The 71,938-nt window shown below is 39.4% G+C and overlaps 4 protein-coding genes across 7 annotated transcripts; 3 read left to right on the plus strand and 1 right to left on the minus strand.

The window, feature by feature from the left end:
* The first annotated feature begins 1,656 nt into the window (after window positions 1-1,656).
* ehf (ets homologous factor) lies at window positions 1,657-10,040 on the plus strand. 2 transcript variants are annotated; one of them, NM_001292280.1, is given in 7 exon segments: window positions 1,657-1,720; window positions 3,525-3,643; window positions 4,614-4,847; window positions 5,392-5,445; window positions 5,840-5,917; window positions 8,321-8,516; window positions 9,327-10,040. In NM_001292280.1, coding segments are annotated over 6 exon segments (762 nt in total). In that variant the 5' UTR covers window positions 1,657-1,720; window positions 3,525-3,528; the 3' UTR covers window positions 9,412-10,040.
* A 3,137-nt stretch (window positions 10,041-13,177) lies between these two features.
* Window positions 13,178-17,119, plus strand: rag1 (recombination activating 1). Its single transcript, XM_007887856.2, has 2 exons — window positions 13,178-13,287; window positions 13,933-17,119. Exons 1-2 carry the CDS (start codon window positions 13,178-13,180, stop codon window positions 17,117-17,119), a joined length of 3,297 nt encoding a protein of 1,098 aa, XP_007886047.1.
* Window positions 17,120-21,851: 4,732 nt separating this feature from the next.
* Window positions 21,852-23,414, minus strand: rag2 (recombination activating gene 2). The gene has a single exon (XM_007887644.2). It carries the CDS (start codon window positions 23,412-23,414, stop codon window positions 21,852-21,854), a length of 1,563 nt encoding a protein of 520 aa, XP_007885835.1.
* A 408-nt stretch (window positions 23,415-23,822) lies between these two features.
* Window positions 23,823-47,910, plus strand: iftap (intraflagellar transport associated protein). 3 transcript variants are annotated; one of them, XR_006085555.1, is made up of 10 exons: window positions 23,823-23,927; window positions 25,280-25,399; window positions 25,826-25,896; window positions 33,666-33,809; window positions 34,326-34,468; window positions 34,799-34,870; window positions 37,905-37,971; window positions 46,534-46,667; window positions 46,835-46,941; window positions 47,572-47,616. XR_006085555.1 is itself a non-coding variant. In XM_042341589.1 (9 exons), the coding sequence occupies exons 4-9, from the start codon at window positions 33,710-33,712 to the stop codon at window positions 47,725-47,727; spliced, it is 672 nt and encodes a 223-aa protein (XP_042197523.1). In that variant the 5' UTR covers window positions 23,823-23,927; window positions 25,280-25,399; window positions 25,826-25,896; window positions 33,666-33,709; the 3' UTR covers window positions 47,728-47,910. The 3 variants fall into 3 exon arrangements, 2 of the variants coding, with proteins under 2 accessions (XP_042197523.1, XP_042197524.1); XM_042341589.1 differs by lacking the exon at window positions 46,835-46,941 and having other exon boundaries at window positions 47,572-47,910; XM_042341590.1 differs by lacking the exons at window positions 25,826-25,896; window positions 46,835-46,941 and having other exon boundaries at window positions 47,572-47,910.
* Window positions 47,911-71,938: the final 24,028 nt, after the last annotated feature.

A 71,938-nucleotide genomic window follows, 5' to 3' on the forward strand; every position in this document is an offset into this window, starting at 1 on the left:
GACTACTGGACTCAAATCTAAACCAACTAACCATATTTAATAAACAACGTAGGAGTGTGTGAATAATAAAACATCTTAAGAAACTGTACACTACTAATAACCATACTTAAAGAAAGCAAACATCCACTACTTTTTACAACTGTCTTGCTATAACAACAACAAAATAACATTTGCCTTTCACATCAGGAGGTTATCCTAAGGTGCTGGACAATCAATGTTTTGGACCCGAGCTGGGGCTCGGGATCGGGGGGTTGCAGGGCAGGGGGGAAGAGGGGTGTTATGAGATGGGTCTTGAAGGAGGCAAGGGACGGGTGAAATCTCAAAAGTCCAATTAGATTTATAATAATCCTTGCATTTGATTTGAGATAGCGCAAATATTAGTAAACACTAATTGGATTTGCGTTGCATAACCCTCAAATCTCCCTGCTACCCAAACTCTTTCATAGCACCAGAAATCCAGTGTGAGTAACACAAAGTGGTCCTCAACCTCCAAATGTTACCACTATTGGATGACAACCTGGTGCAACAAGATAATATAGTGGCCAGTTCCCAGAATGATCTTGAAGAACACTGATGCTAGTTTCTCCCCATGGCACAGCTGACCTATGTTTTTGCTCAAAGTTCCCCCAAATTGTGACTTGAGAAGCCGCAAACTTCAGTACCCAGGGGGTAGTGGGAAGTGTGCTGCATTTCCGTATCCACAGGACACTGTCAAAGGCATCCATTCATTTAGAGTAACTCAAATGTCATCTAAATACCATGGGTGGGGGGGTTCAAGTCCTGGTATGAATAAAGGTGACCACTAGCTTTCACATGTCATCGATGAGAGAGCAATTGAGTTTTTGACAACCTTTAATCCTAATTTCAGATCTACCAGAGAACCAGTACATCCCAAACAAACACGGTTGAAAGTACTCCTTTACAAGGAAGTAATCTCACCAAAATGATTTAAAGCAGGGCTGTAAAAAGTGTGATTCCTGCAACACATGGTGTTGTATGCTGTATGAATAGATGACTTAATATTTGTACTGTGTGTAGGTGGATAAGTGCTAACATGAGTGGTAACCAGTGAGTGGCAAGCGGTTGCAGAGAGGGTGAAGATCTGGGCTGGCTGAGGGGGAAGTATGTCTACCACTGATAGAAGAGTCATCTCTACTCAGGTCCTTGATAAAGTATACAGGGCCGAGTGCCAAAAAAAACCCTGAAATTGTTTGGCTACAAGAAACAGGGCTCCAACTAAAGCATTTGTCCTAAGGGAGTTTATGAGCGATCCTTAACCTACGATACAAACATTACAACTTTAGATAGAGGCTATCGCATGGCTGTGAATGTCAACCCTTAGAGTGATAAGCATCTCATACCACTTTATACTGCTGAGAGATGAAAATACCTCAGCATTGCTCCGCTCATGACCTTTCTTTGTCTTCCGTGTTTATTCATTATGTAACTGGAGGTGTTCAATTACACAGAGACTCAACCAGGTTTGCAATAGTAATTTTCAGCTGAAGGACAAGAGAGATACAACCACTCCTGTTCAGGTAAAATTTTCCTTAGATTAATTTACATAAATACGCAGATACTTTTGTGAGCTCAAAGAGGGTGTGGTTGGTACCTAATACATAAAATCAGTAAAAGCTGAGAGGTGTTGCTCTTTGTGTTGATTTACACTCCTTGCTAGGTTGTGCAGAGTTGATTTGTTCTGGACGTTATTCAGTCGTGAGTGAGTAGATTTTTATTTATATATATATATATAGAAATGTGCCGTGCGTTATCTTTCTGAATCTGTAGAGGTTGCCAGGTTGGATCAGTTGGTATGACTCTCGCCTCCAAATCAGAAGGTTGTGGGTTCAAACTACACATTGGGACTTTGAGCTTGTGGTTTAAAGTTGACACTCCAGTGCAGTGCTGCATTATTGGAGGTTCTGTGCTTCAGTTGAGATATTAAACCAAGGTCCCGTCTTCCCGTTCAGAATGTACATTAAAGATCTCATTGGCACTATTTGAAAAAAGAAAAGGGAGTGCTGCCAAATAAATTCACCCCAAATCCACTTGGTTATTCACTTCATGGTTGTTTTGGGGCACATTCCGATGTGAGAATTGCCTGCTGCAGTCAAATACAGCCACTCGACTCTACATCAAATCCTGTGAAGCATTTTCAGACAATCTGCTATATAAGACATAAGGGTTATTTATCGTTATATTAGGAATGTAATGAAAGTATTGAATTAAAGCAATAAAAGTTCTCTAAAGTTTGTTTCTTTTGAATCTTCAACCTTCTGCTTCTGAAGGTGGCAACTCATGCAGTGTGGCTCGAAATTTCACTTAGTCTTAGCCTGTAAGACTATTTTGTTTTAAGAATTATTAGCAGGCAAAATTAAACTCAGCCTCAATTTGGAAGCTGAGTTCTTCATAAGAACTGTGGAAAATCAATTACCCAAGTTAAGATTGAGTTTAAGAATTTTCCCTTTGGTTCGGCCATGAGCCATGCTGTCAACATTGGCTCCCTGGTCTATTCTGAGTTAGCCAAGGTGGCCTTGGGTGCACTACAATTAGCTTCAGTCCCTTGGCTAAGGAAGGAACTATCAACTGAGGTTCCTACGCCTCATATTCAGCACCTCTTCATGAAAGTACTGATGGGAATTTGNTTTTTGCTTTGTTAACTTCATTGCACAAATGTGGAAAACGTTTACCAAATCATGCATTTTACAAATAAACTTAAGGTATAGAATTGTGTCATCAGAACAGTTTCTTCAAACCCTAACGCGGCGTTGTGACAGTGACACCTCTCCAGTTCTGGCCCAGACTCCACTGGCTCCTCATCCCCAAACGGACCGACTTCAAGATCCTCACACTCGTGTTCAAATCCCTTCACTCTCTGGTACCTCCCGACCTCTCCGACCTGCTCACTCCCCAATCTACCACCCGGCAGCTCCGCTCGACTGGCACCGGCCTCCTGCTTTACCTTCGCACCCTCCACCCCACCATTGTGCTTTCAGCCACTACGCCCCGAAACTCTGGAAAACTCTCTCTCAACCCCTCCGCCTTGCCCCCTCTCTTCCCTTTTTCAAGTCCCGCCTGACCGTGCTTACGGCCACCTCCTCTCCCCCACACCAACCTCCCCCCCCCGCCCCTCCCAGACTCTGCCACTGCTCTGAGACAATGCCCTGCATGGAGGGCGTAATATAAGTGCAAATTGTTGTTGTTGTTGCAAGGACTCAACATTTCTGTTGCGACGGGAGAACTTCAGCCATTGCGGAACACAGCACGTGTTTTGCATCGGCGGTTTATTTTCCATTATTGTTCCATTTTAAGAACTATGCTTCTGCTGTAATGTAAAATGCCTCCCTGAACCAGTTAATAAAATATGTGAGGTTGCTTGTCTGGCTGACCTCTCGTATTGGCCTGAGTCCTGATTTCCCTCTCCCCCTCTTCCCCCTCATATTAAACACGACTGGAATTCATTGTGCAGCTCCTCCATTGAAAAAAATAGTGGATTGGAAATAAACCTAGTCCACATTTTACAGCACGATGTTGGACTCGTATGACTACAGCAGTTGTGGACCTGGACTCATTCTGTACAGCCCCTTGAGTTGGCCAATGCTCTATGAACAGCTGGATTGGCCCAATCCTGAAGATTACGGAGGTACTATTTCTTTGTATTTTTATGGTGGTTACAAGTTTACCTATCATAGATGTAGTTTATCTGGGTTAAAAATGGCTTCTACGGGAGAAGTAGATGCTGGAGATTATATCAGATTCTCAACGACTGTAGTTTATGTTTTTCATTGAAGAGCTGAAGGGAAATGGGCTGGAAGCAACACTCAGGAAAAAGTTCTTGTTATGTCAGCTGGGTTTAGTTGGTAGCGCTCTCGGCTCTCAGTCAGAAGGTTGTGGGGTAAAACCACATGTAGGGACCTTGAACCCACAGTTTAGGCTGACAGCGTTGTTGGAGCACCACCATTAAAGTGAGGTGCTGGTCTGCTTATTCAGGTGGATACTAAATATCCCACGGCACCTCGTCTCTCTTATTTTTTCCCCTCTCTTAAAGGTGCTGAATCATCCTGGAGGCATCGACTGCTCTCCAATGACTCATAATCATTCCTTTATGGCTAACCCAGGCAGTGAGTGTAGGCAGTGAGTGCAGGCAGGCTATTTGAGCTACTTGACTGCGGATGCCATCACAGGTCTCATTGTTATCAATACAGACTTTCTTGCCAGTGCATTGAGGTGATGTAGGACATAAGAAAGGAGAAGTGTGGTTTTGGCAGGAGTGACAGTATATATCTAAAAGCATTATAAGCAATGCAAACATACAGCATTCCAAGCATTTTATTTAAAACGGATTAACTGTGAGTATGCTGTAAGATGAATAGCTATGGGAATGCTCTAAGCCAAGATAGTTTGCCTACAGAATACACAGCCACTTTATGGTATTCTCTTTTGAAGCATCCTCCCAACGTGAAAGATTCTGTAATCAAAAACAAGGATTCTTTATTTGTTAAGTTGTTGTGTTCAAAGATTAGTTAGATGTGGAAAACACTTGGGGATTTTGATAGAAGATGTTTGTTGTATGATCCTGACGTGCGTTGATATAAGATGAATTTTGTTTTCAGTTTCCAACCCATCCTGGACCTCGATTCTTCCTGAGGAATGGAGCAACAGACATGTTTGGGAGTGGCTGCAGTTCTGCTGTGATCAGCATAAACTGGATGCAAACTGCATCCCTTTTGCCCAGTTCAATGTCAACGGCAGACAGCTGTGCAGCATGACTCAATCTCAGTTCATCTCTGCAGCTGGAATTTATGGAGAAATCCTTTACAATTCCCTGCACCAATCGCAAAGCAAAGGTAATGGTTTTATTTGATGACTTTGGCGACTCCACCAGATGAAATGTTTGTTTGGGAGGGAAAAGAAAGGTATTAAATGGGAAGAAGCAAACTAGGCATTTCTGACAATCATAATGCAATAAAGGATTCACAGGGAAATGCTGATAGCTCAATGGGTAAATGCATAAGATCATACCCCGACTCGCCAACAAGCTCCCTCAGTCAGTGTCAGCCTAGGTTATCATTTCATATCGTCACGTGGAGCTTAAACCCACAACGTTTTGACCCAGGGACAACATGATCCCAGCCAGGCCAAACTCTCACAGATACTTGAATTGTTATAGACCTATGCCACTGAAACCTTCAGATCAGGAAGCTGTGGACTAATAGTATTGGTGTGTCAGACACCTCTGATCTCAGAACGGGATCCCTCTGGGCACATGAAATTCTGCAATAATGTTGAAAATGAGCTCATTTGTTTGTGGGTCACTGCATCCATAAAACATTTAGAGCCAACAGTCTTAATTAAGACCGTAGATTAAAATGGTTTCTTTGCTTCATTCAGCAGATCTCCCTCTGGTGTGCGACCCTGTTGACAAAGAACTTCATATCGATGAAAGTAAGTAAACAAGTCAAGCACTCGACTGAAATGTTTGCATTCTGGACATAAATCTCTTCCAAAAATACTTGGACAGAGAGGTTGGGGAGCCAGTGGAGATTAATGAGGAAGTGTGATTGGGTGGGGTGAATGACTGGAGGATAGTGGAGCCGAGGGAAGATAGGACGCGGCGGGTGGCCGGGACCATTGGAGTCAAGGGAGGATGGATTTAATAGGTTTGTGGAGCTTGGTGCAGGAGAGGACATGAATTGCACAATTCTGGATGGTCTGCAGCTTGAGTAAGAAGGGCTGGGGAGTCCGGTGAGCAGGAAGTTGGTTTAAAAGAGACAAAAATGATTATTATTTAAACTAACCCTAGTGAATGTTCAACTATACCTTTTTACTTAAATTTAAGGGACTTTAAATTTGGAACAAAACGCAGGATGTTTCGAAGGAAGCCAAGAGCAGAGCATTCCTGCAAAAAAACAAGCTGGTGAGTGAGCCTGTTCCTGTTGGAACACAGTGCAAACTGACATATTTACGCTGGCGCTGGAAGCTGTTTGAGCTCAGCTTAGTCATCCGAATCTTCATTTTGATATTGTAATCATCATGTTAATAGAGTGCCAGGGGATCTTTAACGTTGACCTGAACAGAGAGATAGGATGTTGGGTTAACGTATCAAATGAAGCACGGCACCTCCAACAACGCAGAGGCCTCCCCAACACTGAGGCAAACGTGCTGCCAACTAAACCAGGCTAACGCCTCAGTAACCCTGGGCTCCGGAAGGTAAAAAATCTGGAGGGATTATAAAGTATGATCAACTAATAGAGAGATTTCTGACAGATTAGATTTTAATCATCTGTTCATTTGAATAGCTTGATCTTTGGTAATGCCTCACCTTTGGTTGATTTGGTTGTGTCACGAAACCCTGCTCAACAAGTCAAAGTACCAGTCTACAAAGTTAGATAATGATTTCATGTGAAAAGAGTTTTCACATTTTTTTCATGACAGTGATTATTTGAGCTGAGGTAACCAGGCTGCCCAAGTGTCTGTGCACAAACTCATTAATCTGTGTGTTAGGCGTTGATCCTGTCGCTGAGGTTAGCTGTCACTACTGTAACCTGAACAATTGGTCCTTGTTGTGGAAAGCAAACCACATTCCCAGAAAAGCTCATTGTTCTAGCTGCAGTGCAAAAGATAAGCCAAACTAATCATGAAATGAAATGTTACACCTGAACACGAGAGAAGTACAGGATCCAATTTAACTCTTTTGAACACTGCAGCGGGCAAATACCCTAAAGCTCTGTTGGCATGTTTATACCCACAACTAAACACCAGGACAAGCCAGTGCCTACATAACCTTAAGAAGCTGCATGACTTCAACCAATAAACCGGGTAAATCAGCTTTGTATTGTATCTTAGAAAGTGTCAGTTCCTTGTATATATCTAATAAATAATAATAAATAAACTTTGAATTTGATATAGCGCTTTTCATGTTTCTAGGTATAACCTTAACCTTATAATTACTAATTAATTAATTAATTAATTAATTGGTTAGGTTAATTGTGTAACCTTAACCAACCTAGTTTTGTACCTCAGGGCTGTTCATGATTGAGAAACCTGGCCTGCTATTGTATTTCAGGAAGTGGAGCGTGGTTTACATGTGGTTTAGTTAATTGAGATAAAACAGTGAGCTGTCCTGCAGACTCGATGAGCAATAAACACATAAGAAATTATCCTTCCTCCCTTCCTCTTCCCGTTTGGTTCCCAATATCAATTTATTTATTATTTTTATTTCCCCATCGACCCCCTTTCAAGCAATTGATGAAGTTCAGTCTAAATAGAATTGTCGTCCAGAATTATCAGCCTTTTTAGAGGAATCTAATAAATGAAATAAATGACTTCCATTGCAGAGGTGATCTGACACATATTTGAATTGATTAATTGTCCTCAGCTCTTCGGGGGGCATTCGCCTAGAACACAATCAATTGGTTCCCCCATTTCAACTCTCCTCATTGACTCCTCTCTGCGTCTCTTCCATTATTTTCCCTCCTCGTCTCCTTGTGTCCAAAATGGTTTCTCTCTGGCTTATAGCACAGCTCCAACAAATTTACCATGTAAATAGCAGAATAAATAACCGCCTTCCATAAACTAAGTTAATAAGTAACCGGAGCCTCTCCTTTTTGACTTGTAGTTAATAAATACATAAAAATAGATCGTCTCATGAACTGGTAAACAAATAAATAATTTCTCTTTTTTGAAGCTAATAAATATGTAAAAAGTACTCTAACATTAGCAATATCAGTTACACAGCCACCGCGGATCACTGAGTTCGGTTATTCACTCTCTGCTGTCTTAAAGTTGCATTCAATGGCTATTTTTGTTAATTGCATTTATGAGCTCAATTCAGCCGGTGAAGCCACTGCCTAGTGTGAGCTGTTTCGTCCTGGAAAGTCCTAGGTTCAATCGTTAGTCTGCGTTGAGTTCTCTAGTTCCCTCTGATCTCAGCTGGAGCAGCAGTAGGTATGCAACAATAGACTGAACTCAGACATGGAAGAGGTGGCTGGGAACGAGAAAATCATTAAGTAATTAATACCATGGCATTCAACAACGACAACAACAACTTGCATTTATATAGCGTCCTTCACGTCGGACGGTATCTCGGAGGGCTTCATATAGTTTTTAAGTAGCTATACTGCAGTAGATTAAGACGTTGGTCCTTTAAATCCTTTCCTTAGTTTGTTCCTCCATGTGCTACACTTGACCTGGAATCGTTGATGTAGTACAATAGTTGATGTTGGCTCTGGATGCCTCTAATTGGAAAGTGCTCCAACATGTAACACATGCAAGTCATTCTGGTAACGCAAATGTTTCTGATCTCTGGTTTCGCCCTCAGGTTTACAAAGTCATCATCTCTGGGAGTTTATCCGAGATCTCCTCCTCTCACCAGAGGAAAACAATGACGTTTTGGAATGGGTAGACAGGAATGAAGGAATATTCAAAGTTTTAAAATCTGATTCTCTGGCAAAACTGTGGGGTCGTAGGAAAAAGAACGAGCGGATGACCTACGAGAAACTGAGCAGGGCCTTGAGGTAATCGTGCTTTGCTTCTCCAGCAAACAGCAGCACCTTTGGTCCAATTTTATATAGAAAAGAATAAATGCACATCCATTGCAGTGTGTAAGAAGAGGTTAGAGACATGAGAGAGTGATGGGTTGAACTTCTATCTCGGACTAAATACTATTCTATTATTGCAAAATTTCAGATTGTCTAGAATATGTCAATTTTTAAAAATTGAATTTAATACAATCTTTAATTTTGAAGCCGGATTTCTGTAAAGTTCTTTTCAGAAGCTACAATGGTAAAAACTAAATTCAAAATGTTTCCCAAATTCTGCAATCTCTAGAAATCTGAAATGCTATGTTAATAGAGGAAATCTAGACCCAGGTGGAAATTTACCCCTGAGGGATGTCTACATTTTTGGAGATCTGCTCATGTGCTTAATTTAATGTTACCACAATGATTCACCTTCATACACAAATCACAAAGCTCTGCTGAAATGTCTGACACCTGAGATCAAAGTGCCCAGAGGGATAGTCTGACTGAATATCTCCAGGTTCATGTGCCCATATGAAACTATGAAATTATATACGCCAAAATTATACCAGCCAAGTTTCGCACGCAAAGTATGCCGTCAATTCGCTTTACAGTATATCCTGTGAAGTGCTTTTGAGATGCCTCAATGATGAGATGCCTCAAGGATTATTATTATTGTTATTTTTATTATTAATTCACGTATGATTGGGACAGTGAATAAAGGGAGATGACTTATCGCAAGATCACAACACATAAACCAGATCCTTGTTGGATCAAGATGTAATTTCATTATATTTTGCTTTTCAGGCATTATTATAAAACTGGGATTCTGGACCGAGTAGACAAGAGGTTAGTGTACAAGTTTGGAAGGAATGCTTACGGCTGGAGATAGAAGGATCTCTGTCTGTAAATGCAACTATGTTTGAATGAAGTGAAGAGACATTTTAGTGTGTATTGGAACCATCTTCAGACCAGGCACTAATGGGCGGCAGTGGTCCAACCTACCTCAGCTACCATCATACTTCTACTTGAAATGTTGCATGGAGATGGAATTTAACTCTTTGTTTTCACTGTTATGAAGCTTTTCATGAAGAATATAGCATATGAAGAACCAAAGCATTCAAAAACCTGAGTATGAACAGAATATCACACATCCTATTTCAAGTTGTAAATACTATCTTAGATACTCAGAGGAGTCCATATATAACAGGTGTTAAAGCCTACTAACAAATGCCTGGATTTTTGTTACTTTGTTAGATAAATTTTGGTTATGATGATCACATTCTGTTCATAACTTTCAGATTTTACACTGCTTACCTTTACGGTGTCCACGTGAGCAGAGTTTACATCCCAGAATGGCTAGGTAGTTCTCTGTCACATGGGTATTGAATGTATATGCTAAAAGGAATGCATATGCTAAAATAGTAACATACTGTATATGAATGCTAGAAACTTTTTATAAATTACTTTTATTTTTAAGCACAATATAGATCGAGCAAAAATAAAAGCACTTTTTCTATCAAATATAGTCTTCATTTTCATTCGTAGTTTTGAGTAACCATCTGCATAAACTTGCATTGTACTTTTTAACATTAACTTGTAATAGCTATTCATCTGGAGCCCTGTACCTTAATGGTAAGAGCACTCACCTCGTAAGTGAGAGGACCTGGATTTGATTCCCAGGCAGGGTGAAACACTGGGTAAGTTTTCTTACTCCACTCCCCTCTGTTCACCTGTCAGTAGGTGTTAGTCGATTGGCGGATTGCTTGTCCGGGGGTAATAATCCTTTCAAAAAACAAAACATGTGGTCATTCAATCCACCATTGTTTGTGGGACGTTGCTGTATGCAAATTAGCTGCTGTGTTTGTCTACAAGATATTTGAGATGTCCTCCTAGCATGAAAGGCTCAACATCAAATGCAAGGATCTTTTTATTTATCATCCACATACCTAAATATTCTAACACTCATCACATCACGGTGATCAATATTGTGGGCAGCAGAGGGCCCAGCTTGTGAAACTCCACTAATCAGGGCTGTTACTGCAACCTTAGGCGTTTTTTAAAAAACAAGTGAAGAAACAAATAAACCACTTTTCCTGGTAACGACTTGCAGTTGATGATTAGTCACTGTGTAAAGATATACTTCCTGGCCTTTGTCTTGCACTTCACAACACTGAACCTGTGTCTTCTTATCTCGCTGTCCTTGTGATTCAGAGAATATTATTCTGCTTTGCTGTATCCCAATAAGCCCCATTCCGGGATGCCTCTTTGTGAGGAAAGAGAGCGCTAACTTATCCAGCTGTTCCCCCAAGTTGCATCCTTCTAACTTTAGAGATCAGACTTGTTTGCCTGCTCTGTAGTGTGTCTAGCTTCCTTACGATGTAGTGACCAGATTACAAAATACATCAGATGTGGCTTGATCGGGCACGGCAAGAGCAAGTTTTATCCCAAATAAAAAAAAGCTTTTAAATATTTTATTATTTCTGCAGAAATCTACACTCATCGGCTACTCAATAAAGTAGTGCTTTAGTAATTGTCCGCCTGTGCAGATGAAGAATTTAGTTGCAAATATAGTTCTGTGCAGTCCAGCTTGACCACGAGAGGGCAGCATCTTGTAAAAATGTAACCAGAGCAGGGAATGGATTGAGAGTTTCCAAGCGTTCAATAACAACAACTTCAACAACAACTTGCATTTATATAGCGCCCCTCACGTAGGGGAAGCATCCCATTCAGTTAGGACTGGCACATGAATCCTAAAATGTAAGAGCAGGGAAATGAGAAATCGTTTAAATTGAGAGGAAAAAAAATAAGATTAAATGAAAACTATAAAGGAAAGAATTAAATAGCGCATAAATAATAATAATAATAATCCTTGTATTTGATATAGCGCCGGATAGACATCTCAAAGCACTTCACAGAATACAATGTAAAGTGAATCGACTGTATATTTTGTGGGCGAAATTCTTCATTACAAATAATTCATCATAAATAATGAAGAAATAAAACGAAGTTGAACAAGAGGCAAAATTAACTCGATTGAACAAAACCAACTGAAAATGTTGAAGAATAGGGATTATGCTGTCCACCTGGCCAGGCTATGAGAGTATCACTCACAGTTTGTTCTGTGGTTAAGTACATGTGTGGCTGTTAGTTTTTACACGATAAAGAGGCAGGTCACCACATCAGCTGTCACTGCAGAGACTAGAAGAACCAAATGCAGTTCCTGTTATTTCAGACTTCGCTTCATGACCTGAAGCCAAGCAGATGAGCAGCTACTCTGAAAAACACACTCTGCAAGAAAGAGGTAACGTAGACGTCGTCGATTTTATTAACCTTTCTTCAACTCCTGAATGAAACTTTATGCAGCATTTATATTAGAAAACTTCCAACCAATATTCGTATATCTTATTAACTACGCGCCAATAAATGATGTGTACACATAGAAGACTGCACAAAAGGACCGATTGGATTTTTTTTCAGGTTTCTTTCATTTTGTAATAAAATTACTTGGTTTAAATGAACACAATCTGCTAAAGCGCTCAGCGATAAGAATGTTATGGTTTGTTTAAACTGGGTTAGAATCATTTTATAACAATCTTAGACTTATTTGCGAGAGTTTGCAGTTCCACTGTAAATGCTCTGGGACGATACCCTGCGTCAGGGACTCAAGTTATTGTTGTTGTAAACACCAAAGCCAGCAATAGTCTCTTGTGTGATGCATCATTTTTACTCTTACTAAGAAGAATGAGAAGAGAGAGAAGGGATGTGGACACGTGGAGTCCTGGAGCTCAGTGGTTAGAGCCCTCGCCTCACAAGCGAGAGACCTGGGTTCGATTCCCGGCAGGGCAAAACCTTGGGCAAGTTTCCTTACTCCACACGCCTGATAATAATCCCTCAAGAAAAAAAACAATAACGAAATTAGTCACTTCAATCCAAGACTGTTTGTGGGACACTGCTGTGCGCAATTGGCTGCCGTATTTCGCCCACAAATATACAGTCAATTCAGTTTACAGTATATTCTGTGAAGCGCTTTGAGAGGTCTAGAAGACATGAAAAGCGCTATATCAAATGCAAGAATTTTTTTCATTATTTTTATTATGTACAATGCAGAATTGGTTCCAATCGGGACCGATTTCATTAACGTTTACAGTTACAGGCAATTTTTGGAAGAGTCAAATTCCTGTTGCTTGCTCTTAATAGAACTTGCATGATTGAAACTGGAAGCAGATATATAAGTTTGTAATCCATACATTGTTGACTGCACAGATATTAATTCATTCTTTACATACGTTAGAATAATTATACGTGATACGAAAAAACTGTTGTGGTTTAATGCATGCTTTCTTAAGAATATGCCGAGGGGAAAAAAAATCAAGTACCCCATCTGAAAACACGATCAAAGTAGATTTGGTTTAAATCTTTACCTTTTTTTCCTATCTATTGCTGGCTATCTTGTATATCTCACTAAAGCGGTTTGGAAATGTCAGAGATTACTTCACATCAAACGTGTTGCATCGTGCCAAGTTCAAAAGTGGTAACTGGTTAATACCAATCACAGTACTACTCCTACGCTCGAGTGTAGGAGCGTAGGAGTAGTTCTGTGGATAAGCCCTCAGTATATCAGACATAAGATATGCTGTACTGGTGTTAGGAGCTAGATGGTGCAGCTGCATCAGCTAATGCTTTTCTCTTCCAAGCAGCTTGTTGAAATCCTTGCTGGTGTTAGTATGCAACATGACAGGCTCCTAAATGCCACAATGAGTCACAGGCAAAATTATCCTCAGACAGTCATCTCCATCTATATTCGACAGAAGTATATTCGCAGGGAAAAAAAAAGCCCTGCTTTGATGCATTGCAGTGTGAATCACAAAATTTGCTGCATTTGAGGGTTGGAGAATAGAATCCCCAAGGACTTCAGGAATAAATGAGAGTGCATTATAACGGGTAAAGCTTAAGTCTTGGATCATCGTTATACACTCGATGGCACTTCTCTAACCAGGGGAAGGATTTTACTATATTCTGCTGACTCCATTTGATATTCATTTTTCACTTTGTGGCTGTTTGCGGGACATCGCTGTGCACACATTAGCTGTGGCGTTTGCCTAAAGAATGTAGTCACCACGCTTTACCTGTAATTCCTGTGAAGCGCTTTGAGACATCTTGATGATGTGACAAGGCCCAATATGAAACGCAAGGGTCGTTATCAGTAGAAGAGCAATCTTAGACTCATTTCCATAAGGCTTGAGTTTTCATTTGCCCTGCAGCAGTTAACGACTGATTTTTGATTTCAGATTTCTAGACGATGAAAGATTAAAGTTTAGCTGTTGTAAACTGATGCGTGATAAGGCTGAGTGTTTTGCTGTCGAGAGTGAATTTTAATTTTAAACTGTACGTCTTTTTGTGTCTTTGTTAGGTGTCAGCATTTGAAACAAATGGAGATGCCATTGTGCAACATGCCTGAAAGGACGAGGTGCACAGAGACTGCGCCTTTCAGAAAAATCGAATGGGAAGACAAAATTTCAAAGGCAATACATAATGCCACGGAACCTTTAGTTACCATGGCTGCCCATAGCATGCAGTTTAAACTTTCTCCATCTCAAACCCAGACAATGGAGACCTTACCTTTGGAGACATTGCCTCTGGACAAGAAGACTTTGGAAGATAAGCCACAATACAACAGGTTTGTTCAGAAAAGCAAACCTTTGGAGTACACGCCAACGAAAACTCAGCTTCCTGAATCCAAGCAAGTGAAATCCAAATCTTTAGAAGAACACAAATTGCATTTGCAGAATCTCTGCCGCATTTGCGGAGGTTCCTTTAACACCAGCCGCTATGACATGAAGTATGCAGTCAGTGGCCCAGTCGATGACGTCACCCAAGATGTTCTTAGGAAAATGGGACATGGGGATTGCTTTTGGCCTGAGCTCGTCCATAACACCTTCAAAGTAGATGTCAGGAGAGATATGGAGACCGTTCACCCCACCCACTTCTGCCACAGCTGCTGGCGCATTGCAATTCAGATGATCAACAATACAAACAATGAAGATGCATTTTTTCCCATCAATAAATTTATGCACTGGAAGCCTCATTCCAACCACTGTAGAGTTTGCAACTCTTCAAAAGGAATTCGCAAGAGAAAGGGTCTGGGAAGAAGTCCGCAGGTCCCCAAAAAAGCAAAGGTTGCCATCGACCTTCCGATCAGACCAAAGGTTGTTAATAGAAGAGATCAGATGAACAGCACAAGCATTATGTTGGCTAAAAAAGTGGTCAACTGCAAGAAGCTCCATCTAAGTCCAAAGCTCCTTGTGGATGACTATCCCCACCACTTTCTCCAGTCGGTCTCATGTCAGGTTTGTGACCATCTACTTGCTGACCCTGTGCAATTACCATGCATGCATCTGGCCTGCAGAACATGCATTTTCAAATGCTTTGCAGTTCTCGGAAAGTATTGCCCAGTTTGCAGGTTTCCTTGTTGTTCGGCAGAGCTCACAAGCCCTGTCAAATCTTTCAGTCACGTTCTGAATTCCCTTGTGGTGAAATGCCCAATGGCAGACTGCAAAGATGAGATGAGACTAGATGAATATTCTCACCATGCCCAAACTCACAAAGAGACCAGAGGGAAATATGATTACTCACCAACAAACAAGGGTGGTCGGCCAAGGTTACACTTGTTGTCTTTAACACGAAGAGCTCAAAAGCATCGCCTGCGAGATCTCAAGCATCATGTTAAAGCTTTTGCAGAGAAAGAAGAGGGTGGAGACGTGAAGTCGGTTTGTCTCACTCTGTTTCTACTTGCGCTGAGAGCTGCAAACGAACACAGGCAGGCAGACGAGCTAGAGGCTATAATGCAGGGAAGAGGATCAGGGTTGCTACCTGCAGTCTGTCTTGCCATTAGAGTCAACACATTCTTGAGTTGCAGTCAATACCATAAAATGTACAGAACAGTCAAAGCAACAACTGGGAAGCAGATCTTCCAGCCATTGCATTCACTCCGAACTACAGAGAAAACTCTGTTGCCTGGTTATTTTCCATTTGAATGGCAACCTCCACTAGAAAATGTCTCTACTAACACTGAAGTAGGAATAATAGATGGTTTGAGTTGTTGGCCCCAGTGCATTGATGATTATCCGATGGACACAATTTCCCGACGGTTTAGGTACGATGTAGCACTTGCTGCAACTATCAAAGATCTTGAAGAAGACATCTTGCAAGGTCTGAAATCACACGGAATGGATGAGTTTCAGAGTGGGCCATTCACTGTTGTGGTAAAGGAGTGTTGCGATGGAATGGGGGACGTCAGCGAAAAGCACGGATGCGGTCCAATTGTCCCAGAAAAGGCAGTGAGGTATTCCTTCACAATAATGAGTGTGAGCGTCACGGGTGAAAACAATGAAAATGTCAAGGTATTTGAAGAATTGAAGCCAAATTCTGAATTGTGCTGCAAACCTCTTTGCCTCATGTTGGCAGATGAATCTGACCATGAAACCCTGACAGCAGTGCTGGGCCCACTCATCGCCGAAAGGAAAGCCATGAAGGCAAGTCATTTAATCCTTGAAATTGGCGATTTGCTCAGGTCTTTTCGATTCATCTTCCGAGGCACAGGGTATGATGAGAAGCTTGTGCGTGAAGTGGAAGGCCTTGAGGCCTCAGGCTCCATCTATGTTTGCACATTATGTGACTCCACTCGTAGTGAGGCCTCAGTGAATTTGACCTGCCATTCCATAACCAGGAGCCACACAGAAAACCATGAGCGCTATGAAATTTGGCGATCAAACCCATATCGCGAGTCCCCTGAAGTCCTCCGCGATAGAGTGAAAGGCATCTCAGCCAAGCCTTTTATTGAAACTCAGCCCTCCATTGATGCCTTGCATTGCGATATTGGAAACGCAACGGAATTCTTCAAGCTCTTCCAAGATGAGATTGGGGAGCTTCACATCAAGCCCAACCCGTCCAAAGAGGATAGGAAAAGGTGGCAAGTACTGCTCGATCAGCATTTGAGAAAGAAGATGAATCTGAAGCCTATCATGAGGATGAATGGAAACTTTGCCAGGAAACTGATGACCAAAGAGACCGTAGAAGTAGTATGTGAATTAATTCCGTCTGAGGAGAGGCGAGAAATTCTCAGAGAGCTAATGTCACTTTACGTCCTGATGAAACCAGTGTGGCGCACCACGTTTCCTATCAAGGAGTACCCAGACCTTGTGCACCAATACAGCTTTAATTCCCAAAAGTTTGCAGACCTGCTCGCTACAAAGTTCAAGCACAGATATGAAGGGAAGATCACAAATTACCTGCACAAAACTTTGGCCCACGTTCCTGAGATCATCGAACGAGATGGTTCCATAGGAGCTTGGGCGAGTGAAGGAAATGAATCGGGCAACAAGCTTTTCCGACGTTTTAGGAAAATGAATGCGAGGCAGTCTAAAAGTTATGAGCTGGAAGATATCCTGAAGCACCACTGGCTGTACACTTCCAAATATTTGCAGAGGTTCATGAATCAACACAATGAACTGAAACAATCAGTGTTTGCTTCCACACCATTTGACAGCAGCAGCCAAAATGATTCACCACCAGAGCCACATGACTCCATTGATTTTTAAGTTCGGTTGTTAGGCTGAAATTGGTTCTAACTATCTTTCTTTAAGCACAGTCGACTGTGAACAGTCTGTACTGTGTGCAGAAAAGTTGGGTGTATCATGGCCAAACCTTTTGAGTAGAGTTGGGGTTGGTGAAAAGGCCCCAACAGGGAAATTATGGTCTAAGTTGGATTGGCTCAGTTGATAAGTACTAACTGCAGTAAGAATAGAAAGGTGATCTAACCTTTCAATATTGTTTGTGGCCATATTCAGAGATGGTGAGAAAGTGAAGTGTGATTTAGATGTGAAGGAAGAAGTGATTTCTGTGACAGTTGAGGTGAAAGGCAGGGATACTTATAATAATCCTCATATTTAATATAGCGTCGTTCATGTCGGAAAGACGTCTCAAAGCGCTTCACAGGATCCATTGTAAAGTGCAGTGACTGTATATTTTAATAGGCTTTTTCTTGAATGCCTAATTTGAAATGATCAAATTGAACAACGGGACTTTGTTTATTGGGATTTTCAAATCAGTTGACTCACACCATTATTTTGATGTATTAATGCTTGCTCTGGGCGCTTATCCAACATTTGCTTTCAGTGGGTAATGGGAGAATACTTTAACCGTTTAGCCCTTTGCTATTTTGCGATGTGTAAAGGGAAGCGATGTAGGAGTGAATGCTTACTGCACTATTTTAAAGGAAACAAAACTGCAGTGGGTTTGAAAATGATTTGGAAGATTTGTCAGAAAGTTTGGACAATTTATCAATAAGGTATTTGAATCACGACACATAGCAAATGGGTACCGTCTCTGAGCACTTAAATGTTCAATTGATCTGAAGTGCATTGCTGGTACATAGGCATTTTATTTTAGCAGCATTTCTGTGTTATAGGTTGGTGGCTGATGCATTCAAACATGAGTTGTAGTGTTTCCTTTTTTATATCGATAATTATTACCTTGTGTCCACGTTATGCAATTTATAGCTGGCTATTTTGTAACTTTCGAAGTAACAGGAATATGCTGTTATTAATGATCAATTTTGTGTTGTCTACTGCAAAGCATAATATAAGAATGGATTTTGAACGGAGAGGCAATAAAAGTGATGAGAAGGTTTAAAGGCTTTGACTTACGGTGGGGTTCAAAAAATAAATAATCAAAAGGCAATGATGAGGCTCCTTGCATGTTTTCAATATCTGATTAACACTGGCACAATATACAATGAATTGTTAATTTACTGTACTCACTACCTATCTATTCATTGTCAAACTAGATACCTGTAAAACATAAATCACAATTTAGTGGTAACATGGATTGTTTTTCATACAGTGTCTAATTTGGTACTTGACTTTGCTTTGTATAAGACTAAGTATTGATATATTAAATTCCATGATGAATGCACATCGCCTCATTTATTATTGATTTGTTTATTAACCCTATATTGCCAAGTGGCCAATTTCACAATCTGCTGCAATGCATCCCAGTCCTGACTCTGTGTTCAACACTCGCGAGACATTGGCAGTAAGTAGTTAGCATCAAGATAAAGGAATTTTTGCAAAGCTTTGTGCATTCAAGCAACATTTGTGCAAAGTGACAGATAAATGGAAGGTTGTGTTACTTCATGTCAAAAAAAAGTTTTTAAATTGCTTTTTAACTTTTTAGGTGTTGAAGGTAATCCCAAAGTGTAGCACAGAATAACAGCAATATACAGAATTTAACCAGGCGAAGAATAGGTTGTTTCACCTTTCTAAATGATTCATGAAAATGTAGTTAGGAGTAAATTATAGCAGGATATTGTAACCATTTTCTAAATTCATTAAAGCTATTTTATTGTGCAAAAGATTGTGCAGTGCTACCTATACTGGCTTTGTTCATGCATCTTACGTTTTTTGCTGTAAAAACCTTTCTACACGGCTTCTAAACTTTGCATTCAGGCGATCACAATGAGATTTTTTGCTGTATATTGAGAAGTAATCAACCTGAAAGCATTCATTTGTATTCATAAGGAACAATCACCCTGATATTGTTCTGCAATTTTTATTACTTATGTGAGGGATTAAAAATGAAATTGAATCAGTTCCCCAAAATAGTTTATTTGCGATATTCTACAAGCTATTGCATTAGAAGATGACAACATTTGCATTTTGTTGCAATTTACTGTATTATGTTCTCAAAGCCTGCTTTTCTGGGAATTGTGTTTGCTATGCATGTGGTACAAAAAATGCAACTTACCTCTTCCAACATGACTAATAATAATAATCCTTGCATTTGATATAGTGCCTTATCACGTCGTTGAGACATCTCAAAGTGCTTCACACAATATAATGTAACGTTGATTGACTGCAAAACAGGTCAGGTTGTAATAATTGTTTGTGTTTAGGTCTAAAAATGAATTTCAATTGGAAAGTAGCCTATCTGATTAGAGCTTGCACCATAATGTTAATTGGTCTGTATTTTGCTAATTCTGCTTATCGCTTATGTATTTGGTCAACTTTTGATGTACTTTTTTTAAAAAAAATAAACATTTGAGACTTTTAAACATATTATTTTGTGCAATCTATGATTTACAACACTCTTTAAAAGATTAGCTTCAATTACTTAGGTTTACTATTTTTGATTCAGAATTCAGGACGCAGCAGCAACAACAACAAATTGCACTTGTAATGCACCCCTCACACAAGATAACATCTTGTGAGGAGCAAAACACTGTGATTTCATACTCAACTGGGCCCTTTAGTGAGAGAAGCACCCAGTGGAAGCTGACATTTTTCCACAGAGGGAAGGAAGACAAATCACTTTTACTTTCCTAGCAATTTGTTCGGAGTGAGGTTGGCAGTATTATACGTTGGGACCAGACCGATCAACCTGAGAATGATGTGGATGGAATTTAAAGGAGGGGATAAAATATCCTTAAAACTGAACAGGAAACATATTTGAAAAAGAAATGAGATTGCTAGCAAGCCTGGTCCCTCATTTGTGATTGAAATGAACATATAAGGAGGTATAATTATTTTTTTACCATTGGTCAGAAACAGTATGAAAGGCTTCTACCTTAAAGACATGAATGAAATAAGTTTGGTTCATCTGTAGTACCAACGACATTAGCCTGATACATCTCCATTAGATGCATAACCTGAGGCATGGTTGACAGCTTGTCATTATTGTGATGTATGCTTGTGGGTAAGCAATTGCTACATGCTGTTAGGACCACAAGTGAAATGAATTTGGAAATAGCTTATCTACGGGACTGTGTCCAACCCAAATCTCTGCGATTTAATATCCATAACATTAGGCTAAAGTCTGTTTCAAGGCTGTGTGGAGGAGGATTACCTTGGTTGCTGAGCAGAAGCATCCACAAGTGAAATGAGTTTCTGTCAATCCCTTGTTTTATCTCACAGCAGGAATGATTCCTTTACTTTAAGACACCCGAAATGCATTGCAGCTTCAGTGAACAGATGTTCGGAGCACATAACAATCTCAGTTTGAGCATTGCGATGGGATTGCTAAAAGGCATTCCCCTTTCATGGTGCAGCTATGAATTGATCAGTCCCTAAGCTGATTTTTCCATTAACTGCCAGAAATGTGATGACTTCCATTTTTCACAACTGAAACAGTCATTACAAGTTTCCAAAACTTTAAAGAAGTTCATAATTTATGGATTTTTCCCCATGACATTAAAGCACAGGAAAACAAGGAAGAGGCCAATTGACCCATCAAGCTCCCTTTGAATGGTGATTCTGTACACTTGATCTGTAATCTTATTCTAGCATTCCAGAAAAACAATTGAATTATTATTTTGCTTGGGCTAATAAAGAGGTGGAGTCGGTAAGGTGTGTAAAAACAATGCTTAAAACAACATTTGTGAATAGAAACCAGTTTAAAAGAATCCACCTTTGCAGGGTTGTATGGTCTCCACTGGGCAGCAGTATCAAATAGGTTGTGAAGCTTGAGGTAAGGTCTAAAATATTTTAGAAATTGGATCCCAATTTCTGCAGACCATTGTTTCCTTGTTTGTTATGTTATAAGATGCTTTTTGTTGTTTAAAATACTGGACTCAAAGGAGAACATTTATGATCGGAACTGACACTTTTATTTCTTCAAATACAGTATTTGCACAACACGCGTACAATAACAATGTCTTAACATACACAGCACCAAAAATAAAGACTTTCTTTCAAAAAGTCAGTAATGAATGATTTGATTTTTTGCACCAATACTAAATTCAAGGCAATAGCACCAACATAACGCTGACTGAATTTGCCAAATGGCTTTTAAAAGAAACGCTAAACAATTTAACCTTACAGTTACATGATTTTCATTGTTTTCCTTCTTAGAGAACATTTCAGATTTATTGCATTGAAATAGGTTGTGTTGCTCTTTGAATCCTGAGAATCTTATCCAATTCCTTATGCTAAAGAGCGACTTTACCAGAAATGATACACAGTTTACTTTGCTAAACAATGAAATGACACACAGTTAAAAGTTCTAGTTTAGATTAACATGTGGGTTGTCGCATATAAATTACCCAATTTTTTTACAGTAATCCGCAGGCTATTTGTCTAAAACCTACTACATGTACAATACATAGACTTTATGTTTAATTTTGAGCGCAGGTTAACATAATTTTTTTTTAATGCTGAAGAGGGCTTGAAAGGTGGCTGAGAATTCTTCCAGACTGCAGAATAATTCAATAATTCTAAACATCACTTTCAAACTTGCTCTACTGTTGATTTATTTTCAAGTGAACCAATCTCAATTTCATTCAAACAGCCTCTTCACAAAGCTCTTCTTCATCGGTGTCTTCTTCAGACTGGATGGCGACTTTTTACGCGGGGATTTCATTGGCGTCCGTTTCATTATTTTTATCTTCTTCTGCAGGGTTTCAACTCTTTTCTCAATACAATGAACATTGCAAAAGTACTTGGTCTTCTCCTGAGAAAGGTGTATCAGCTCTGACTCCGAGAGACCCATACACTGGGCATGTACCCAGTGCCCACCACCTCCTCCACTGGAGCAGAAGATCATAGCCGGTTTATTGAGTTCAGTGGAGTAGTAAGGAACCCAAGTGTTGACGTTTACACTACAGGTGACAATGCACTTAATCCAGTAACCTTCCTCATCACCATTATCTAAGTATATTTCGTCGTCGCTATAATCATGGGTTTCAACGACAAAGCGAAATTCTTCTGAATCTTCGAATGCGCTAGATTCCTCTGGATCAGTAAAGGATTCCTGGCTGACAAGAATGCGGCTTCTCCCCTCTGGCTGTCCGAAAGTTGCAATGTAGAAGTAATTTGCTTCAGCCGTATCTGGCTTGTTTTCCCCAGGAATGCCCATTAATACCGCTCGGTTTCCCATGTCACTTCCAAACCAGCTCTTGCTGGCTCTGAGGTCACTGGTCCATGCCGGGGGTTCCTTGTCCAGGATCTGAATGTTATCATTTTCAAGTAGGATGGTGTTGCAAGCCATTCGCTTCTGAGTCTCTGATTCATAGCCACCGACAATTATAAACTCATTGCTGCCAGCCTGGGTCACTATTGCACTTGATACTGAGATGCCATTATTGAGTACTGTGCAGGTTATACTCGGATGTGGGCCTAACAGATCAACCTGTAGGCTAAGCAATCGTGGAGGACGGTGATTGGATCCCATGGAATGACCCCCAAATACGTAGATGGTTTCATTTTTTGCTACTGACGCGTGGAATGAAAATCCATCATTGATCTCTGGAAGCACATGGGCTGTGCAGTGGCTGGTGCTCAAGTCTATTATGTATACATGTGGCGTACAATCCAATACGCTGTTCCAGTTTTCTGTGGTTCTTTGTCCAGGTGGCCGGTAATATCTACCTCCGACCAAGATACACATGGTTCGTCCTCTGCTCTGAACCACATTAATGGTGTGACCATATCTTCCTTGGGGGACATTTCCTTTGAGATCTTTTTCAATGCAACAGAGTGATGTCTTCTTACTACCGGTATTACTAACCATCATGAGGTACAGTAGATCAGACAACTCATTGTTTGGCATTCTGCCGCCATGAATGAGGTAAAGAGGGCTTTTGGATTCCGAGGGATCTGAGTAATGAGTAATTGCAGGACAACGTAGCGGTGGCAGGTAACAAGAGTCACTGGAAAATGAAACTGCTTTGAGTTTCAGGTCTTGTTCTTTCAAGCGGAGGAGGAAGACTCCAGAGGAGCAGGATCTTTTTGGCCATCCTTTCTGGCCAAAAAGAAACACTTCGCCATTGAAATTCATCAGGGAGAACCCGGGATGTATCAGTGCCCCATTGGCGCTGGGTGAAACCATTTGCAGAGTCATGGTCGCACCGGGCGGGCGGGCGGGGGGGGTGACTGTGTCGCCTTTGGATGCAAAAGACATGATTAAAAAATTGGGGTAAAAACAGACAAGAACGTGTTGGCAGGTTTAATTGCTCTGTGAAAAAAAAATGAATGGCACCCGCCCAAAGCCAAGGGCAATGAGAGAGAAAAAACACAAAAAACCGCCCGATTGGGCGCGAAACCCGCCCCATTGGGCGCGAAACCCGCCCAAATCTGGGACAGCAGATTGTTCCTTGAGCGGGTGGCGATGGCCGGCGCCGGACCCCACCGCTTGGCCTGATGGGAATTGTAGTCGATGGTGGGGGGGGGGGGGGTGTGTGGGGGAGGGAGAGGAGGGGAGAGGGGCCGGCGAGCCACTACATGTCCCGGCGAGCACCGCGCCGGCCGGTTGCTAGGAGCCGGGAGCTGCGGGCAGGAGGAGGAGGAGGAGGAGGGAAGAAGGAGGAGCAATGGAGGAGAGACGTGAGGGCCCGAAGCCACGACCGAAAAAAAGGTACCAAGAACCCCCCCCCCCGCCACGCACACACGCAAAAAAATAAAAATAAAAACAAGCCCCTAAAGACAAGTTCTATTAAAAGTGAGTGACGACTCTAAGTAAATAAATAAATAAATAAATAATAAAAAAAAATGGTGGCAAGAAAGCAGCTCCGTTGGGGCCCTCGATCAGCAACGTCTGGGCCTACATCATCCATCCATCCATCTCCACACACACACCCACCACACACACACACACACACACAGTCAATTCACTTTATATCGTCACTGTGTTCGGCTTCCAGACGCCGCTCAACCACCTGATGTTGATAAGGCGCTAAATAATAACAATAATAATAATAATAATAATCATCCATCCTCCTCCTCCTCCTCCTCCTCCTGGCATTTGATACAGCTCCTCCTCATCGCGTCTCCGAGACGTCTCACGCGCGGCTTTGGCGCTCCCAAGCGAATCGACCTGCGTGTGCCTTGCGGGCGGAATCGAAATTTTTTGCGAAGCGCCACGGCCGAGGCCGCGCCGCGGCGTCCCCGCAAACAGCCGCGGACTGAAGTGACCCGATTTCTTTTTGCTCTCTCTCTCTCTCTCTCTCTTGAGGGATTATTATCGGGCGTGTGGGCTAAGGAAACTTGGCCAAGGTTTCGACCCCCACCCCCCCACCCCCCGCCGGGAATCGAACCCGGGTCTCTCACTTGCAAAGCGAGTGCTCTAACCACTGAGCAACAGGACTCCACAAATGCGAGGATTATTATTATTATTATTATTATTATTATTATTATTATTATTATTATCTTTGTGACCACAGGAGACAAACAGGAGCAAAGCAAAGGCATGGGATATGAGTTTTTTTCAAAAAAAGAGTTAAAAGCCACCCATACCATTCTGCTGATAAGAATAACAATGTTTACACAAACAACATCCCCGGGGGTATGTTTTTAATGGATAAGGTTTGAAGGCACTGTATAGGTCAGCAGATCCTGAACTAACTAGTGACCAAACATGGGGGATGGTGGGGTGGGGGGAGAGGTAAGTGGGGTCTCCTTGGAACTCTGCTGGCTCCAAGATGACAATGATTGCAAAGGAATATCGAAATCAAGTCAACCCTTTTCGATGGCCCAGCTCCGGAGCCAGGCAGGTCCCCGGTACTCTAGGTTTCCGCTGATTATAGACCAGACATGATGCCAGCAATGACTTTGGATGAGGAAGTAAGATTGGCTAGGACACTGGATGAAATTCTCTATTTCTTTGAAATAGTACTAAGGGACTTTTCAATTCCATCTGAAGGACCAGAATAAGTAGATCAGGACCCTTATTAGAAGGACGGCACGTTTAATAGTATTCTTCTTTATCAGACCTGCACTGAAGTATCAGACTGGATTGCTAGCTCCTCTGACCCAATGGAAGACTGACACAAGGCATCTGGCTTGACTTATCTGGAGTGCAGCATTGACTATTATTTTCGGCAGGTTCAGGTAATTGATGCCATTATGTATATCTAATACATCAATTACAATAAGTTTATCAAATGACATTGTAACGTTAATTTTGAAATATTATTTTAAAACATACTAGTTGGTCTTTTAATTTTACCTAATTTATATTGTTTTTCATCACAGCTATTATTGGAAGATAAACCACGTTTGCTAAATTATTTCAAAGAACCTGTTTTAATCAATGAATCATTGCATAACATTTAATATTTTGTAGCTTGCAGTGAATGTTTGAACATTGTGATCTTCTCAATTCCATTAGTGCTGCTCTGTTGTTCCATAACTGTGAGCATGCAGGTTTGTCCTGTATTACTAATTTAAAAGTCTTTTGTCTGCCTTTGATTTCTGCCATTATGCATCACCTCCTCATGAACAGTGTATTTCATTTCTCATTTGATTTTTCATCAGCCTGTGTGCTACCCATAGATGAAGACCACATGAAGCTTTGAAAGTGGTTTCACCTTTACAAGAGAACACAGGTATTAAATTAACTACTCTTTGGGCCTGCCTGCTGCGTTTTAGTGGCAAACCTAAAGTAAGGTTCATTCAAGCGGGGGATCATAGAGGTACATATTGCACCAAGTAATGGTGTTAACCACTGAGCCACCTGCTCTGCTGAGTAATCAATTTTTCAGGTCTTGTTTACTTCGACAATCATCCCTTTAAAGAATCTAGCTGGCTTTAAACAACCACAGCGCTATAGCACCTGGTCTGATCCTTTATTCAGTAAAGCTGATGATAATGTTAGCTCTTCATTTCTTGTATACTTGTTTTCTGCAGCTTTTGTTCAATCTGAAATTTAAACTCTTGAATTTTGTATTAAATGTCCTGACTGACATTATTATTGTTCCCTTAAAAGCCAGCAAAGAACCATGGTATGCTTAATACTTGTAGATGGTTGACTGGGAACGGCTAAACTGCTACTTGTATGAGTTAAGAAAGAAAGTTTGTATTAGGACTCGGGGATCAATATCTAACTCTTTATTGTGAAATGGATATTCTATATCCTGGGCATATACTATTATGTGAGCTTGTGGTGTCCTTGGAGTCTAATATGTATGGAATAGTTGTGGGAGAGAGAACCGCCTAATCTGTGATTCGTCTTACTATAATGTAGCTTTCGGAAATGGATTTTTATAGATTTGTAACAGAGGATCAAATTAGAGAAAAAGTAATTCCTGATTTGTGGATAAATTGTGGTGTTTTGCTTTGCCACTGCTGATAGTCTATGTTAAATGTATTTCAAGCACTCTTCTCCCTTTCCACTGTAAATGTTCTACCACTGCCAATGGACTCATCAGTGAAGTTTGTACATTTTGAATTAATCCATTTCTAATGCAGGGTTTCTCATACTTACAACTTTTGGACACACAGCACTATTTGTTTTTAGTCAAAACTGATCAGAGATTGTAGTTGTTGAGTGGTTGACATCTAAAGTTGCACACAAAAAAGACATAGTCATTCTCCCCCATTTATGTCATGCAGACTTACAGTTGTGCTTTTTGGATTGTAACAATATGTAACTTTATAGTAAATACTATATTATCCTGGCTACTGAAGGAAAAATAACTAGAATCTTAGTCCATAAAGTACTGTATCTTCAATTGAATAGTTGTTTTCCCTATCTTTTTTCAAATTGTCCCCACAAATATCTGTAACTTAATAGCAACCACACTTGCAATGACTCAATGATTACATGTATAGATGAGGTTTGTTCACAGAAACGTTTTTCCTGGATAAGAAGTCAGTTATACAGCTACGCCTCAATTACATTAATTATAATGTAATTATAATTAATTGCTTTTGATAAGTCCACTACAATAATCTTAGTTCAATAGAGTTGTAGTAGATTTTATGCTGTAAATTTTTTTTTAAGCATAGGTTAACTAACAGGTAAATACAAATAGACATAACATTATAGCAGGTCATCCTTACCTCTAGTATGAAGATAATGTTGATATCTAATGGATCTCTTTAGGCAATGTTATCTGCGCCCTTTAAAAGGCTGATCTTGCTTGTAAGAATTAGAAGGCAAAACATTAGATTAACGTGCAGTTTACAGGCAATTTAGATGATCGTGAAAGTTTGCAGCTGGTGTAGACAGTACCGAGCACTTCCCAGATGAGGATAACTGTCAGTCTGCGCAGAACAAATGCAGCAGAGATGTGGTATGTTGTAAAGGTGCAAGATAACAAGGACACACATGCTTACATCACTTTGTTTGTAATACCTTCCATATACAACGTGTGTTAATATCTGCACCCTCCAACAGGGTATAGAACTCACTGGACTGCCCGAATTTTATTTGATTTTGTTTGTCCATTGTTAACTTAATTTTACATCTGATTTAAAAGTAATTTAAGCCATTAAAAGTAAGACTCAAAACGTTTCCCTGAATCTCATGTGGTTCCAAATTGTATGGAATATAATGGGAGATAAAGATGTCGTGCCGTGACCTGGTGGCAATGATTGTATGTTTTTTTACAGTGCAGACTTTATTCAGTCTCTAGTCACTACATCATACGTTCAATTGATTCATCAATATAGTCTTAACCTGAGTACCAGTGTATTTTCAGTTACATTCTAGTATCTTTGCTAAGGGTATTGATGGAAAAGACTTTAGACATCACTTGGGGATTCAGATGGTAATATCATTTTGCCTTAGTTCACCGAATAGAATCACCACTAACCCTATGCTTGCTTTGTTGATTCATTTAATAATCAGTTCTGTTAATCTATCTTCCTGGAAGAGGACTGGAATTTAATGCTGAAGAATTTCACATTAGCTTGTTTCAGTTTTGTCTGTTATTCGTTCAAGAGATTGAAGTCACTGCAGCAAATAATAATAGTAATAATTCTTGCATTTGATATAGATCCTTACCGTGTCTTCTAGACATCTCAAAGTGCTTCACAGATTAGACAGTAAAGTGAATTGACTTTACTGATTGGGAAAACTAGCGTCCAGCTCTGTGCCACCCTGCAGTATTCAGGCCACTTCCCCAATTGCATGGATGTGTGAGTGTTCACCATTGTTTACCAGGTCTGTATGTTGCTGCCTGTGCAGTGGTTTGGAATCATAACAACCCTCCCCAAGAACAGCAGCTGTGCTGAGCTAGTGAGCTGCTGCTGCAGCTGAAGAAATTAATACTTGTAGAACAGTTGCAAACTCCAATTTTGTCAGAGAGAACCATTCTACTTGACACATTTACTGTTTTTAGCACTTTCCCATATGAACTCCCAATAGGAAGCCCTGAAACACAGTAATAAAGAGGTGCAAACCTTGGGATGTTTTCCTGACTTGAAAGACGATATATAAATGCAGTTTGTTTTTGTAATCGTAAGGCAGCAAAAGTATCAGTATGGCATTTTTTCTTTTTTTTTAGGCATTGTCTATTTGCTTCAAGATGGACTTTCTCCCATCTCCTGCAATGCTGGAGATAAAAAGCTAAAGAGTACCTCTTGCTTTTTCTGGCTTTGACTCCTCCTCACCGGCAGTCTCAGTACAGCAGAGACGATTCTATTTGAATCAATCTGCAGTCCCCTGGAATATAAATATGGAGTTAACCAGTGTTCAATGCAAAATGTTTAAACGGAGCATTTAGGTTTGGTATACAGAAGATAAAACTCAATGATGTCATAAAACATTAAAACAAACTCATCAATATCCTCTATATTGATCTCCTCCCCTCTAGTTTCTATTTGCAGCAGAGTTTATATCAGCAAGCGAATACACTTTGAATGCTCCCAGTCTCTCTGATAATTCTCAATAGTATGGCGGATGTTTTACATAATTGTATTTATTGCAAGGCTGCCTTTGGTGCCAGCTTTTTATAATTCCAGATGAATTGAGCTTTTAACTCACGCTTGCATTGATGTGGTTTTTCCATCACCTGTTATATGGATCTTCCTGGATAGGAGTGAAGATCCAAAGGCTAGAAAACGTAAGTTTCAAAGGAAACTTACTGCTAGAACTGTGACTGCTGGAGAATTCCTGAGAGCAGATAGCCCCTGAGAATGAATTGTGATTGTGTCCCTCCACAAAACATTAATGCTGATTCAGGAGAGAGACCGCATCTCTGGATCTGCATGACAACTGCTGTGAAACAAAATCATGTCCTCTTACCTGAGGAAATATCTGAGGCCATGAAATTTCACCTAATCACGGCATGTAACACCAACTTATCTTACAAATTTAAAGCATGCAGAATTGTGGTTTTAGTCTTAATTTGGAATCCAGTTCTTTTTAAAAAAAATCTAAATGGTTTAGGATTTTCCACAATTCTGTGTGTTCTTCCATTTGATGACAAAATGGTCTTAGCAGGCTATGACAAGATGTAGTTTTAGGGCTTGTTACTCTCTAAAAGAATTATCAATCTATTATACAGTTGCACCAAATCAAGACCTTGGAATATTTTGGGGGAATACGTGAGTCTTAAATAACTCACTCAACATTCTTTACTGATATCACTGTAACGTGTACATTATATATTAATAATAATCCTTGCATTTGATGTAACGCCATATCACATCTTCGAGACGTCTCAACGTGTTTCACAGAATATACTGGTCGTGGATTGAGTGACCAAATTAAATCACGAGCTCAGTGAGTGGTGCTGGAGCACGTCTTCTAGCCTCATCTGTTGATATGGAAATTTGACTAAGTTTTTACAGACCCTCAATTCTTGTGTCTCTGATTATCCTAATATCCATCTTGTTAAAGTTTGAAACAGCTGTAGAATGTCCGAAGGAGCAAAACTGGGCTGTGAGGTGACCTGCAGGGAAATTCTATAGATCATAGAGAGAAGAAAATATTGCTTCAAATCTCTGTAATTTTATAAAAAAAATTATGGGTAAGTGAAACAGGTAAGAAATTATTGACTGATTGGTTTCATGAGATTGGTTTCCATAGTTTAGGCCTTATTTAATAGAGGGAATGGCACTGTCAATCAATTGGTGAAATCAGTTGTGATTGGTAGAAGTACTATACAGTCTTTGCCCATTTCAAGACCTGTCTTTTTCCGATCTCGCTTTCGGTCAACTTCCCACCGCCCCCACCCCCAACACCCAGCGGGTGGTTGCTTATTCAGCTGTGTGACGTCCTCCCACTGTGACAGGCGCAATGTAAATAAAAGTTGTTGTACTGAGAGACAATTGCAGGAGTCTAGCTTGTAGAACCGTTGCGGTTAATTTTTAGAGTGGCTTTGGTTTTCAAGGAGATACTGTATTATACAATATATACTGCCGTTAACAGAATATAATTTTGCACAATTCCAGCAGAACCTTTGAACAATGTGACATTTCACGTCACCTGGCACTGAGTTTTCCCACAAATACATAGTATTGACAGCAATTATCGGTGAAGCACTTTGAGATGTTTGGACATTATAGTCATTCTATCAAATGCAAGAATTCTTATGTTATAGAACAAGCTGAAGTGTTCATTAGAGATATACACATACTCCAATCCAATAGGTTATTTCAAGCATAGAAAATATTTATTTACAGGCTAGGCATTCTGGCGTTTCTCCCTTAGATAATTCTGTTTGGACTGCAGAAAAAATAGTTGTTCCTTGAAATATAATCACTTACCTTATTTTTTCACTTCAGGATGTATCACAGTAATCTAAGATAGGCCGTGGTTGTTAAAAGCTTGTTATTGTCCCTTTAAGTCATCCAGGTGAGTTTACCCCAATGCCTGGAAGTTGAAGAGGTGCGTGCAGTCCTGCCCTCTTCGAGCCGTTTTTTGATCGGTCTGGCTTCAAACAACGTAAATTCCCAACTCCATGCTGCTGTAGTAAACGCAAACAAACTTGGCACAGTACAACTGTGGTGCTGTGATTTATTAGAAATTGCCTTAACATAGTAAAAAAGTTGCATTCTTGCATTGCATTATTGTTAAGACTTAATCACTGTGAACAGTAACTTTAAGGTGCAGGTTCTCATGATGGTTTCTATTGAGTCTGAGCAAGTTATACACTGTCTTTCCCTGGCTGTTTCATATTCTTTATGTTGCATTTTGACATACTTTACAATTTGTTTGTGGTTGTTACTGTTTGAAGAGCTATTCCAAGAAAGGGAGCTTTGACAGATGTTAAAAAAGCTTACGTTTAGACCACATATAGAAAAGAAGCTTCCGTTAACTGCTTTATTGATCCCCATTATGCCTAAACTTTAATCTTTTACTTTATGATTTTTTAAAAACTAAATTGGTATTAATCAACTTTCATTTGCACCTTAGTCCGTATTGTTGAAAATACTGTAGGGCTCCCAAACATTACCTGTTTTTAGCACTCTTAAGATACTACCTATGTGAAGGGCGCTATATTGTTGATGTTGCTATTCTGCAGGCTACAGTTTTTTTAATATTACTATTTGATGTATAAATACAGCAAGAAAGTTGCCTGAATTCATGACAACTGAAGTTTTTTGCATCTGATTACGGTGATGCAAGAAGGAGAAAGATATGTTCCTCATAGGGAGGAGCGTGTTGGAGTAGGTATCCTGCACCGTTTTAGGAAGTCATTGAATTGCTCCCTCTCCCACTGCAGTTTAGTATTTTCCCCTTGCACTATTCCAGCAATACTCTGGCATTGTGCTGAAGTGCCATTTCTATTAACCACACATGCTCCACCCTGAAGAATATCAACAATTTGGGATCAGGAAGATGTATTTCAGTCGTTCTGCTAGCTCTCTTGTACTCTTCCCTTATTCTTCAGTCAATTTTTTTTTACACTCCCATCGTTTTGCTTATAGTTTTACCAGTTTTATTACTTTTACAACTGCTATCATAATCGGTACCTAAATTTGTGCTTATCTACATTATTTTTTCCACTTGTCTGCGAAAGCTGCTGTGTTACTTTTCTGCCGGAATAGTGCAAGAGGAAAATACAACAACAATTTGCATTTACTTAGAGCCCTTCACGCAGGGCAGCGTCTTGGAGCGCTTAACAGTGGCGGAGTCTGCCGCCAAGCCTGGCGGAGTGAGAAGGTGACTGTAAGCATGGTTTGAAGAGGATGGTCTCACTTACTTGGTAACAAGATCTGTTAACATTCTTGGTAACAAGATGGTCTCTTCAGCATGCTTGCCAGTTGTCATGCCACTCAGTCAGGGATCAGAAACTACAACGATGTATTTGAGATAAGCACATAGATTGATCATGCCATTGATCGATGGGTATAATGAAGCTGCTTTTCAGATGCATTTAAAAAATAGGTGTTATTCACAATTCTATTAATCCTAACTCCCTCAGTGAGTGGTAGAATTCAAATCAATAGATAAAAGAATGTTTCCTGCTAGAAAACCACTGTGTTTTGCATAAACCACTCAAGCTGCCTTGTGTAAACATTTTGTGCTGGTTCATGTGAGATTCTCTAGAGAATAGATTTGCAGAAGTTAGCCCTTTAATACCAATGGTAACCATATGTTATGATTTAAAATGCCAGACAACCACTTTGCAATGTAACATCCTGGTTTCGGTTGTTAAAAAGCATTTGCAATTTCAGAAACCCACTGAGTTGTAAAATTTGCGCGGATAGTGTAATTTTTACTTTTCATTTATATTAAATGTTTGCTTTGGGGCTTTGTAAGTGTTGAGTGTAACATACTATTTAAAGTTCCACCTTCATCTCTTGAGTAATTGCTAATTATATTAGTAGAAATGCCATTCCTAAATTGTAGATTTAAAAAACATATCCTGCAGGTACAGCACTATTTTAGCCTATTTCCTATTCACACAAGCCGTGTTTGTATTAGTCATCAGCACTCTGCAATATTTATCCTTGAATTGCCATTTTTACAATATTTGTATGGCCTCATTTATGTTATGTTTATTTTTGCCGTCTGTTTTTGACTAAACACCACAGAGATTTTATAAATGTAAGATTGTAAATTCGATGTTCCTAAAAGGCCCTGAGGGCCCCTCCTTAAATAATTTCAATGTTCTCTCTGAGTATGCAGGAATCATAGGTCTATTGAGTGTGTGACGACACATAGGTCGATATGAATGTAATGAAGTCTTTTGGGATTCTTCAAAATGTCAGATTGTTTGATATGACAGGTAATATAAATCCGATGTGCCCCCTCACATCATTCTGAGCCTCAGATGAAAATTACATTATAGAGCAGGTGTTAGAAAACAATAGCTTTTCAGAAGTATATTTTCTCTGCCTTGATACAGCTTAATGAAATTAATGTATGTTACTTTTCCACATAATTACTGCTGTACTTCCCCCCCCTCCCTTCTGATAGAGCAAAATCTGCTGTTGTCTGCTGTCCCGTTGGAATCGGAAAGAATGGAGCAGGAAATAATTCAAGATACTTTGGATAGATTTTGCAGTAGCCACGAGCAAACGTATGATGAATTTCTGGAATCCTTTCTTTACTTGAATGAAGGTATGTGTATCTGTGAGAATATAATACTGTGTTTAAATAATGATTACGGTTATTGCGAACACTGGTCACTTGATTTTGGCACTCCATTGCATTCTTGGAAGAACATTGCCATCCTTTAGATGAAAACAAGGTCCTATCTGCTTCAGAGTTTCTCCTGATGTCCTTGACAACAATCCTCCCGATAACTTGGTCATTCACCTCCTGACTGTTTGTGTCACATCAATGTATCCATGTTGCCTGTGTGTTTTCCTACCAATTATATTCGTTATAATTTACGGTAATTACCATAAAGTGCTTTCAGACGTTTCAACGTTCCAGGTGTTGTATCAAATGCAAGGTTTTGATATTGATTTTACCAATATGGACTAGTAAATTTATTGCAATATTATAGTTAATGACCTAGTTAGAGGGCAGTTTGAGCAGTTGCTGGCTCAAACTGCCCTATGACCAGCTTATTAGCTCCAAAAACTGGCTGTCAAATGGCTTTTTCATGATGAAATTGGCTTCCATTTACAGGAAACCTGAAGCGACAGAAGGCAGTACCTCCAGAAATTGGTGGTGAAGCAGAGGATGATGATGACAGTCCACCCCAGAGAAAAGAGTCAGTAGATTCTGTACTAAATATACAGAAGCTAAATATATGCAAGCATGTTGAAGAGGCAGGTATTCAGTCTTGGCCAGATATGAGCAATAACTTGCTGATTTAGAGATTAAATTACTTTAAATTATTAGGTAAGATGTAGCTTTTCTAAGACCGTATGTTGTTTTATTTTTCTAATTTTATAGATTTGTTTCTAGCTGTCCAAGACAGTGATTTTAGTACAATATCTTGATTTATTTTTAAGGAAGCAATAGAATAAATGCTACTTTTCAAAGAAGAATTAAAAAAGTTTTCAAAGTCCTTCTATTGTGTGCTATAGTGGACTCTACTATGAAGCTTCTCTGCAAAACAGAATTTCTTCCACTTTTAATTTTTTTTTGCTTTGCAGTTCATTATTGATGAAGGATTGAAGGTTGGTAGCTTTCAAGAAGGGGACTTGTCACTCGCTGGAAGGATTAAGGTAAGCAAGACACGTTTCAATCTCTTTCTGCGTTTTTCCTTTTTTAAAAAAAATTAATATGTCTGCAATTATTTTTCTAATTTTCTTCCCATTGGCATGTGGGGAACCCCTGTATGGAATTTCATAGGCCCTGGTTGACCTCCAGTATACTGTCCACGTGGCTGTTATTCATGGTTACATCATCCACAGACATCGGATCAACTTCCACATGTATGCGGATGATACCCAACTCTACCTCTCTGCCTCCACTCTTGACTGTCAGACATCAAGTCTTGGATCAGAGCTAATTTTCTTCAGTTGAACGTCAACAAGACTGAGGTTCTCCTGATTGGCTCCCACCAGTGCCTCCACACCTCAGGCGCTGACAGCATCACCATCCATGGATGCACACTCCACCTTACTAAGCCAGTCGAGAACCTTGGGGCTACCACATAGAAACAGGAGTAGGCCATTCAGCCCCTGTACTGATCTGTACCTCAAGTCCAATTTCCTTACTCCACACGCCTAATAATAATCCCTCAAGAAAAAACAATAATAATAATTGGTCACTTCAATCCATGACTGTTTGCAGGATATTGCTGTGTGCAATTGACTGCCGCGTTTTGCCCACAAATATACAGTCAATTCACTTTACAGTATATTCTGTGAAGCGCTTTGAGACGTCTAGAGGACGTGAAAAGTGCTATATCAAATGCAAGGATTGTTATTATTATTGCCTGCCCTTGTCCCGTGTCCTTAATACCCATACATACAACCTTGTCCAAGATCAGCAAACTGTATGGTTGGATTCAAACCAGCTAGCTCCCAGTCCATGAGCTGCAGCTCTCTTAAATGTTTGGATGTAGGTGTCACAGTCCTCTTTCATATCAACCGTAAGATATTAGCTGTAATCTAAACTGTCTTCACTGGGAAGTAGGAAATTGTTGGTCCTGATGCAATTCAGATTTATGCAGACCAGTCATCATGCTGTACATATCACTGTCAGTTTTGGTATTTCTCATCTCCATTTTTTCCTCTGAAACGTTTGGTTATAAAGTGAAATGTCACTAGTTTTACAACAAGCTGCATCAGTGTTCTGTTGAGAGGTGTAACAATTTTAATAAACAGCTCAAATAAGCTCAAAAAGTTTTAACCTAAAACCTTCTGAAGGTGACTTAATTTTTTAATTCTAAGTAATGTAATATGGCTGCATTTGTCAGGCTTTCCTTTTGTACACCATGACTAGTAAGGTCTGTTATAAACAGATCCACTGTCACTTGCAGCAACCATTTCCTGTTTGTGTTACCATATGGAACGGTTGTTATCCTGTTTGTGATGCAGTGAAGCTTTCTCTCTCGTTTCACAGAATGTATTCTTTTATTAAAGTGTTTTGATGCTGTAAGCAATATCCAGAATATTTTTACAATACACTACAAAATTACATTTGTATAGCGCCTTTCATGTCGGGAGGACGTCCCAAGGCGCTGGACAGTCAGGGATTTGGACTTGAGCTGGGAGATATTTAATCAAGTCACGGAATTAACATTAAACACTGAAGCGTATTTGTGTCTCTGCCATATAGTGATTGTTTTCACTGGTCGCATTATTTATAATATAATCCCGATGCAGCCAAATACCCTGCAGTGAGGTGTTAATGCTTTTCTGATCAAAGATTCAGAGACTAGTAGATGCTGCCATTGCCAATCTATCTGCCAAATGGCCTGTTTCATTGACTTCCAGTCTGTTGGTTTCTGCCTTGTCACGAGAACAAACTGGCTGTGTGATTGCTGATTAGGGTGAAAACATACTTCCACCTTAGGACAGGCATGCCTATTATAAGCAGACTATTAAATGACTACAGTGTGGACCATAGGAAATAGTTTCAATGGTTAGAAAAGTGACACTGAAAAATGTACATTTACTGTGAACTTCAAAAGTGATCTCATTTGAATTGGGAAGCAGATTCTCACAATCTATGAAATGACCTGAACTGTAATGTAATCGGTTGACGTTCATTTGTTCTCAGACGTTGTTGTTGAGAATGAGATACAGGGCAGCAAAAACCATCACTAGAATTTCCCTTCTCAGAGCTATTATTATAAACTGGGGAAGTGGATATAATTGGATATTAATGCATTTCATTCCCCTAGGAGATTGGACTCTTGAACTGGCCACGATTACTAGCTTTAACAGTGGCACTAGTGTTTTCTCTATAATTCAGAGGGCCACACTGTATTCATTGATTATGTTGCACCATGTCACACCTACATACCCGTCTGTGGCACGTGGCACTCTGAAATTGAGATTGCCCAAGTACTTAGTGTTGGCAGTACATTTAGTCCAGCCTCACATACATTGAACCTACTGGAGGTAAGTTCAATGTATGTCAATTCATTCCACGGGATTGATTGACATTAGTAAGTAGATGAGGCATTTCAACCATGTTGTGCATTTCTATATTATATTAGAGTTATGTGAATGCCCAGACAACAGGCTCTTCTATAAGTTAAAAGTAGGTTCTTTAAAAGCTCTTGGGCAGTTTAGTGGAGCTTTTAACATAGCCAGACATTAGCAGAGCCTGAATTGATTTGCGCTGTCTGCATTTTGTACTGCAGCGGTACTGATCCTTCACCCGGTGAAACCTCCTCCTCCTCCTCACGGTGCTTCAGGCAAGCAGGATCAGTGGAAATAGCTTTTTCGACCATGCATTTCTGACAGGATTTATAACGTTTTTTGTGTGTTGACTCAGTGCAGTTTTCTTGTAAATAGGGATATTACTTACTTGTTACAACTCAAAATGATGTCACCGTGGGGCACTGTTAGCAGCGATTGCTGTGTCACACGATGTCACAATGCCGTACTGCTTTATGTCCCGTTAGTTGCTGTTTTTCAAGCTTTCCACTTTACACGACTGATGTTCGAAACTCTCTGTTGAAAACACGCATCTGTAACTGATTATGGCAAATGAGGTTTGATGGGTTTATTATCATAAGATTTGGAAGTGTTAATTTAATAAGAGTTTATTAACACTATGTCGATCTTTAACTTTCTTAAGGTAGACAATTACATGGAGTTTGAAGGTGAAGACTGTGAGGAGGAAGTCATAAACCTCAGGGACACTGGTAAGGGTTCACCACGTCTACGTGGATTAAGCTAAAGAGATTTGCAGAGTCCCTTTTCATCAGTATTTCATAAAATCACAGAATTATTACAGCACAGAAGAAGGCCATTCAGCCCATCATGTCCATACCGGCTCTTTGAAAAAAGCTGTCCAAATCAATCTCACTCCCCCAATCTCTGCCCATAGCCCTGCAAACCCGTCCTCCCAAAATAGCATCCGCTTTTGTCCAGATGCTTTTTGTTTCCAGAATGGACACTTTCATGTTTACAAAATAACAATTTGGCACTCCTATCTTCCTCAATTACTGCTTGCTTCTGCAGCTTCCTAATTGCTAACACAATTTCTTATCACTATGGAAGCAAATTTCTTGTGTAAACCCAGTTACAAGCTAATGGAAAATAAGAAACTTTTCAGTGGCTTCCAAATGTTGAATTTTTGTATTAATCTAACGTAACTATTTGTTTGACTACAAAATACACAGTCACTACACTTTGCAATGCATTTGGTGAAACCCCTTGAGAAGTCTCCCGACATGAAAGGTGTTACATCGAAGGTAAAGGCTATTTACGTTGTTATATGTTTCAATAGCAACAAAAACAAACAACAACAAATTGCATTTATACAGTGCCTTTCATGTTGGGAGGATATCCCAAGGCCCTGGACAGTCTAGTGATTCAGTAATAAAAACTAAGAATTGAACAGGTCTTTAATATGAACTCAATACATCAGTCGGGCAATAAAGAAAGCTCAAAACAAAATGTTAGTATAATCTTGATTGTATAAACAATGGACATTGTGATCGGTAATATTTTCTGGACTCAGTTCAGAATAATCGAATCTTAATACTTTTTATGAAGTCACGAGCAAGTTTTGCCCCTTGTTACATCATGAGTTTGAAAAAACCTCATTCTGTAGCATCCACGCACCAATGTCAAACAGAGGGCACTGGTTTTAATGTCTGCTCACATGTGTGTATTTCATGAGCTTAGGAAGTTTTTCTTTCAAGTATGGGATTGCAGATGTGATCAGCGCCCTCTTTGTTTAAATACATGTTTATCTGTGTTCTAACCGATCGAAAGTACGGTAAATGCTAACCAGGGATGGTCCCATTGTGCTTCAGCTTCCTCAGACTGCTGTTCTGCACCACTGCAGCTCATCAAAACACAGCTGGCCAGATAAGCTTCAAAACACTAGACACCCATCATGAATGTGCTAATTGGCTAAGGAATTAAACAAATGTTGTTCGGATATTGTTTGAAGCACAGATGATTTACCACATTTCGTTGAATAGAAGTAAGGGCCAAAAATAATTGTAGCCCATAAAGGATTCTTCCTACGCGCTCTCCTTTGTCTGTTGAGGGATGCATCAGTTTATCTCGTCGGTTTCTATTAATCTGCAGCCATTAGTTTCTATTCTAAATAAGAGAAAGGTGCAGGGTGATTCATTCCAGTAATGTGGTTTATTCAAATCAAAATAGTTTAAGGATATTCTGTACAAGTTTGTGCAAATTGATTAATTCAATCTTAGCTTTGAAGGTGTTTCTCTGTAGCTCTTAAAAGAACAGGAGATCTCATAGCACATACATGTGGGGTTGACCGGTTTCACTGTAAGTTGGCCATATTTTAGTGCATGGGAAGCTGGCTGCAGGTCCACAGGGCACCCACATTATTAGCAAACAACAACAACAATAACTTGGATTTATATAGCGCCCTCCACGCCGGACGGCATCTCAGAGAGCTTCACAGTAATGGCTCCCGGGACCGAGCCAGGGGGAGGGGAGGAAGGTGACCAAAGGCGTGGTCGAAAAGAAAGGTCTTCAGCAGAGATCTGAAAATAGGAAGGGAGGGAGCGAGACGAAGGGAGTGAGGAAGGGAGTTCCAGAGCCTCGGGGCATAGTGGCTGAAGGCACGACCGCCGAGGGTGGAGCGGAGGACTCGGGGGACGAGGAGGAGGCCAGACCTGGAGGAACGAAGGCAATGGGTACTGTTTTGAGGAGAGCGGAGGTCAGAGAGGTCGGGGGTGCAGAGGAGTGGAGGGATTTGAATATAAGGGTGAGGATCTTGAAATCGATCCTCTCTAGGACAGGCAGCCAGTGCAGTCTGACAACAACTGGGGTAATCGGGGAGCAAACCTGCATTATAATGAAACGTTATCATGGGGCTCTACTGACATTGTTAAAGAGAAGTTAGTTGTCTTACAAACCTTATGATGGGATCAAGAAATAGCAGACCCAACTAAAATGTAGATAGATACAAGTGTAAAGTTGGTAATTATTCTTGCACAGATTAACTCAGAATGTTAGCAATGTAAAAAGACGACCTTGAGACAATCCTGATCTGATACCTTAAATGAAAAACAAAATTAGCTTGGGATGGAAGATTTTTAGAGAAGGAATGGATTCGACCCTCATAAAAGGAGCAGCATAGGTTTCAGCTGTAAAATGAAAACTGCCTGAGTAGGTTCAGGAGACGTGTAAATGTAGTGATCAGTTCTGACATGAAAAGGTCAGATGAGGCGAAGACTGATCACACTGAAATATTTTCTCAAATAATTGCAGTGTCAGTTAGCAAAAAGATGATGCTGTAATAGGCCTGTCGTGAACTGGCTCACTGTCGAGAATAAATTATTCTTTTCCCACGTTTATGATTTTAAAAAAGAATTGCAAAATATTAACTCATTTCTCTTTTTACACATTCGAAAACAGAAAATTGTTCCTATCAACTAAAATATTCAGATTTTACCTCAGTATGGACTTCATTTCTGCTGGCTGATGGCGTCAATGCAGGTCTTGCTTGTTACCATGCTGTCTTTCGGCATGACTGTGCATAGATTTAGTATATAGAAATTGCCAGCCCCAATGCCGCTTACGAATGTTGATGTGAGAGATTGTAATATTGTTTATGAAGTTGTCCTTTAGTGGGTCACACTTTGCCCTTGGAAGTATGATTGTGAGCATTGGATGATTTGAATTGTTATTGACAACGTTTTGCTTAAATTTCTTCTTTTCATCGTTCATACATTGGAGTCCTGTAGCTCAGTGGTTAGAGCACTCGCCTCGCAAGTGAGAGACCTGGGCTCAATTCCCTGCAGGGCGAAATGTTTGGCAAGTTTCCTTACTCCACATGCCTCTGTTTACCTAGAAGTAAGTAGGAACCCAGTTGTTAGTCAATTGATGGATTGCTTTTCCGGGGATAATAATTCTTTCAAAAAAAATTAATAAATAATAATAAATTGGTCACTTAAATCCAAGATTGTTTGTGGGGCACAGCTGTGCACAATTGGCTGCCACGTTTCTCCCACAAAATATACAGTCAATTCACTTTACAGTATATTCTGTGAAGCGCTTTGAGACGTCTTGAAGACGTGATAAGGGGCTATATATCAGTTGCAAGGATTATTATTATTAATGTTATTTTCCAGCACTTAGATAAGGAAGGAAGGCTCGTAGTATTAAATATTGTAATCCTTAACTGGAGTATTCGTTTAAGCTTCTTGGCCAGTATAACCTCAAAACCTTCTTGGTAAGACGATAGAAATTCAAACATGCAGCGTGAAATCAAAGCTGTAGGAAAATAAAGACAATTTATGCTCAGAAGGAAGTAAAAGCTTTTGCAACACCAAGATATAGAGATAATTTATGTTAATTGGAATTGAGATGCGTAGCAGTTGCAATAATGGAAGATTACCAAAATTAGTTTTGAACAGCAGGATGCCTGTCATTTGCATTAGGAGATGACCTGCATTAATATTATTATGCTGACAAAACCAAGACAATCTTGTAGATAATTAGGAAGGAATAGCATTATTGAAGCATTTATATACCAATATTGCTGAGATGAAACTGCGCTTTTGAGTTAATGGAAGCAATTTGAACTAAAACATTCCATTGGGCACCACAAAAGAGAGGATAGATGACTGGGAATTGTGGAATATGGAATTTGTACGATTGATTGATTATGCTTTGAGGAAGGGAATTTAGAAAAAAAATCCTTCAGTACTCTCAGGGAGGTGAGATGTGGGGGAGTTTTAATCATAGCTAATAAACCAAATGATCATTGTAAGTAGAAGTCACAAAGCCAGAAACAAGGGAATCTGGAGCTCATTCTATGAAGATTAAAAGAAAATCTATTTTGTGATAGAGGCACAAAATCCACAAACAAAGCTATATTGGACTGGTTGTTTGAGTCAAAGAAGCCACACAGATGGTTTGATGAGAACTGGACATTGGGACAGAGGCACATATTGTACTTGATGTAGAATAATGAGATCCAACCCAGCTCCACCTGACTGGAATACTGACATTAGGACATTGACATAGAGAAGTGCCCCTTTCCCAACGCTACTATCCCTGAATTTGATGAGCATTAAAAATTCACTGTGAGAAATAAAAAGATCATTGAGAAGTTCACTCTGTGTGCGTAAACCTCCAGGATATCTTTACATCTGCACCAAATAAATAATATAGATGTGAGTAACCTCATTGAGCAGACTCTATTCTTGCTGATCACCTGAATTTCCCTCGCGTATCTTATGTTTTGTATCTCTAATGCACATTAATGGTCTTCCATGTGGTGATAAAATCGACAAAATTAGTCACAATTAAGGAAAATGAAAGAATTCATGCATTACATTTGCTGTTTACTCTTTTCCACACTGTGCATACTACACTATCAGCCTGCCTGATGTGTTTATTGAAAGAGAATTACTGTAGATCATCATATTTGGCTACCAAACCAAAGGATTGTAAACTAGAGATGGTGGCTACATTTTTTCTAAGCCAAGTAGTTGATTTGATCGTCTCAGGCTGAAGATGGACCACCATTTAGATTGCCAAATCGGCAATTAACGACTCTGTAGATGGTCTCATGATCAAAGAGAACAATACCACTTTGGATAATAATAATAATCCTAGCATTTGATGTAGCGCCTTATTATGTCATTGAGATAATAAGCACTTCACAGATGTAGTATAAAGTGATTTACAGTATATTTTGTGAGTGAAATTTGGCTGCCAGTTGCTCACATTGGATGCATTGGATAGTGGATGGCATTGGGCAAGTTAATGATATTGAAACTGATTGCGGTCATGCATTCTTCCATGAGAGGAGTAGGCTGTGCTAAGGTGAAGAACATATACTTATCATCACTTGACGTTTTTGCCCTTTGAGGAAATTGTACATGAGCAGCTCATGAAATATGCCTCAGAGAGGTTAGGATGTCATACTCTTTCAAGAGCTCCTGAAATGACAAGAGCAACTGCACTAACTCCAGGCAAACAGATGCATAGTTTGGAGAGTATTGGTCACATCTACTACATTGCTGGAGGGCCCTGTTTATTTAGATTTTCTCAGACTTGGATTAATACGCCTGTTTACTCTCCATCATGAACTGAAGATGAATTTTGATTGTATTAAATTCAAATCCAGCTGTAGAGAAAGTTGTAATAGATTGGAGAGTTCATTTAAAGTGCCTATAATTATTTCATTTTTAATTCTTGGGAGCTGTTGGAAAACTCCGATGTATTTTCCTTCCTCCCCTCAGCCCCACCCACTCTCTACCACCCATTACTTGTACCGTACTCTCAAAGTGAAAGGTGGTCCCAGAAATCTTAGATGGGCCACTAAACTGCCCAGTCTCTCTATCATCCTCCTGTTCACCAAACGTAAAAAAAAATCTTTTTTTATAATAAAATAGAGATCTCCTTTGTTAACTTAACAATATTATATATTTAGGTATTCAGTCAGCTCTGAGTACATTATGCTTTTGACTGCTGAGCTCCTGCTGATAATTAATGACTTCTGATGAGAATATAATTAGTGGCTTAATTAGGATTATCATCCATTATTACAGTAGTCTATCTTCAAGCCAGCTGTGTGACGCATGATTAGTTATGAGTGTGGCTTATGTGGTATCAGCTACTGCCAGTAAGCTCTGGTAAGATATAGTTATTTTCATTTAAAATGTGATTTGTAATTAAACATTATTATTGTGGACATTATTGGAGATTATGTTCTTTTTCCAAATTCTACTATTCAAAAATGTACAATCATGAATACAGTGCTCAAAAAGTACTTTTAATTAAGGTGGTCACAGTAGTTGTGACAATGGTACCAAACCAAAGGAAAGTATAATTTTTAGTATCGAGAACAGTTCTGAGTTTACCTTCTCATGAATCTGATCCCAACACATTCTGAAATTTCTACAACATAATGTAAACACACTGTTGTCTGCAGGCAATGCAGTTCAAGACCTGACTACAAGAGACTGTAACGTGCTTGTACAACAATTTATAGTGTTCAGGGCAAAGGGAAGATGTAAGTGTGTATAAAAATAAATAGTGTATTAAAAATGTGAGTGTGTATACCACACAGCACACATTTTAGATTGAATAGACGTAGGTTAAGCAGCTATGATGACTTATTTTTCCTAATTGTACTCCTCTGTTTATTTTGTGTATCTTTTTAAATTTTATTTCATAGAAACTTATCTTTTCTGCTGAAATGCACAATGGAGTTGCTTGGCTGTAAGATCCAATTTGTGACACTGCAGTTAATCTTCATAAACCCTACGGATTCATTTAATGCCATTAATCTTTTCTGGGTTTTTGTGGTAAGATCTAATAATTCATACAACATGCAGACATCAACTATTATTCCATGACTTGGGGCAAAATAGAAAATGAAATGCTTTGCCCTACCTATTAATTTTTTTTTACAAAATAATTGACTGCTTCTTAGAAGTGGTGAAAAGTAAACGAGAAAGTACCTTGTATGAAGTTTTATTATAGGACACTACAAAGCACCATTTTAAAAATATTATTCCCTGTATTCATTGAGCATATTTTCCTCCACAAATATTTCCCCTCAAGGGCTCGCACCTCCATCAGTTAGTGGCATGGAAAAATTTGCAATTGATGTCTTCAAAGATGGAGTTGGCAGTCACCCTCTGGCAGTCATGGGGGTGTGTACATTCTTTGCTCGGGGTTTCTGATTATATTAGCTGACAAAACTGGTACACTCTCAGTTGCGCACCGTGTTTGCAAGGCTATTTTGCTGCTGAACAGGTGCAGATGAAGGGGTTTATGCCAGCAGCATGCAATGACTTCAACTCTGGAAATGCCAGTGGAACAGAAACTGGTGGCATTAGGGTCCTTCAGTCATAATGACATTTTGCTGTTCAATTCATTTGTTTTAATTCTCCTTTTTTTACCCCATGTAATAACAGGTCAGCTGAAAGGTCTAACTAACTTGCTGGAACCATCTGTGTATTCTTATCAAATATCGAAGCAGCATCCAAAATGCTCTTCATCTGTATTAACCAAATGTTATGTTGATTCAGCAAAAGAATTGCAATAGTGCCATAGAAATCAGAGCTTTGGATTTTTGATGCTGCCAAGCGCCTTTGCAGGAGGGTAGAATAGGAGAAGGGAAGATTATCCTAAGGAACTACACGTCAATAGATTTTAATTCTTTCATTGCAATTTTTTTCATATCATGCTTCATGACATTTTCCATCAGTTGCCTATCTCTACAAACTGGAGAACATTGACTGACTTGTGAGAACCTAAGCACAATTCCAGAGTGCTTTCCACTGCAGAAATTTTGATTGCATTGAGTTTTCGCATGGACAGATACCAACGTTGTATTCCAAATGAGGACAAATAACTTAATGCTTTACTTTAATAAACTGGCTGGTGTGTTAAGGAAGCATTTTGTCAGATCACTTGTTCTTGCTGAGTGATGTATGAATGCGTACCAAGTACAGTATTCCCTTTTTAATGAAAGAATGAATTCCCTTGAAAATGAAAGAATTGCCCACCCCAACTACTCTAAATTGTGTAATTAGTGTTCTGCAAATTAGACAAAGAAGGGATGGTATCTTAAGTGGTGTAAAACTAATAGCTCACATGATGTTAATGCTGTATACTATTATCTGAATCTGTACCATGCAAGATTGAATTGCAAATTATATTTAGAATAATCACATAATATTTGCCACCTAGGCCCTTTATAAGTAAGAATTTTTTTTTAACAGGCAATAAAACCTTCTCATTTATAGTGCAGTAATACTTTGTTCAGAAGCTTCTTGCAAAGAGAATAGAATTTGCCTTGTAAGGGGACCAAGCTCTTCAGTTTTCAGGTGAATGTAGTGTTATCACTGATGGTTGTTCTAATGAGATCTCTCCTCTTTGTGTTCTGGGGAATGTTTTTTGCTGACAAACTACATTTTGCCCACAAAATACATAGTCAATCAACTTTACAGTATATTCTGTGAAGTGCTTTTTACGTCTTGACAACGTGATAAGGTGCTATATTAAATGCAAGGATTATTATTATTATATAATGTTGTTGGTGTACTAACTCATTCATGACCTATGGATGTAGCTTCCCTGCTCCAAATCCCCCTTTGTGAGTTCCATCCTCTCAGCTGGCTGATGATGGAGCGTGACCCAACCCTCACCAGGAGCTATCCAGGCTTTCTGTCTTTGCATAATTTTTTGCCAGGCATATCTATTTATAAATGTTTCTCACATTAAATATTATGTCTGTTCATTGAATGCAGGACTGGATCTGCTCCCAGGTGAGACAGAAGTGGAGATCCCGATAGACTACTCTCATTCCATATGCAAAGACACATCACTTGACTTCAGCACAAAACCAAATAGTGAAGAATTTAGTAATGAAACATGTGACCAGGTATGTGGCTTACTTTTTTGTGAACTCCTATTGAGCAGCTTGTGTTTTTACTTTATGGCAATCATACTCTTATCACCACTTCATACTCTAATTCCAAACCAAACGTAGGTATAACTCAGAACCAAACTGCTTGTTAATGTTGAATTTACATTTGTCCTTTGGCTCAGCACATCCAAAATGGCAAGTGAAAACAGGACATGTTTCTATCTGTTGATGCCAATTTCCCACCATCTCTCCAGCTCATGGTCACTGAGGCTAATTGGAGTAATCTCAGGTACACACAGTAAGCGGCTTCTGATTGAAAAGTAATTTAATGGGTTAGATGTCTCCTGAGTTTCCTGGTTGACTGACTTGTAGTATATATGTAGATGAAACATTCAGTTGAAGAATGATCGCTAGTGTACCTACTGATGATGAAATTGATCCAGATCTGACTCCAGTGTTCCTTTGCGCTCAGTTAATTCAGATAATAGTTTTCATTGATCCATATTGTAATACATTTGTTAAATATTTATTTGTCTTTTATTGTATGTATTAGGACAACGTTAATTAAGGGTGATGGCAATTAAGAGAGACACAGTCGTAATCAAAGTCGTCATCCAAAGTTATTAAAATGACAAAGACACAACCTCTGGCCATTGGTTAATATTCTAGAATGGGAATAATCTTACAATTGTTATGAAATATGTTGGAAATTTGTGAAGGTTTCTACAGTAAAGTCTACAAATTGAATGAACCCTGTTTCCTGCAAAAACCTCAATTCCATTTAATGTTGATTCAGATATATGTTCACTCATCTTTACTTGTGACACCTTGTTGTCAAGTCCTGTGATGTGGCATTAGTAGGTCTTGTCACTCGGCATGGGTTGTCATCGTAAAATCTGCCTCTTTATTTTTCCATCAGGTACAGACAGATGAAGTCCAGCCTTTCTCTTTGGATGAAGACTTTGATTATGACTGTGTCTCTCTCAAGCCAAAATACACAGAAGCTGAACTTGAAACTATTTGTACCTTGTCAAATCAGCCAAGCAACAGTACTAAATGCAACTCAATAAACTAGGAGATTCTGACCTGTAAACACAGCTGTAAGAATAGTACAGGACTACAGGAGGACTTTTGTATGAAGAGCAAATTGGTGCTTGCAACACAAATATGAAATTGAAAACACTTTAATCCCAGTGAGATTATTCAGACACCTTTTATAATACTTTTGCAATACAATGGATGTGTATGTGTGCATTAAATCCCTTTTCTCATTCTACAACAAAAATAATAAAATTGATGTTTTCATATTACAACGTTTGCTTCCTTTCTGCCTGGAAGTAAAGAAACCAAAGCGAGCGATTCCAAGAAAATACATTCGGACGTGACCTGAATCTTTGTGAGTTCATAAATCAAATGGTTTGTCATCAGAACTCCAAATTGAGATTATTTTGCTCCAATCCCTCTCCACTCTAATTATGTGCCTTGGTGTCATTTATAATTTATGTTTGCCAATACAACAAGCCTTGTGCTTTACGGTTACTCGTGTGCAACACTGAGAAACTTCAGCATGTTAAATCACTGTAACAATTGCAAGCATTTATAATGTTACTTATGATATCACTGGAGGATTGTAGCGGTTATTCTGGAATTGGTTAGTGGGCCATGACTGGTTCACATCTTGTATATAAATATGTGATCTCATCTCAGCGTTCCAGTGATCTCATCAGAAGAACAAAGTGAGTTGCTAACATGATACACCCCAGAGTATAAGTGAGAGCAAGAGAAGAAAACAAATGTACTCAAGATTATCGGCACCATTTCCACCATCTACGGAGCAGGAATTAAAACAGTAATTTGTGTTGATAACCTGCAATGTTATCACAGGGAAGCATTCAATGATGAAATTGTCAGACAACCCACGCAGAGAAATTGGTCAAAGCATGCTCTCGGGGAAAAAGTATTTTGCTGAGAAGTAAGTCCATGCAGCAGCAGGTGATGCTCAACTCAGTGCAAACACAATTTATCAAAAGAATGGGAATTTACAGCAGAAGCTGTGAATAAATTATGGGTATTCGGATTGTATTCATGAGCTTCAGACGAGTCAAATGTTGACCCACACATCTGTACTTGATGCATTTCCATAACTTGTTTATTTGATAGCAAAGAACATTCTTACACTTATACAGATATGTAATATTATTCATGGTATTGATATCTATAATGCATTCAAGGAGTTTCTGGTAACTCATTCCCTAACAATGTTTGTTCTTTGACTGTAGGGGGAACCACCTTCATTGTAGGCAGAAAGGTGGTTCTTAAACAAAAACAAGTCGCTGGGAACACTCAGCGGGTCAGGCAGCATCTATGGAGAAAGGAAAGTGAGTCAATGTTTCGAATCCACGACCCTTCGTCAGAACTGAAGGAATTAAGGTGGTTCTGTTCTGGTGATTTTTTAAAAATTGTTCACGAGCAGCACAAAAACTTTATCTTTATTGCTGTGTTATCTGTCAGCAGCCTCTTTGTGTGAAGCAAAATGTTTTGAATATGTTCTGCAGTTTGACGGGAAGATCAGCCAGTTCATCTGAGCATCAGGATGTAAGCATGACAGGTGTAGAAATTTGCTGCCGTTTGGTGAATGCAAAAGATGGAGAACAAGTTTTGCGGTTGTGGGAGTTTAAATAAAGACCTGCATATACTATGTTCACTGGTTTAGAAGAAAGAGAAATTTTGATGTGTTTTGGGATGTTTCTTCCCCAATTTTCTGCTGTATACAATTAGATGTGTTTGAATTGAGGAGATTGTGGCAACCCCCAGGTACCTTCCAGGCACGATCAGTTCAGTCAACAGATTTAAGAAAGCGTCGCGGTGTTTACACAAGATATAAATCAATGGAACGTGTTCATCTGGAAGCAGAGATACTGGCCTGGGTCGTGCTTGTAGAATTCCTGGAATTGATTCAGGAAAATTTTGACAGGTTTTTAGGTTTTAAGTGCTGCAGTCTGCCATTGACTTTCTCATTGATCTGTTCCAAGCTGACTTGAATCTCATGCAGTGATTGAAACTGAAATTTTGGTGTTGGAAAGCATTGGTAGCTGAGAATGAAGACGTGAAAAAACACTTTAAATTGCATTATTTGACAGTGTTTGTGCTGTCGGGCTTTAGTTTCCAAAGATGCACTGCTCTGTTGTACCATTGTAAAAGCAAGGTGTTTTGTGTTTGCTTCTGCTCATCTCTGTAAGGCCTTTGTCTTCACTAAGGAACATTGTAAAGTCCATGCTGCTTTCTCACCTAAGAAACAAGCTACAGGTATCGCATGTTGTCATTTGCACTTGGCCAGGAAACTAGTGGATGGCATGAAATGTCAAACACCTTATTATGCACAATGTACATTTGTAAAACAACCATCTCTATTCATTAAATTGCCAGGGGCTTAGCATTCATTATGGTGCATTCGGTGTAATGTAACGTTATTTTTCCAGCACAAGCGAGTTAATTAAACTTGGAAACCAATGTCCTAGAACAATGTAGTCATAATTATCCTTTCAGTGAGAGAGCACCTTTATCACATCAGTGTCTCAAAACTCTTCACCCAATGAGCTACTTTAAAATGCTCCGACTGTTACATAGGCAAAAGTGGCAGCTGATCAATGTTGGCAACAGTCCACAAACAGTAATGAAGGGAAATGATCAAATTTAATCTGTGGTGAATTTGAATGAGGGTAAAGGCAGTCATCTACTGCATTGTAGTCTAGACAGCTTCAAGTGGGAGAAGAGACTTATTGTGCTCAATTGTCTCCATGTAATGAATCTATTGCTGCAGCCAAAGTACTATTCTCTATTTGCCATAATCTAAAATGTGGCACAGGGAGGTGGGAAAGGATAATTGTTCTACTGAATGTACTGGTGATGCATTGCTTTAAAACATCTGTGAAAAAATGACACATTTACGCATTGCACTCGTTATGTTCCTCTTTTGATAAGTCATTTTTCTCTAAAAAAAATTATTTTTGTCAGATTCTGCTTTCCAGTTGCCTTGATTTTTAAATTCCAAACACTTAAACCCCACCAGGAACTGAATTGTTTGGTTGATAAAATTACTTCATAAAAGGCTGTTTGTCTTATCAACCATGAAAACATTTCTCAAAAACTTCATTTGATCCATTAAAGTTTCTCAGTGTGACTTTTTGGGGGAAATTTAGGATGCATTTGTTTAGTCAAATTGTGTGCATCTGACACAATTACACATGTGTATTTGTTGTGCGAAACCACTCAAATAGAATCAACACTTTTCACTCAACTTAAAAGTTTTTAACGTTATTTCAGGTTCACAGACTCATCTGTCTCTCTCTCTCCCATTCTCAATCCTCTCTGGACTTTTAACCCTTCCATTGGATTTTCTAAATCATCCCATGTTTACCTCCTAATAATAGTCACCTGCTTTAAATCTTAATTTATCCAACAGATTTTGTGCAGTACAGACTCCACGAACACATCAACACGGCGATCAGGAAATGTAATATAGTTTCTGTATCAATCTGAGATAATGCTTTGGCTTTGAACCTTTAAAATCATTGTTGTGCTATTCAGAGCCTTGGGACATCCTCCCGACGTGAAAGGCGCTATACAAATGTAATCTTGTTGTTGTTGTAGTTCTGCGATTCCATAGGAGTAGATAATTATTTGGAGAGGATAAGTTTGCAGGGCTATGGGGTGGGAGTGGGGGAGTGGGATTGATTTGGACCGCTCTTTTCAAAGAGCCGTCACAGACACGATGGGCCGAATGGCCTCCTTGTGTGCTGTATGATTCTATGATTCTATGATATGATTCTATAGTTACACACACTTTCATAGCAAAATCCTACAGCAAGCATGTGGGACAGAAGGTGCAATTTAATCATATCTAATTATTATGATAATGCACATTTTTTGTACTTTTTGTGCATACTTCAATTCCATTTAGCTTTGATAACTTTCAACAGATGATGTTGAAGACTGAAGTTGTTTTATCCTGAAGATTTTGAAGTAAAATGGGAGTCAATGCAGATGGTGCAATTTTGCATTTGAATCGAAGAAACCTCAAGCCGAAGAGACCACCTATGTTTCAGTTATACACACCACAGAGATGTGTGTTGTGATAGTGGCCATTCCCACTGTAACTGTTTAGATGTGGGTTGAACTGACAGTTGCCACAGGTGGGCAAAGATACACACATTGCGGTAAAAGTTACCTTGAGTTAAAGCGACTACAGTATGATTGGATCATTTGTAGGCCATTAAAAGGAGCTGCATCCAACAATCTGTCAGGTGCATACTGTTTCGAGGTTTTGCTCTTTTGTTTTCATGAAAGGCTTTGTTGAGATGAACAAAAACTCTCTCATGTTAATACGAGGCCCCTCTCATCAGTAACACATTTGAATATGTGTGAGGGTGATAATGTGCGGTCCGATGGGATTACTTGCTGTGGTTCTGACCACAATCTGAGGTTGAACACTGATGCCAACATCTGTTGGAGCTAAAGGGCTTCACATATCTGGGTCAAAAATAATACCTAATTCTTATTCAATGCTTGAAAAAAGTTAACATATTTGAAAACATCTCTCACAGATCTCAAAGTCTTTGAAGACAAGGCAATGAAAAATAAACAAAAGTTTCAAGTGGTATGATAGGCAAGGAGGTGACTGGTGGAGTGACCATGAAAACCATATGGTGAGTTACAATTTTCTCCCAACTAACCCCAAAATGAGCCCAAAGATGTTACTGATTATTTATTTCACTGCTAAAACAACACTTGGCACTTATATAGCTCCTATCACGTAGGAGGGTGTTTCAAAGTGCCTCACAATGTCTTGAGTGGAAGCCTGAGCTAGGAGGGAGGTGGATAGCTGGGGAGAGGGTGGCTGAAGGCACTTTGAAAGGAAGGCTTTTAGGTATGAAAGCAGAGAGAGGGCGAATTGGATAATAGGTTTCAAGGAACGTTGAGACTCATCTTGATAATTATTTTGGGACGACAAGTTTGCAGGGCTACAGTGAGAGAGGGGGCTAGTGGGATTGATCTGGATAGTTCTTGTCAAATAACTAGCACAGACACGATGGGCCGAATGGCCTCGTTCTGTGCTGCAAAATTCTACGATTCAATGATGCATCAATGCCAAGATTCCATCCTGGTTCCATGAACTGCAATGAACAACTGGAGAGGTTAATTTGGTCAGCGCCCGAGGCTGAGGAGGCTTGGCAGGAGCTGAGCAGGATAGCCTTTCATTCTTTGTTAATTTCTGCCAGAAGGCACATTAGCACAGAAGCAAAGCTACAGCCACTGAGATCCCACGGAACAAGAGTTGTGTTGGAGCGAGTTCCAAGGCTTAAGTGTAAAGGATTCAGAAGATGCCATAATCTGTAAGATTGCATCTAATATTTTTTAAGAGTGGGTACAGGGCTGCTTTATTGTCCACTGTATCGAGGTAGAAAATGTCAGAAACAATTCTCGTTTATTTTCCTTCCTCTTGTTGCAGGACCCTGGTGACCCAGCTAACCTGTTCATTTCACAATAACCACTCAATAATTAGCCAAAGGGGTCGCCAATTGAGCAGTGAACTGGAATAGCCACTAACCGTGGGTGCTCCGTCTAGTGGCCAAGTCACAAATTTCCTCATTTAGATTCTACCAATTATCTGTCCCTTCGAGTAACTTTGAATGGTGTGTTTTTACTGCCAGGAGCAATGTGACCCTCTAGTACATGGCTGGGAGAGTGAAGTATTGTTGGAGGTGCAATGTGAGATGTCTATTCAGGTGGACATTAAAGATCCCATTGGCACTATTCAAACAGAGAAGGGAGTTTCTCCTGGCGTGCTGACTAACAGTGATCTCTGGTTAAAAAAAATCTTCATGTTCTTAGGTTAAACCACATGGTGGCAATCTTGCGTTACCTAGAAAAGTGGACTGAATGCATTGATCTATCAATGAGAGAGCACACCGGTTGAGACTCTGAGTTAAATTTCCAGCTACTTTACTAGCCGGATGCTTTGACATCTTAAGATGTAAGCAGGGGAAAAAAATAATTGGAGCACCTGCATTTCTGTTGAATAATAATAATAATCCTTGCATTTGATATAGCGCCTTATCATGTTGTTGAGATGTCTCAAAGTGCTTCACAGAATATACTATGTACAGAATATATTGTAAAGTGGATTGACTGTATTTTGATTGACTTTGAAGTTGCATTGCTGCATAATTAAACAGCATCCTCAAAGAGCTGAAGGAGAATTCACAAGGATGATCCCAGAACTGAATGGTTATACCTATCAGGAAAGGCTAAATATGCTTGGACTCTTCTCTTGAAAAGAGGAAGGTAAGAGGTGAACTGAGAGAGGTCTTTAAAATTATGAAAGGTTTTGAAAGGGTAGACATAGGGAAGATGTTTCTACTTGTGGGGGAGACCAAAAACTAGGGGCCATCAATATAAAATAGTTACAAGTAGATTAAATAGGAAGTTAGAAGAAATTTCTTTACACAGAGAGTAGTGGGAATGTGGAACATACTACCAAGGAGTTGTTGAGGCAAATAGTATAGATGTATTTAAGGGAAAGCTAGATAAATACATGAGGGAGAAAGGAATAGAAGGTTATGCTTGAAGGCTTAGTTGAGGAAGGGCAGAAGGAGGCTCATGTGGAGCATAAACACTGACATTGACCAGTTGGGCCAAATGGCCTGTTTCTGTGCTGTATATTCTAATGTGTTCTAATGTAAGAACCATATCTGTGAAGAAAAAGATTGTTTCCTGTACTGTCCACTGTTAAGATGTTTAACATCTTGTCAAAGGAGCTTTATTTTGGCTTGTGAGATAAGGGATAGTTTTTCGTGCCAAAGTTTGTGCTAATCCTTTCACGGAGTCTTATTTTACCCAAGCAGCTTTATAGCGCTTTTCACGTCGGGAGGACGTCCCAAAGCGCTTCACAGAACACACTGTAAAGTGAATTGACTGTATATTTGTGGGAGAACGCGGCAGCCAATTGCGCACAGCAATGTCCCACAAACAGTCGTACATTGAAAATGACCAATTTATTATTGTTTTTGGTTTTGGAAGGATTATTATTAGGCTCTGTGTGGAGTAAGGAAACTTGCCCAAGGTTTCGCCCTGTCTGGAAATGAACTCAGGTCTCTCACTTGCAAAGCGAGTGCTCTAACCACTGAGCTACAGGACTCCACGAGAAATAACAACAATAATAATCCTTCATTTAATATAGTGCCTTATGATGTCTTTGAGATGTCTCAAAGTGATTCGCAGAATGTATTGTAAAGTGCATTGACTGTGTGTTTTGTGGGTGAAACACACTTGTTAGTTTTTGGCCAATCAATTTTAAGGCATTACAATCAGTTTAGTCCCTGGATCACATCAGGGCCAAGATCAGACACAAAAGAATCATTCATCGAGGTGAAGAAAATTTTTGAAAATGATTTGCTTTGAATCTTAAGTGTTTATTTCTGTAGTTGGAAATAAAATTGTCCTTTTAATATTACTGATCTTAAAATCTGTGGTGTAACAAAGTGAGCTAACTTATGGTTAAATCTGTTCCAAGGACTTTTAATACTCTATCTTTCAGCTCTTCAGAAATATATATGGAAATGATTTCTATTGGTAGAAAGTGCCTGTGTTTGCCTTATCAGTGAGAGCAGAGAGTGTGCTTAACATGCAGTGATTGAGTGAATTATTTTTCACCGACTGCTTTCAGAACACAATGACCACTTGAAGTTATGTTTACAGTAGCGATTGATAGTTTAGTAACTTTTAGCATTACTTTTAGGAATATTTTCTGCAAGTGGTATTTCCTTTGTGGGTTGTTGGTCAGTGTTACAGGACTGATTAACCTTTTGTTGAAAGACTGAGATGGTTAAAAATCCCCCTGGAATAGAGCATTTAAGGGTGTAATTGCACTATGTAGTGGGGATGGTTCTACAGAACCTGTGTGGAGCTCACCATCAATTTTCTTTTCCCATTTTCCCTTCTCTTCTTCTCCTCCTCCTTCACCTCTTAACTATGTCCTCATCAATGTGCACCTTTTCCAGCAAGGATCTCTGTACAGCAATCGAAAGAGAAATCCTGGCTGAATTTCTCCTCTATTGACCCAGCTCTTATTGACGGTCAGTTACCTGTCAATTGAAACCTACAACCTTCTTGTCTGCATGGCCTACTACTGCACCAGTTGTGCTGTTACCTTGTAGGCCATCTGGTGAAGCACAAGGATGCTAAATCATTGTAAACTAATAGCATTTCTGAAATTGACCACCCATCTGCTGCTGAGTTCATTCAGAAAAGTAATGCTCTGTATAATGCTCACTCTCTTTCTTTGATACCTTTCCTCCCTCACTCTCCTGACCATAATGACTTTTGTATGTCTTAGATTGTCCAGTGCCTCAGGCCCTCCTCTGATGTGAAAGGCGTTATATAAATGTAAATTTGTGTTGTATTGTATGTCCAACAGGAAGCCCTCTGCATCTTGCTCAAATGATAATTCCTTGTGTTTAACTTTAGGGTGTGAGTGATGGTCATATTTCAGGAAGAGGGTATAAGTTGACCCGGTGTTTGTCTTAGGCATCCACACGTACAGGCTTTCTGCCATTGTAGAATTATTTTTCTATTTTCCCATTGTTTCTAAGTTTCAGGTCACTAAATTCAAATTTAGCTACTCATGACCTGAAATTTCATCCGTAAAACTACTTCGTCTTATATAGATTCATAGCAGTAGATTTGTAAAATAATGACTAAATTTGGCATTAATATAGAGGCTATTCCTATTTCAGAACTGCCAAAAACTGGCTCTCAAATTAAGACAAAATGTAAGAGCCCCCACACAAAGAAGGTTTAAGTATATAAAGTTAAATCAGCTTTACCAATGAAGTCCCTCTTGAACACCTAAATTGAAATGCAACTGCACAGGTTCATGGTCATTGTTATGACAACAGATTATATCTTCCCTTTTAAATAATGGGGACAATTAAACCACTGGTTTGCTATGGCATGCCCCACACCCCACTCCTCCCATTTTGAGCTGGAAAGATCCTGACATCGTCTGTGCTTTTCTATGTATTGAGTTAAGATAGTCATTCGACCTAAGTAGCTGTCAGGTCTTCTGCAGTTCTCAGCCCTAGTTAGCCCAGGGGGTAGAAAAAAATAGAATCCTCTGCAGGAGTGCAAATGGAGCTTCTGCGGATGGCAAAACTGACCAAGGAATGCATAACTGCTCACTGCGAGTTTTAAAACCCAAGTAGCAGTGGAAGACTAGATTAGAAGGGACACTAAGAGTTATTGGCTGCCTGCTTCAGGGAAGATTATTGTGTTTTGCTGCACTCTTTTGAACATTTTACTCTGCTGTGGATTTATAATAATAATAAATAATAACCCTTGCATTTGACATAGCGCGTTTTTTACATCTTCTGGACGTCTCAAAGCACTTCACAGAATATACTGTAAAGTGAATTTATTCCACAGGGTCCATTCTCTGACACTTCAGCCACAAGCCACATTTGGTGTCAGTGATGAGAGAAGTGAAGGAGGTCCTCACTCAATCATTACAGGGCAGTCGTATGGCATAAAATATCAGTAATAGCAAAGTGTTGAAAAATTCACTTTAAAATATATTACTTGTCCTTTATCCATTTCACACAACAACAAACTTGCACTTATATAGTGCCCTTCACGCAGTGTAGAGTCTCAGAGTGCTTAACAGTGGCAGAGCCTGATTCCGAGCCGGAGTGGAGTGTGGGGAGGTTACTGTAAGCAAGGCCGAAAAGGAAGGTTTTCAGGCCGGACGAGAAAAAGGGGAGAGAAGGGGCAAGGCAGAGGGATTGAGGGAGAGTGTTCCAGAGTTTTGGGGCGCAGTGGCTGAAAGCCCGACCTCAAATGGTGGAGAGGAGGGTGCGATGGACGAGCAGGAGACCGGTGCCAGTCGAGCGGAGGTGCCGGGTGGTGGATTGGGGAGTGAGAAGACGTGGTAATAACTGCAGTAAGATTTCTACCGCAAGGCATGGTGTGCCTTCTAGCCGTGATGGGTCCAGGTTTCTCCCTTGAGCACGTGACAAAGATTGAACACCAACCGCTCGGTGAGCCTGTTCCTGCGGATCAACCGGGACAACCCGCTCACATTCAGAAAAGTTTGTGGGTGGAGGTTGTCCACCCCGGGCTTGCTACCAATTAAGCAAGGAGGGTAGAAAAGCCATGCTACAGGAAATGAAAATGATGGCAATGTGTTGTGGAACTTTTGACAGTATTTGTGGGTGAATAATCGACGGTACTTATAAGAGCATTGGTGGGTCAATAGAAAAAGCTTAAAGGTCCCATAATTCAAGTCTGCCAAGTGGCAATTTGAAGATCGGCAGTTTAGTGATGAGCACAAGAATACTAATACGCAGCTCTGAATATTGGTTCTGCCATCTGTGCCTTGTATTGTAAAGCGCTTCCCAATACCATTTGTGAACCACTCGTGTCAGCAGAAAATCCACAAGTGGAGCAGATGGGAAAATTCCTCAAAGAAAATCTGGCCACTGAAAATCTGCATTTGATTCAGATCTGCAAAAACTGGATAAATAGCAGCTCAAGAAGACAAAGTACATAAAACTTAAACACAAGGCTTTCTGTACATTCAGGTATATTGAAACCTTGCAGATGACTGTTTTTTCTGGATTTGATGGTTGTAAATTGGAGAAATACACTTTCCATTCCAAGTTGAGGGGCAAGAGCAGTTTTTAAGTTGATTATAGCAAGTGTGGATACTGGTACTAATTTGGTAATTTTCTTATGTGTGAATGTAATCAGTGAATAATAATAACAATAATAATCCTTGCATTTAATATAGCGCTTTATCACAATATTAAGCTCATTCACTTTTCCTTTCTCCTGTGCTTACCAGTTGTTGAAATGTAACTTTTCCAGAATTTAATTGCTTATCAGCAGAAATGGGCTTTTCTTATTCTTATTTTTGTTTGTTCTTATTGTGTTCAGCTTGAATCCTAACGTTGTATTGGAGAGGCAACTGCAACTCATAAGTGTCAAATCTGTCTCCTGACTGAAAAATCCTATAAAACCATCTCCACGAAGGGGCAGATGTAAAAGATTGATTTTTATTCCTTTTCCAGTATCTGTTTTCTCTGCTCAGTAAATGTAAAGTGCAGTAAATTGGGGCTGTACTTTGGCAGATAACACTTCATGGTCTGGCTACTAATGCAGTGTCTCCATCACCTGGAGTTCGCAATTTTCAGAGCCCTGGAAATAGATTCAAAAAGGAATAAAAATATAATGATTTCATATTCTTATCCTGGGGAATTTGAAAAGGAATACAATATTCTTTCACAACGATTTCACATTCTCATTCTGCAGATCCAGAGTCAAAGAGGCTCAGTCATCTGTTGTGAAAAAAAACCTTTGAGGAAAGTTAAAATTGAGCCTTCCTATAGCTGCAGAATCATCTAAAATATTGCCTTTGTAGAATTTGGGGACAAAAAATCCATCTGATTAAACTGAATTGCCCTTTAATAAAAAAGACGCACTTTGATCTTTCTGAATCATTGGGTCTTTACTGTTTGAAGATGCATTGCGTAGTATTAACAGTAAAACAGCTGTTAATGAATGATGTGAGTTTAAAGGGAAGGGGGGAATTGGGGTTGTCATTGTCAGGAAGCAAGAGGATTCACTCTGATAGCACTTTGACAGCCATTGAGGGGAGCAGCAGGAACTTGGTGAAAATATACCGAAAGACAAAGAAAGATAATACTGTGGATAAAACGCACAGAATTAGGTCAGAATCAAGCAACTAAGAGAGGAAGGAAGGAAGGAACGTGTAGGATAGAAATGGTAGTGCAGAAATAATTGTTTTCAGTGGAAATAGTTTTAGAAGTGCAGAACCAAATGCAGCTTTCAGAGGTGTAGAAAGGGAGAAGGGGAGGAATAAAAACAGTGGTATTTTTGCGGACCGGGTTGTCTGGAAAAGGACAAGCAGAGTTTTGATCCAATTTCAGAACGTTGGTTCAAATCACCGCCGTTCCAAACCTCATTAGCAAGCTTTCCGGATCTGTGTTTTTGTGTAGATCAGAACCCTTCAGGCTCTGAAGCTTGTTGTTTTGTTTCAAAGTCAGAGGATTCTCTTATGTAAAAGAACTTGAAGGAATCTGGATATATAAAGGATGCTCAATTTAACGTTTTTTTTGACTATGAAGATAAAAGACAATTTTGCCAACCTCGAGTCCTTTCAAGTTCACTCGTTTAAAAACTCAAATCATTCATAAATTCACAATCGGACAAAAGATTCTCTGCATAAACTTATGCTGATGGTGAGTTATGCCTTCAGTATGAAAGGTGGCCTTTTTTTTCTTTCGCGGGGGCGGGGGGGTGGTGGAGGAAAAAAAAGTTAATTGTATTTTTTTATTACTTGCCAACCAATTTCTGGAATTACGGAAAGGAAGTAGGAAGGTTAGAGGTTCCGTTTGAAACATCTAAGACTTTTAAAGCTCATTAATGAAAATAAATGCAAATGGTAAGACTGCATTGTATTATAGTTGGGGCCATTGAGCTGCTTCCAACCCTTGACTCTGGAACAATTTCCCTCATTCTCTCCGCCTTCCCCCTCCTTCCCCATCTTCAGGTTGCGCCTGTCATGTGATAAAGCTGGTGTTTGTGATCTGTCAGCCACAAACCTTCAATATCAATGTCTGAAAGCCAGCTGCTTATGGCTGCTGCCTGGCGTCTGTTGCATTTTTATGCTATTTACTTGAATTTAATTTAATAAAATAATGTGCTAAACATCCGATTGTGGCAGGCTACTGCTGACCTTGGTTGGTTAATAGAAATGAACAGAGAAGTGGATATCCTGAATATGTGGCTTACAGTAGAGTGGGTAATCACTGAATCAACCTAAATAGGCTTTGTGCAGCAAGAGAGCTATTAATTTTGTGTGGAAACATCAAGGTACTAAACTCATGTTTGTTGTTTCATTAAAGATTACATTTGGTGCTTCTGCTGCTATTCATTGATGTTTGCTGTGAATTTCTTTGGAACTTTATTACCTTCAATAGAGTGTTTGGTAAACCTTTCTTTTCTGTTATTGGATGAGCGCAGAGATGCATTAAAAACACATCTGTGCCACAAAAATCTCTTCGCAGTGAAAATGATGTGTCTCCCTTGTGCCTTTCCAATCGAGACACAGGCTCTCTCTTTGAGTAGAGGCAACAAAGTGAGAAGTGCCCTAAAATCTTGGAAGCCAATCTGAAGCAAATAACCTGTGTTTAGTTTTCTGTCTAATTCATTCATTTCAGTTCACTTACTTGAAGCGCCACTGCCAATGTGAATCTCTGCTGATGTGGTTTGTGTGATTAGTTAAGAGGGGCAATGCATTTGGGGGGAAAAGAGTGGCAATATGTAGCTCACTGTCCTGTTGAGCTTTTGACTGTTTGACTGTGCTTTTGGTCAGCTTTCCCTTCCCCACCCTCTTCAGCTCCCACCCCCCTACTCGGGTGCCCAGTCAGCAGTGTTTGAGATGCCCTCCCAACCTGGAAGGTGCCAATATAAATGAATAAATTATACAAATGTATTGAAAGCATTCTGCATCTTTGCTCAATGCAGATACTCACCTCCCTGAATTTGAGTTGTGAGCTGTAGATGTTAATACCTATAAACTATGGACCTAAGCCTTTTGGATGCCAATAAGATGTCAACAGCAAATTATCCCATGGAAATTTTACCATTCATTTTCGTTGCACAATTTACAACTTCCTGAAATAATTAAATGACAACGGTGAGTATTAGCGTTCTTTTATAATAACCAAAGGCTGAAAAGTAAAACATTTAATTCCTATGTTTACTCTTTATTTTTAAGCAATAGATATCACTACTTGTTTGGTGGCATTAGTTAATAAGCAGAACATCTCACCAGGAACAGAGACTTCAGGATGTTCTTTTACCTAATGATCAAACCTCAGTCGGGTCATCACCTCTGGTGAAGTGACGTTTTTGTACTCACTACCAATGAGTTTACTTGAGGTGAATCTGAAAGACCTTTACGACGCTGAGGGAGAAAATGTCATTGAAATGCCTTGAAAATGATATGGCAATTGATCCATGCATTGTTGGATCTTGCAGCACTAACCTGGAATAAAACAAAATTATTTCAACTTGAAAGAATGTCAGAATATATAATTTTCCTAAATGCACTTCAACATGAAGCATGTAATACAATCACCTGCAATGCTTTGAATCAAAGGGAAACACAAATTCAAAGGCTTATATCAACGATATGCATTATCAGCTCAACTATAGTTAAATTTATAAATAGAATTATGGCAAAATATTGTATTTTATTGTTCCTGAGCATAGTCTTCATGACAGTACATTAAACACATTTGACATTTTACTTTGCCTGCAGACATCTTTTGTTCCTAGATGATTACTGTATTGCCTTTTGCTTTGGCAGCTTTTTAAAACTTGCAATTGAACTGGGTGAAGACGATTTAGTCTGATAGTTTTTTGTAAATATCCTTATGAAGTACTGGTATCAGCCAGTAATTTCAGAGATGGGGTTGGGAAGTAATTCTTTTAATTTTTCCTTTAGAGCTAGGCGTTTGAATCACTTTTTGGATTTATTGTACTCCCTTTAATAAGCAGGCACGTAAAGTCTATTTTAGTTATGGTTCTTCAAATGCTAAGTGAACCTGCAAAGTCCTCTAGTTTGTGGTGAATTTCCAAATTCTCTACTCTTATTGACTGAGTAGCAACAAATGAGAGGGCATCTTCAGTGATTATTTCACGGACCAGAGTATGTGAATGAGCAGAATGACCATGGTTTTAAAAAGTCCACTGATTCACCTGTGCATGTGGGTATTTGGACAATGCTGATATCATATGCTCCGAGGTGCTACCCAGTGTGAAAGACAAGTTGAAGGTTTGTTGAAATGGGATCTTTAACATCCACTTTAACAGGCGAGTGGGAATTTGATTTAACATCTCATTTGAAGGACAAAGAGTCAGCAAGCTTGGTCTCTAGATTGAATAAAGTGTGCTGCATTATTCCGGAACAGATATATAATGCAAATGCTTTATTATTCCCTTCTTTGATATATGCTTAAAGCTGAAGGAAAATGTCAGTTCTACTGAAACATTGTTGATGTCTGTAGAAATACCTTTTTTATCACTTTTTCAATATTGGCAGAAAACGCTTTCCATTATTTTGAGAAAGAATCCTGAAATAACACCATTCACACAGACAGACATTTGTGTACTTAACTCCATGTCTTGTGGCTGAGTGTGAAACAATGATGAAATAAGCCACTGTGCAGCGCTGTGAGACGTTATTATGTGTGAAAGGCAAGTCGTATAAGTGCAAGTTGTTGACATCAAAGGCAAGAGGAAGTCAGTCCATTGCCAAAAAAAATCCTCTACCAGTTGAATGTAGTTTTAGAGCAATAAAAACTTGAGAGAAAAATGGACCAAAACCCTTTCTTTATCTTTATAGGCGATAGATAAGAATTTATTTTGTTCAAGTCAAGAGAAGTCTAAATCATTTCAAGGGCTCCTTTGTTAGAAGGAAAAAAGGTGACTAGCATCCTGCAGTATACTCGAGCTTCCAGTACTTCAGTCTTTATTACATTTTTATTGGGTTTCTAGTGCAATTTCTGTTTTGCATATATAAATATTTTTAAAAAGTTAGTCTAAAGCAATAATGACATATTTTGAACATACAGCCTCACTTCCTCTTGGTGATTAGCTTCTGAATCAAGCTCCTGAGGAAAGCTGGTTAAGCCCACAGCCCAACAATTTTAGTTATTAAATGTTGTGTTGGATGGAGTCCTTCTCGGCAATAGGTGTAATGTTGAGCATTCGAGAAGCAAAGTATTCCCAGCTTAAAGTCAGTGAAGTGCTGCAAATGTGAAATAAAACTAGCAATACTGGAAATTCACAACATTTCAATCAGCATCCGAGAGAAAGAAGTAGGTTAAGATTTTGGGTGTGACCTTTCGTCAGAGTTGTGTTGTGATAGTGGATTTTATGATTTATCTTAACTACTTAGACAGTGTAATAGAATATTCATATCAAGATTTTTTTTGCATTCCTTTAATATTCCTGCAAAATAAATAATTGATTATCTGGTTATAAAATTGTGAGAGTTACAAGGATAATATTCTGAATAAGAAAGTTAACTGTAAATCTGCTGACCCAATGATGCTGAAACATTTCATCAGTGGTAAACTATAGACTTTGCTTAATAAGTGTTGCATTTTACTTTGGGTTATCCACTTTTAGTCTTGCAAACGCTTGAATCATCTGCCTCTGAGCTTTCCTTCAACCATATCTACCTCCCTTCTTGACTGATGGGCTTCTGTGCTCCCTCCAACTCCTCTCCCTTGTGATATCTAGCTCTAAAAGGATTCCTATCACTTTTGTCTGCTCTCCCAATGAGTTTAGAAGAACAAATGCTACTGAAAGGCAGGGCTACCAACTGCAGTCTCTGCTACACACAGAATAGACTACTTTCATACAATATTGGGTGGGAAAGGAACGGCCAAACAGGAGAACCCGATTGCTCCTGTTCTTGCAAGCCTCTTCACTTTCTGGGCAAGACCTTGAATGTACGGCTGTCAGACCGAATGAGTGGCAATTTGCTTCATATCAAGTGACAGCAAAGTGACTGCCAGTATCTTCATAATTGGCTGATGTTCAAAACATATAGTCAATTGATCTAATCCTCTTCTGTGTAGTTTACTGTCTTCGTCAACCAAATATACGGGGAGAAAGTAAAAGAGAAAAATCTGGGCCTAGGTTTGTGACTTTCTTATTTCCGCATCTGCCCAGCGAGCGCAGAAAATTAGATTTGACAAGAACGGGGATGAGATGACTGTGAGAAAGAGTTAGCGCTAAAATATTGACTAAAACCTAATGCTTGACAGGTTTGAGCGTCAAAACTCATCAGCAGCTCCATGGAGAGCGTCACTTTGATGTATCGATTAGTTGGGGTTGCTTCAGTTGGGCAGTTGATTAACGGCAGGCAGGCAGGCAATAATGCAATGGGGCAAAAGCCAATTAATTGGTAGTGGATATTGAAAGGAAGAGATTTAGATACCACAAGGCTGATTCGAGTAATTCTTTTATCTTTTGTCTCCCTAACATTTCAAAAAGGGCCTTTCATTTTCTAACCTCATTTGGCTGGGTTGGTAGGCCAGTTAGTAATAATGCATCATTTGCAGCTTTAAAAAACCCCCCAAGGTAAAGTGGCTTCTTATTCTCAATAACTAATAACACTATTAGGACCTCAAAGCTCTGCCAACGGAGGGGCAGCTCACAGTTTGTTTTGGAGCTAAGGATTCAGCCCATCTACCTGGGCTGCTGAGGTGAATTTTCATTCGCTGGGGTTTCTATAGATGTTCCACAGCCATTGTATATGATCTGTACAAACAGGCTGCACATTTCACTCATGTATGTGAAGTACAAAGGACACTTTATTGGTAAAGCTACTGCCCCAGCATGAGACTGAGCTGCACAGATGAGGAATGTTTTGGGTTTGATCCTTGGTCTGATCTCAGCCAGAATAGCCTCAGTGTCTGATGCTAGGGAGAAAGATTCAGCCTCTGATCACAATCCATTGATTTTTGCTCGATTGTCCATGATGCTTGGACTTTGAGGTCAAGAATGGGCTCTTACATATTTCTTACAGTTAATGAACCTGCCATTGATTACGCTATTCAGTCTCTCAGAGCAAGAACAGACACTTCATCGAAGCCCGAGAGAGAAGCTAATGCTTGGGCACCCTTAGCAATGGTTCATACCTTGAGTGAAGGGAGGAAACTAACCAAAAGCTACCATGTGAATTTTGTAAATCCAAGATTGCAGCTTGTATTATCTCCTCTCAGATCACCCGCTGTGAATGACAGTAGGCTATTTTATAGCAAGATAGTAGCTTTTAATGTTTTCAGAAAAGACTTCAGGTAATCTTTAGAGACCTCATAATCAACATTAAGATACAAAGTCAGGGCGTACTGCTGCTGACAATGCGAAGGGGAAACTGCAGGTGTTGTCTGTGGTCAAATCATTTTGTTATGTTTCTAATTTATTCCAGTGTTTAAGAGAGCAAAACAATGTTAAAGGTGCAACATTGATGAAATAGTAACTAGGAGCAAATAACTAAAGCCACAATTCACCTGAGTGTTACAAGCTGTGAGAACAAAGCAAGGCCAACATGTAATGGATATGTGGTGGCCATTTACAAGGTTGAAATGAGCATTCAAATGAGGGTATAAACTCTTACAGTAAAGCGAGATTGGTTACAAACTGACCCTTGATCTCCAAATTCGAAACTGACCATTGTAAAACCATAAGAGATTCAATATTGCCACCAATGTACCTCTTGCTTTTTAGTTAAAAAGAGCTTCAATTAATTCAATTAATTACTGTGAATAGATTTCTGCGGTTTCTTATCAGTAGGGTTGGAGCTTGGCACTTGCTAATTTAAGGCACCTGGATTTCACCAAGTGAGTCTTTGTTCCACTGATAGCCATGGCTATAGATTTAAATGCTGTAGTTAATTACATTAATTCTCAATAGGAAGGATGTGGCATGGCAAGACAGGTGTTGGAAGCAAATGAGCTCAAAGCACTTTGATCAAAGGAAATACAGAACACTGGAGGAAATATGACAGTGGTGAAATGAAGTGCAAAGGATGGCCTCAGAATCGATGTAGTATATTTTGACAGCAATTCCTGATTGCACCAGGTCTCCAAAGAGTTTGAACATCATAGCCAGGGATTTTCGGGTAAAAAGTTAATAAGCTTCGAAAAGGGCGTGTTGCACTTTGCCATTAAGTGAGCCTCGTTTGCTTTTCTGATCCGGTCACGCTTTGCATTGTCGACGTAAGGCAAGGTTTGTTTTTAACGAGTGGATGCCGTGAAAGCAAAATAGTTGATGGATAATCAACAATGGAAAGATGAGGCATATTTTTTTTGGCAGCCGTGTGTCTGACACTTGTGGAAACCCATCACCATGCTTAAGAGTATCCAAACCAACCTGAGATTCCCATGTATCCCACCAACACAGAGGTGTATGAGTGGTGCAAGATGCTTCTGATGTGGCTTCCGACCGGGAAATAATGAAGAGCTTTGCAATTTGAACTCGCTCGCCTGAGTTGGGTGAATTTCGTGGTTGTGAGGTGACACAAATGCAAGGATCCTGGTGACATTTATGTTTTCAGGTGCATGGAATCTGTCTCCTGCTGAAAGCTAATGTGGTGTGTAATGGCGAGGACTGGTGTGGAGGACATTTTTAGCTGGAGGAAGGAAGAGTGTGGCTGATGGTGGGTCACCTGCGAAGGAGAGAACGTGCAAAAAAAGAAAGGTTAGTAATTCCAGTTCATAAATTTTCATTATTCTCTGACTGTCTGCAGCCAAGCAGATGTCTTTTGAATGGATGTTCATATTGGACTGCTTTTTTTTTCCCTCTTGAAATTGTGGGCTGTGCCACAATGAAGTATAGTTTTATTCATGTATAAAAAGCAAGCATCCTTTTAATGGCCCATAAAACCATGCACTTTACATTTTAAACTGCCCTTTGAAAATAATTTACAAGGAGTGTTATATAAAATGCTGGAGTTTGTGGGAGATTTCTCATCTTTTTGATGTGCTGCTCAGATGGACCAACACAGTTGGATAGACTTTTTAATGAGGCGAATGTAAATGTGACTGCCTGCCTCTGAGGAAGACAACCAAAGGGAAGAATAGAATTTATGCATTGTGTTTCTGAAAAGGTTATTACAATTATAAGGCATCTAATATGAAGTGATTTTATGAGGAACAACGTAATATTAGAAAGACAATAAAACATTTAAACTCATAAAACTGAAAGTAAATTCCTAAATATATATTTTGGAATGATTTTCCTCTCTTGCATGAGCTCAGCCTAGTTACATTCACCAACATTGCTTTGACCTTGACTGCAAGAGGTGCTAGCCTCGGCCTCCCTGAATCTCTTCCACCCCCTTTGCCCCCCCACCATCCCAAAGAGTAGCTAAATAACATTATACTTGCATGGTATAGTGTGGTTGATAATATGGCATCTGAAGAAAATAAATTCCAACTGAAGTTGCAATTTGAGCCGAACTTCGCAATTGCGGTACAACACTTTACACCATTGGTTTGGCTTTTCCTATTGCTTTCATTCAAAAAGTAAATGTGTGATCTCTTTAGAAAAGGTTACATTGATTGTAGTATCACCTACCTTTTTCAATATACCTACCTGGTTCCTCTAACATACTCAGTGTGGCTCAGAACACTGCCAATTGTTATTACATCAAGTAGTTTACAGTTCCTGTAATACCTAAAATAACTGCTTTGTAGAAATGTAAATGTGAAATTATTATGTAAAAATTGAAATACCGGATTGTATGTGATGCTGAAAGTCGACTCCAGAGATTTTTGATTTACCATTTCTGGCTTTTCTGAATGAGAATCATTTACATTTTTAAAAAATATTGGAGATGGTTATTTTTTCAAGGAAATCATTAATCAAGGTTGTATTTTAATTATCTGCCTGCTTTGTTCAACACTATAATATATAGGTCAGTCAGCCAGGTTTTTTTGATCTCTGTAAAATGAGATTCTTGCCTTTGAGGGATTCTATCTCGAGATGATAGTTTTACTGTATCGTGAAGTTCAACTTTATTATTCAAGCCATAGCATCAACCTATTGAAACCTGACATCTGATGTTTCATTCTAAAGGGTGGAAATAAAACCCAGAAGATAGTGCAATTAACATTACGTACAGATACATGCAGAATATATTCTGAAGACCATTGGGATATGAATCACATCCTATGAACGGACTAAGTGTAGAGTGCATTATGGTCAGTCCCACAAGTGGGCTATAAGTACTTTCCAATTTATCTTAATAACGTTAGTTACTTAGACAGCCTATGTTCAATATTAATCTGGATTAATGGTGCACTGCATTGCCTTTTGTTTTACAGCAATATGGCTTGGGTAATGCATGTGTTATGTGGACTATGGTCTGTGGTGTTAAGAATGTTGACACCCTAACATTTTCTTTAAGACAAATGATTTAAGTAACTAGAATGTGGTCTAATACCCCTGTTCGCACTACTGTTTCCGTTAAAAAACAATGAACATTTTTAATAATATTACGCAGCGCAGTGATATTTGAAGCACTTTGAGACATCTCGATGATGTGATAAGGTACTATATGAAATGGTATTATTATTATTACTACTCAGTCCCCTGAGTGTTGTTTTGCGAGTGTCAGATCTCTGCCTGTAGAGCAATGGATGGCTGTACCTTGTTTTTAATTAGCTTGGCTCGGAGTTTCAGCCAGGCGTTGGCATGAATTGACCTGTAAATTGTCTGGTTCATCTGAGGGAGGTGAAGTATCCACTGCACAGAATATCGTGCCTACAAATCATGGAATGGGTTTAACGCTGGAGATAAAACCGCTGCCTGCCTCCTTTCAGTGTTTCTGCTGGAAGAAGGAAATGTGACAGCTATCTTTTTATTTTCTTTCTTTCTCTGGCAAGATCAAGAATTTGGAAAATAATTTAGAAACAACAAATCAAGTGTTGTCGGGGTGTGTGGATGTTTCAATTCATAAGTTGCTGTGCAACTGGCCCAGGTTTGGGCTCTCTAGGTTATATAATCCTAAAATTACTGATTTGGAATCACTTATTGAAAATAATACTATTATACGTATTCATGTATTACTCCTGGTTTGAAATGGACCAGAAAACGTTAGAGCTCTGAAATGTAAGAATAAAGTAAACTTATGGGTAGGGACTATCTAAGAGTGAAGCTTGTTATATCTCCTCCACTACATTGTGTAATAAATAGTAATATCTATATTGTTTTTTTCTGTAATTACTTTTTCTTTGTCCTTTTCATTCAACGCACATGCTGGGGGTCTCAAGCCTTGGCTCTTGTCAAATTGCACCTCATACTTTCTGGATTTAAGTAAAAAGGGAACATCCTGAGAGAGAGAGAGAGAGTTTCCACTGCTGTCAGACTCCCAGCTGACGAGAAGAATAATTTTAGAGCTCCATTTACTTTTTAATCACCAAAGCTTCAAATTCAGTCACAAGGTGTAATACAATGCAATTTATATTTATGTCGTGCCTTTCATGACTGGAGAACTTTGGAAAGCACACAAATGCAGTACTATTAAATATTTTGTGCAATTGTCTTAATGTGTAACGTGTGAAGTAATACTACACAATTGAAATTGGAACAAAGTGATGCAAAAAATCATTTTGCCTAAGCTCCCTGAACTGTGCACAGCTGATTTGATGTTAAAAAACTATTGCTACAAATACTTGCCAGAATACAAACATGCCAAATATTACGTTTATTTGATGCAGAAAAGGATGTCAAGCTGCATTGAATTAAAATGGTCTAAACAGCTGACTCACTAGAGATTAATCACGTACATTTGTCTTGTAAGCCTATTTATAACTTTGGATATCTTCTCTTCCTGTTGCATAATGGAACTTATCATTGGAAAACTGCCACCAAATGATTGATATTCAACTACTTTTAGTATGTATGCAAATCTAACCATGCAGAAAAATACCAAAAAGGTGTAATTTTATGCCCGAGTGAAATTCTGCCAGGATGGTGGTTATGGGTTTGATTAGCAGTCTAAGACTGAGGCCACAGAGCATGTAACTAAAAATGTTTCTTTTTAAATCAGAGTTCAGTGTAATCGTGAGCACCCGAAGTGTTCTTCTGTAATGTGATTAAATACCAGATCACAATATTGGTCTGGATGAAGAAGGCCCTTCGGCTCACCTGATCTAATCCCTCCAGCACACCCATCCCGTGGTTCCTGCCCCCATCCGCGTATCACTGCATTAAGCCGCTTTTTAAACTGGTCTAGTTTCCTGGTCTTCACTTTTCCTTGCAAACTGTTCTACTTGTCGATTCCCCTCTGTGTAAAGAAAAAAATGCTTCCCTGTAACCGTCCTGAATTTACCCCTTCTATCTCTAAACCTTTGTCCTCTTGATACATGCTAAAATATAGATCTGGGTTTACTTTTTCAATCCCATTTAAAATGTTGTACCTCTATGAGGTCTCGTCTAAGTTGTCTTCTCTCAAGCCTGAAAAGCCCTGGCTTGTCTAATTGTTGTTCATAGCTTATTCCTTTAACACTGGGTATCATCCTCATTGCTGGTCTCTGCAGTGCCTCTAAGGCCTGGGTATCTCTCCTTGTATTACTGTGGTCAGAACTGTGTACAGTATTCAAGGTGGGGTTTGACCACAGCGCTCCAGAGCCTGAGTATGATGTCTGAGGATCTAAACTCAACTGATGCTCCACTTATGACGAATGGGCCATTTCTTACAGCCACAATCCTTCACTCTGTATCCATCACTAGAGGCATATCTCATATTTTAGATCTTGGTGTTTTTTTATTCAGGTTTAGTTGCATTTTGAAATTCTGATAATGAATAAGGAACCAGAGAGAAAGAATTCAACCAACCCAAAGCATTGCGGCTTATTTTTAAGTGTCCAAATGAAGCTGCCTTGCATGCAAAGATCATAACCCGGAATTACTTTGACCTTCTGCTGCGATAATCAGCAAAGAATTCATGAAATGCTTCTTAATATCCCTTAGGGGAACCTGATATTTTCAGTTTAATATGACTGAAAAGGAGGCAATTTAACTGGAATAAATTGGATCCATTTGAAATGTATCAAGTTTTGAGCCTGAATTAGCTGGCACTTGGTTATACCAATGTGATTTATCTAAATGTAGTCTAGATCCCATTAATCTTTCAGAATTAACTGTTCAGTTTGTTGGAAATTTGAGCTTATTTGTCCTTTTTTCCAGCGTTTGAAACTGCTAAATAAATAGTTAGAGACTGTTACTTGAATGACAACCCGGGACACTTTATCCACTATTTGGAGGAATGTGGGTGTGCAACAAGCTGATATCTGTAACACTGAAAGTGTCTGGCAAACTCATTTAGTGGTCCTTGTAAATACACATGAGTGCGTTACATTACTGTCTTTGTTTGTGGATTTTGTGTGTGGTGCGTGTGTGTGTGCATGGGTGGCATAGTGACGTATTGTGATGTAGTGTGTTGTCCTGCTTGGCTCCCGGCAGAGCCTCCTCACCTCAGCTGCTGACACTATCACCATTCATGGCTGCACCCTGATCCACACTTTCTTTATGTCCCGGGTGGCTACGCCAACTGCCTGCTCACTGGACTTCTCAACTCTTCCCTCCACAAGCTGCAGACTATTCAGAACTCTGCAGCTTGT

The sequence above is a fragment of the Callorhinchus milii genome, unplaced genomic scaffold, assembly GCF_018977255.1.
Source record: "Callorhinchus milii isolate IMCB2004 unplaced genomic scaffold, IMCB_Cmil_1.0 Scaffold17, whole genome shotgun sequence".
Taxonomy (NCBI): Eukaryota; Metazoa; Chordata; class Chondrichthyes; order Chimaeriformes; family Callorhinchidae; genus Callorhinchus; species Callorhinchus milii.

Bases quoted from the DNA above. Each gene is read 5' to 3' on its own strand.
- ehf (XM_042341279.1), top strand. From the start codon at position 3,529: ATGTTGGACTCGTATGACTACAGCAGTTGTGGACCTGGACTCATTCTG. The intron at 3,644-4,613 runs GTACTATTTCTT...TTTTGTTTTCAG, and splicing joins CAATCCTGAAGATTACGGAG to TTTCCAACCCATCCTGGACC. The intron at 8,517-9,326 runs GTAATCGTGCTT...TTTGCTTTTCAG, and splicing joins AAACTGAGCAGGGCCTTGAG to GCATTATTATAAAACTGGGA.
- rag1 (XM_007887856.2), top strand. From the start codon at position 13,178: ATGGTGCAGCTGCATCAGCTAATGCTTTTCTCTTCCAAGCAGCTTGTT. The intron at 13,288-13,932 runs GCAAAATTATCC...TGTCTTTGTTAG, and splicing joins AATGCCACAATGAGTCACAG to GTGTCAGCATTTGAAACAAA.
- rag2 (XM_007887644.2), bottom strand. From the start codon at position 23,414: ATGACTCTGCAAATGGTTTCACCCAGCGCCAATGGGGCACTGATACAT.
- iftap (XM_042341589.1), top strand. From the start codon at position 33,710: ATGGAGCAGGAAATAATTCAAGATACTTTGGATAGATTTTGCAGTAGC. The intron at 33,810-34,325 runs GTATGTGTATCT...TTCCATTTACAG, and splicing joins CTTTCTTTACTTGAATGAAG to GAAACCTGAAGCGACAGAAG. The intron at 37,972-46,533 runs GTAAGGGTTCAC...CATTGAATGCAG, and splicing joins CATAAACCTCAGGGACACTG to GACTGGATCTGCTCCCAGGT.